We start from the raw sequence: 72,089 nt of genomic DNA, 5'->3' as shown, positions 1-72,089 counted from the left end.
TATTAACAGTACCAACTGAGAGAAAGTATGGTTAACTGAGGTTACTAAAAAAGCAATTCAAATCAATTGGCAATCTACAAAAAGAGTTAAAGATTTTAAAAGCTATTATTAAAAATGCTATATTGGTCTATTATGCTATGTTATATGTGTGTACATATTGTATGTCCACATGGGGAAATGTTATTAAGAGTTTTATTTTAAATGGCTTATAGATAAGATTGTCCATAAATTTAAGCTGCTAAAATCAATCAAAGATACATTTTAATTTGTGTGACCTGACTCTGTGTATCATATGTTTTAAACTTGTTGGTAGAAAGAAACTAAAAACATTTTATATGGTTGTGCTTAAGTTTACTGGTTAAACAAACTACACCATGTTAGATATTTAAGAGGTGTTTTCAAATACATGATTCTTAAAATTTATAGAAGGCATTGGACCTTCTGGTAAATGTTTTCTTAAGTTGTTATCTAATGGTTGAAACGGTTTGCTAAGTATTCATGTGATATTGCTATTGTCAGCAAGCGATCTAGGACTTGCTCCCTCATTTCTCTATTCTAAGCCCAACTTGCTCTTTCATTTCTCTATTCTCTTCAAGGTAGGAAACTAATTCTATTATGAAGGAATCTGTAGGATGCACAATTTAATCTTTAGACCTTATAAAAGAGATGGCTAACATTTTTCTGTAATAGCACAGCCAAAATAAGAACTTAAATAATAATCTCATAGCTAGATTCACTTCGCCATCAGCAAAGTATACAGTAAGTAGAAAAAACCTCCCTTTCAGACCAAAGGGAAAGAAAGTTTTTAAGTGAGAATATAATTTTCCTCATGGGCATTGTCTACCTTAGAAAAGCTACTACAGAACATGCCTGTGACTATAGACTTGTAGTTCAGGCCACCGAAGATTAGAGATGGGAAACGGGCACTCCCTTGACTTGCATCCTCTGGCCTGCTTTAACACAAACCAGGAGGAAAAGAAAGCTAGGCATCAGAAGCAATGGGTGGCAGGCCTATTAATGGCTGATCTGTACAGTGATCTGCCCTCAAGGAGACCCAACAGGCCAGTCCACTGCAGTGGCTTTCAATGTGGTAAGCCTGGGCTTCAGCAGAAGTCAGCTTGTGAAGAGCCCTGGCAGCTCTGCCAAGAGTTGGATCACTATTTTTGCTTTCTATCAGCATGGAATATCTTTTTCAATCCTTTCACATTTAGACTGCATGTATATTTGTTGGTGAGATAGGTTTCATAAAGGCAGCAAATAGATGGGTCTTGTTTTTTAATCCACTCATCCAGTCTGTATCTTACCTGGAGAATTTAGAACATTTACATTCATGATTAATATTGATAAGTAATTACTTGGCCCTGCCATTTTCCCATAGATATTCCTATTGTTTACTTTGTATTGCCTTTGTCTTTTTACAGGGAGATTTTCTTTTTTTTTAACTTTTATTTAATGAATATAAATTTCCCAAGTACAGCTTATGGATTACAATGGCTTCCCCCAAACCATAACTTCCCTCCCACCCACAACCCTCTCCTTTCCCGCTCCCTCTCCCCTTCCATTCACATCAAGATTCATTTTCGATTCTCTTTATATACAGAAGATCAGATTAGTATATATTAAGTAAAGACTTCACCAGTTTGCCCCCACATAGCAACACAAAGTGAAAAAATACTGTTGGAGTACTAGTTATAGCATTAAATAAGAGTGTACAGCACATTAAAGACAGAGATCCTATATGATATTTTTTAAAAATTAATTAATTTTCTATGCCATTTCCAATTTAACACCAGATTTTTTTATTTCCAATTATCTTTATATACAGAAGATCGATTTAGTATGTACTAAGTAAAGATTTCATCAGTTTGCACCCACACAGAAACACAAAGTGTAAAAATACTGTTTTAGTACTAGTTATAGCATCACTTCACATTGGACAACCCATTAAGGACAGATCCCACATGAGAAGTAAGTACACAGTGACTCCTGTTGCTGACTTAACAATTTGACACTCTTGTTTATGGCGTCAGTAATCTCCCTAGGCTCTAGTCATGAGTTGCTAAGGCTATGGAAGCCTTTAGAGTTCGCCGACTTTGATCTTATTCCAATAGGGTCATAGTCAAAGTGGAAGTTCATCCTCCCTTCAGAGAAAGGTACCTCCTTCTTTGATGGCCCCGTTCTTTCCACTGGGATCTCACTCACTGAGATCTTTCATTTAGGTCATTTAGGTATTTTTCTTCTTCTTCTTCTTCTTCTTTTTTTTTTTTTTTTCCGGAGTGTCTTGGCTTTCCATGCCTAAAATACTCTCATGGGCTCTTGAGCCAGATCCAAATGGCTTAAGGGCTGATTGTCTATCTTCAGATTCTTTCATAATGATGAGTATCTTTCTGTATTTCTCTGTGTAGTACAGCCTTAAGTATCTTTTATAAGGCTGAATGAGTGGTGACAAATTCTTTGAATTTCCATTTGTTATGGTAGTTCTTTATTTCACTTTCAATCATACATGAAAGCTTTGCCAGGTATAGTACTCCAAGATAACATTTTTTTTTCTCTTAAGACTTGTATTGGGGTCAACACTGTGACATAGAAGGCTAAAGTCACTGTCTGAGGCACCAGCATCCCATATGGGCACCAGTTTGTTTCCGGGCTGCTCATCTTCTATCCAGCTATCTGCTATGATCTGGGAAGGTTGATGATGGCCCAAGTGCCCAGGCCTCTGGAACCACTTGGGAGACCCAGAAGAAGTTCCTGGTTCCTGGTTTCAGATCAGCCAGCTCTGGCTGTTGTGTCCATTTGGGGAGTTAATCATTAGATGGAAGATGTTTCTCTCTGTGTCTGTAATTTTACCTCTCAAATAGGTAAATAAATCATTAGAAAAAAAGGCTTTTACTACTCTCCATTGTCTGTCTGCCTGTAGGGTTTCTTATGAGAATTCAGCTTTGAGTCTAATTGGAAACCCTCAAAGTATTCTGACATTCTCCCTTGCACATTTTAGAATTTTATCTTTATGTTTTTACTGTGGAAAATTTGACCACAACTTGTTGTGGTGAAGATATTTGCTGGTTATGTATATTAGGAGTTCTATGTGCTTCCTCTATTTGGGCATCACTTTCTTTCTCCAACTTGGGGAAGTTTTCTGTAATTATTTCACTCCTAGTCCTTCTAATCCATTCTCACTTTCAACACTTTCAGGAACTCCTAAGACCTGTATGTTGGGTTCATTTGATGGTACGATGTTTGGATTTCTTTAATTTGTGGATTTGTGTCTCATTGTTTCTTAGTAAGCCTATGATTAATCTTTTGAATACTGCTTTAGACATTTTATCAATCTCGTCATCTTCACATTCTAATATTGAAGAGTTGTGGTTTTTTGTGGGTGTCATGTTGTCTTCTTATTCTTGTTTCTTGAATTCCTGCATTTATTTTTGGCAAGCATAGTGATTCTTATTTTTGTTTTTCTATGATGGCTTTTATCTTTGAATTATACCTCTGTGGCTTAGTGGTATGTCTGCTCTTTCAGTGAATACAAGAAAGTGTGCTCTGAGTGTGGCCAGAGAGCTCTCGTCTATGTTCCAATGTGGGTTGAATATCCAGGGTAACACCCAAGATCGATGTGTTAGATTTCTTTTTTTTTAATCAGAAGAAAGTTTTTGACCATCTCTGTTGGCATAATTACACTCTCACCTCCTCTCTTTGAAGGTGATCAATGCTCAGTTGTTCATCCATGGTGGTTACAATACTCATCCGCACTGCCATAAAAACTGCACAAAGGATCTATGCAGTCCCCAGTGTGAGCACATATCCCATTGCAATGACTCACCCCAGATGACCAGGGAGCTCTGAGTATGTAATTGCTCAGAGACCCAGCTACACCCTGCATCCTGTGGTGCAGTCAGCATTCCCACAATCTCAGCACACCAGGAATCCACAGTCACAGGGTGCAGAAGAGCTGCTTCACCTAGCTAGATTTTCCTGTCCACAGAGAGGCAGAGATGTTCCCAGAGCCAGCTGCCTACAGGTATTCTGCCTAGGCAGTTGGAGCCCCTAAGTCTGTGATATGTTGAGACACTGGGGACACTTCTTAGTCTCACGTGGTGGTCTATCCCCATGTCAATCCTCCCAAGTAGATTCTTCTAAGTCAATGTGGAACACGGATTTTTCCCTCTGGTAAAATGCTTAGATCGCACACATATATTAGAGCCACGGGTTACAACCCCTTCTCATTTCATAGTGGTTCTTTCTCACCCTTGGTTGCTGGATGTGCAGACCCAAGCCACTGCCAAAGCTGCTGACAAGATTGTATCTATCTCATCTGGGTCAGTTTCTGGGCACACATACAAGACCAGGAAGAACTGTTACATATACCCAAAATGACACCCATCTTCTCTCAGCAGGTTGATGGGTGCCACTGTGGGGGACAGGGTGGAGAGAGAGAAATGTGCCCCCTTTTTTGCCTGATATGTCAGCAGGCATCTTGTCCCACACAGAGCTCCAGGTCAAACTTACGCCAGGCTCACCCTCACATATATTCCAGTGTCAGGGGCTGCTGCAGTCTGATCTCATGTCATTCTCCAAAGCTGGTGTGTTCTCGGGTTCTTGGCTGCTGTGGCATTGTGTTGTGGACACGCTCATGCTGCATGTCCAAAACCTCACTTATATCCATGGGTCCTTCTTCCTTCCACAGCATTGCCAGTGCAGTTTTCTCCCCAACTGTCCCCCTGAGAATGCACTCCCTTCATTTTTTTTTTCTTCAACTATCTTCCCTTAGCCTGGAGCAGTAAGCTCCCTCCCTATTCTACCACCTTGAAACCTCTAGAAATGCATATTATAAAAAAACCACACCTAGATTTCAAAACATTTTACTCCAAAATGAACTTTTCATTTAACTCAATTTTTTATAAACTTTTTATAGTTTCTTTATATAGATAGATAGATGATAGATAGATAGATGTAGGTTTAGATATATAGATATAAGCATGTGTTTGTGTGCTTGTGAGTGTGTGCATGTGTAAAGTTTGAACTAAACTTACTCTGAGACACAGGCATACAAAATACATATTCTAGGTATTCATTCTCTCTCTCTCTCTCTCTCTCTCTCTCTCTCTCTCTCTCGTGTGTGTGTGTGTGTGTGTCTCTTTCTAATTTTCTCTCTCTTTTTTAATCAAAGTAGCCCTAGGTCAATAGAAATACACAACAGTTTAATTTACTGCAACTAAGTCCAAGACTGAATAAGTGTGTCTCAGCAGCTTATACATTTAGGCTCAGAACAAGTTTTTTTAATTTTCAAATCAGATTGGATCTTATCACCCTTATTTTCTATTCTATATCCTTTTTTTTTTCCCAAGTACTGCCTTTTATGCTAGTCACCAATGAAAACCCATTTTTATATTAAGAAATCACTGAAAGGAATTCAGTGATTTAATGTTTTGCTGTGAGCTGTGTCAAGTTATCAGTTCCTGAGATACCTTTGTGCTTCCCACAGAAATGTGTAACACCTGTAACATAATGCAAATATTAGAAAAGATAGAACAGTGATATGAGTTCTCTGTACTATCTTAGGTCGCAATGCATGAGTTGACAAGAGTATATATATTTCAAAGGCAATAACAAATGTCAGAGCAAGAAGAAGTAGTGTAGTTCTAAACATGTGTGTGCTAAATGTTAATGAAGAAACTAATAATTAACAATTACACTTTTCATCATAGATAAGTACAAATAAAATGAGGTTATCCATGTGCATTAATTATATAGTGAACAAAGACCTTAGAGTCATATGTATGACCCCAGGCTTACATATGCAAAAAAATCATGTTTTAAAGATTTCTTACCAGCCAGCGCCACGACTCACTAGGCTAATCCTCTGCCTGTGGCGCCCGTACTCCAGGTTCTAGTCCCGATCGGGGCACCGGATTCTGTCCCATTTGCTCCTCTTCCAGTCCAGCTCTCTGCTGTGGCCCGGGAGTGCAGTGGAGGATGGCCCAAGTCCTTGGGCCCTGCCCCCGCATGGGAGACTAGTAGAAGCACCTGGCTCCTGGCTTCAGATCAGCGTGGTGTGCCGGCCGCAGTGGCCATTGTGGGGTGAAGCAATGGAAAGGAAGACCTTTCTCTCTCTCTCTCTCTCTCTCACTATCCACTCTGCCTGTCCAAAAAAAAAAAAAAAAAAAAAAAAAACAAACAAACAAAACAACAACAAAAAAAAAACGATTTCTTACCTTCCTAGAAGATTTTCATATATAATGTGACTAGTTATTTAATTGAAGTGAATACAAATAATCTATTTTATCTTAATATGAGAGAAATCAAAATGCCTGAGTTATTTCAGTCCAGGTGATTTCATCAACATACAAGTAAGTGTCATTAATGATTTTCTATGTGTAAGAAGCAACAATTTATTTAAGTAAAAGCCCCAGCAAATTAAAGTTTACCATGAGGAAAAAGCTTTAGTTCATTTAAAAGAAAATAACAAAATACACTTAATTGATGTTAAATATTATCTGAATAAGGATGAATCTGTATAAACATATTATTTTATCTAATTATCTTTTGTACCTAGAGTATTTCCAAATGTTATAAAGTTCCATCATTTTTACTTCCCTTTGGATAATGTAAAATTGAATTTCCAAAAAACTGAAAATGCATGGAATGTATTACCATAGTACTACAAATGCACAATTGTTATGTGTGTGTGTTTGTGTGTGTTGGGGGGTTGTTACAGATTATTCCTTTCTCTCTAATCATCCTCATCTCCCACTTGGCAATCAGTCCAAAGTCCAAATGTGCAGGTCCATGCTGCTTACAGCAGCCTTGCACATATATCAGCCTCTCCGAGGTCAAAGAATTCCAGGTTAATATTTTCCAGGTTTAGGATTCATACTATAACTTGAAGTCCAGCACAGAAAGATTCCTGGAAGCTTCAAACAAAATATCTTTGTTTGTGTTCTAGTTTTGTTCCTGGTGACTGGAAGATATGCTGCTACCAACTCAAGCTGAATTCTGTTTTTCTATACATATCTTATTGTGACATGTGGTTGTCTCATTTTCCCCATTTATTTAAGCTTATCATAATTTGCCAATTGAAAGATTAGAAGGTGGTGGTCTAAGAGGTGAAATGACAACACTGACCTGTTGAAAAATAGGCTGGCCGATATGAAACAACACTCTTGAGTCCCATCAAGTATAAATGGAATATGAACTAAGTCATAAGAAAGGCATTAATCTTGGATAGGTTTCTTATTGTTTTACATAATAAAAATGAAGGAGAAAGAGAAAGAGAAAGATCATCCACCTGCTGATTCACTCCCCAAATGGTTGCAATAGCTGCAGTTGGTCCAATACAAAGCCAGGAGCCACAAGCTTCTTCTAGGTCTCCCAATGGGTGCAGGGGCCCAAAGATTTGGGCTATCTTCTACTGCTTTCCTAAGCCATAGGAGAGAGCTGGATCGAAAGAGGAGCAGCTGATGCATGAACCAGTGCCTCTATGGGATGCTCGCACTGCAGGCAGAGGTTTAGCCCACTATGTCACAATGCCAGCCCCAGTAGTAGAATTCTTAACAGGCTATTATGAATTGCTGTATAATATAATCCATTGATAACTAACAAATAGTAATTAAACTTCTTGTCTTAGCCATTGATGTTATAGGATCTAGGATCTAAAATGATAATTATAATATTATCCCATGGTCTTTGGTCTCACATGTCACTCTCTCTCTCTCTCTCTTTTTTTTTTTTTTTTTTTGACAGTCAGAGTTAAACAGTGAGAGAGAGAGAGAGAGAGAGAGAGAGAGAGAGAGAGAGAAAGGTCTTCCTTTTGTTGGTCCACCCCGCAAATGGCTGCTGCAGCTGGCACACTGCGCCGATCCAAAGCCAGGAGCCAGGTACTTCCTCCCAGTCTCCCATGCAGGTTCAGGGCCCAAACACTTGGGCCATCCTCCACTGCTTTCCCTAGCCACAGCAGAGAGCTGGACTGGAAGTGGAGCAACTGGGACAGAATCCGGTGCCCCAACCAGGACTAGAACCCAGAGTACGAGTGCTGCAGGTGAAGGATTAGCCTAGTGTGCCGCGGCGCCAGCCTCACATGTCTCTTGATCCTCCTAAGAAAAAATAACTAATAATAAATCAAAATGCAGATCAAATAACTGTAATAATAAGTGTCAAAAGAGTTAGAACCAATGCACTAATGTGATTCAAAAGCTGAAAATAAGTCCTTATTGAAAAACTAAGCTTGAATCTAGGAGGAAAGAAAAAAATATAAGTTTTGTCAAAAACATTCTGGAAGAATGTGGTTGTCCTACTACTTTTTCCATTGTGTGGACTCAGAATCAGAGTAGCAAAGCAGAACTGTAAACTTATAAAGGACACTATAAATGTCAGAGTAAAAAAATAAATAAAAACTGAAGTTGGAGAACCATGAATTATAAAAACCTGACATATAGCTATAGGCTGCTAAATATATTGACCATATAAATTGAAATAATGTAAAATATATATCATTATATTAATGAGTGTGTAGATTATTTGAATACCTCAATAGCAAAAAAATATTTTATATTTTGACCCATAGATCTCAGGAAGTGCCAAAATTTGCTCTATGTGTGAATCAGTGACCATAAAATACTTTGTTTATATTTATTTGTTTATTTTTCTGAATAAATGTGTGTAAAGAATGAGCAATTACATGACTGCTTAAGCAGAAAAATTTTCTTAAGCCAGGATCCAAAAGAAGCAATAATCTCAAAGAAGTTTGACACCTGGTGCCACTTCTTTTAAGAAAATTGCCAATTGAAAATGATGAAGAAGAAATTGATTAAGCAGAGCTTTAAGTAGATAGATGACATACGGATCAGAAAATAATTGAGCTCAAGAAATAACAAGAGATTTTAAATGTGAACATAATATAAATCAGTTTTCTCACGGATTAAAGCCCCATTGTGAATATTTCATTCCCTGTTAGAGTAAGGTAATTCAGATAATAATAATGCCTTTAATCTCACTATCTCTGAGGAACAAAAGTTATGCTTAGAAGAGTAAACTTTTCTTGAACCTAAATTTATCTAGTATCTATATAATTTTCAAAAACAATCAAACATTAATTCAGAAGATGTCAGACATATGGGAATATCACAAATACTCCTGGCTCCTGATCGGCACAGCTCCAGCTTTGCGGCCATCTGGGGAGTGAACCAGCGGATGGAAGATTTCTCTCTCTCTCTGCCTCTCCTTTTCTCTCTGTGTGTCTCTGACTTTCAAGGAAATAAATAAATATTTAAAAATAATAAATAAATAAATAAATGAACACAAATTCTGTACAGCAAATAATATAATCAAGAAAGTGAAAAGCCAGCATATGGAAAGGTAAAAGTATTTAATCTGATAATGCCTTAGTATTAAAAATTTAAGAACATACAACTCAATGGCAGGAAAAAAATGAAATATTTAAAAATTGATAAAGAAACTGAATAAATATTTTCTCTGAGAAGACAGAAAAAAGCTATCATGTACTACATTAATAGGTGTTAAGATCACTGTTGATCAGGTAAATACAAGCCAAAACCACTCTGAAATAATATCTCACATCCATTAGGATGTCTATTATCTAATAAATAAGAGAAAAGAAGTGTCAGCAATGCTGTGGATAAAAGCGAACACTTGTACACAACGGTGGGAATGAAAAATGGTCCAGCAATTATGGAAAGCAGTATAGAGGTTCCTTAAAAAATTGAAAGTAGAATTAGCAATATTCTGAATATATATCCATATGAAAAGTAATCATCTCATAAAGAGTTCATTGTAGGATTCTTCACAGTAGAAATGTCAGATTATAGTTATGTTGATTTTCTTATGATAATGACCATTTTACTATATGTATATGAAATCCCATGATATATAGTATACTATAAGTATATACAATAAGATGTACATATAAAATCAATCAAAGAATGTTTCAGAAAGAAAATTTTAAAACCACGTGAAAACTGGGTGTTTTATAATTAATAGCAATTTACACATAAATAAAAAGAAAATTAATGTTCAGGAATATAGGTCTGAAACAGATATATAGATACAAGCACAATAAATTAAAGAAAGGAAAATATAGTCTAGACTGTAAGGGCATGTGTAATATGGCAGACATTCTAATATATATTTACTTATAGTACAACAATTGAGAATTGCTAGAAAGGAATAATAAAAAAGGTTGTGCTTGAAGATAGTCAAAAAGTGGTAATTACATATAGCAATAGATAGAAGAAATACAAATAATCTTACGTAGGAGAAATTAAAATAACACTAGATATCAAAACAAAACAAAACAATAAAAAGCTTTAAAAAACTGTTAAAAACCAAAGGTATGGAAAAAACCTATAACTACTTTGGTCGAATGAGAGAATAACAAGTAATAAAGTACGTAATATGTGATAAAATATTAAAACAATAGTTATAATTTCAATAGTAACAATAGAAGATCAATGAATATGGGTAATATTTTAAAACAGTTAAAAACAATTAACTTTCTACTCTCAAAATTTAATACCTTATTCCTAATTTCCCCATCTTTGCAGTTACTTATTTGAGACCCTTGGTAATTTAATTTACACATGTATATTTAGCTGGTTTATTTGTATTCTTAAATCATTCTGATAATTAGGTTCTATTCCATATTATATTTATCTTGATCATATATTGCAAGGCCTATCTTGTCATACACCCTAATAAATGTTGCTAATTAAATATGTAGGTATCCAATTGACAGGACAAAATTCTATATTAGAAGTTAGTAAATGGAAACAATAATTAATTTTGTAGTGATTTTTGATATATTTATAAATACATAAAATTTTTAAATAAATGTCTATGTTTAAAGAATGTCTGTCACTGAATCTTATTATTTTTAATATGAACAGCATCTGATGTATAGTAAATACTTAAGAATTTGAGTATTCAGGAATTGACATTGTATGTGACCAGATATTCTGTTTTTTCAAGTAGCACCTATCTCTATGTCCAACAGCTCTGTGTTCTGTATTCTCTCTACTTGTCTAATTCAATCAATGAAATTATATTCCACTGATACACATTTATCTCTTCCCAAAATTAAACTTCTGTTTCTTTTGAAATAAGATTTATTTTATATTTTATATTTTATTTTTATTATTTATTTTAATATACTTTCAATCCCTCAAAAATTGTAAAATTTGCACAGAAATAATTTACTTATCCAAATGAGAAAACGCTTCTCCAAATGACAAGCACTTATATAATCAACGTTCAGTTACTAAAAATGGTAATATAGATATAACACTCTTAACCAGTAAAGGACTTATATTTAAATTTTATTAATTTTGTCATGTTTTTCAAATCCGGAGTGTAGTCCAGGATCACACATTGCATTGAATAATCTTTTCTCCATAGTCTTCTGCAAACTGAAGTAGTTTCTCAATCTATCTATTTTGGAACTGTTGAAGATAATTGGCTGATCATTTTTGTATTACTTTATTCGTCTGTCTGTCTAATCAACATACAGAAAATTCTTCTGTGTTCTTCTCAATGAGTCATAATACTAGGCATGCATTGTGGATGTTACTGGTTAAATTTATAATAAAATAGGATCATATTTCTAGCATATGAAATATATGAATAAAATTATTTTGGAATAACCCGGGAAAGCATTTGTATTGCCACAAGTTTAAGATCTATTGATTATAAGATGCATTATCAATTATATGTTATTCCAAATAAGGTGTGATACTGTATTTTCTATTGTGCACAAAATCTATTAATTTAAATAGTTGAAATGCTGGAAACATGAGCAGTTATGACCACATTCAGAACAGTTCCCAAGGGTAGCAGAGCAACACAATTGTTCCCAGACCAACTGCATTTATTCTCTTCTCATTTCATAGATGATACAATGAGGAAAAATTATGTGTCTTAGAATCAGTGAAATTGAGTAGATCAATAGGCTAATCCTCTGCCTACGGTGCCGGCACACCAGGTTCTAGTCCCAGTCGGGGCGCCGGATTCTGTCCCAGTTGCCCCTCTTCCAAACCAGTTCTCTGCTGTGGCCTGGGAGTGCAGTGGAGGATGGCCCAAGTCCTTGGGCCCTGCACCTGCATGGGAGACCAGGATAAGCACCTGGCTCCTGCCTTCAGATCGGCGTAATGCGCTGCGGCGGCCATTGGAGGGTGAACCAACAGCAAAAGGAAGACCTTTCTCTCTGTCTTTCTCTCTCTCACTGTCCACTCTGCTTGTCAAAAAAATAATAATAAATAAGTAAAATAAGGACTCCAAAACCAAAGTGATTTTTCTTAATGAAACATCCTTTATCTCAGGAATGGCAATAGGGAGGAAATGTCTATTTTGGGATCGGTATTGTGTGGCATGTTAAGTGGCCACCAATGACGTAGGCATGCCATATAGGAGCACTGGTTAGAATCCTGGCTGCTGTGCTTCTGATCCGGTTGCCTGCTAAAGCACCTAGGAATACAGCAAAAGATGGAACAAGTGCTTAGGCCCTGCATCCATGTGGGGAATTCAGATCGATTTCCAGGCTCCTAACTTTGTCCCGGTCCAGATCTGGCTTTGTGGACATTCAGGGAGTGAACCAGCAGATGGAAGATTCTCTGTGTGTGTGTATGTGTGTGTGCAACACTTCTTTTCCCTTTGACAGTCTGCCTCTAAAATAAATAAAAATAAATCTTAGGAAAAGAAAACAAAATTCCTGTCTCAATGTTTGGGCCCCTGCATCCAAGTGGGAGGTTCAGAAGAAGCTACTGACTCCTGGCTTCAGCCTGGTCCATCCTTGGCTGTTGTGGTCATTTGGGGCAAGAATCAGTGGATGAAAGAGCTCTCTCTGTCTCTCTCTCTCTCTAACTCCACCATTCAAATAAGTAGATCTCTAAACAAAAGAAAAGAAAACAACATCCATTTACATGCTACCTAAAGCAACAGAACTATTCAAAAGCTGAGACAATGTTAGAAAACAAACATAAAAAAGATCTTGAAGTCATGATTTTCAAAGCTGGAGCTCATTTTCTTATCTTGTACTGTAGTGCTCCATAATTTCACTTTGTTTGCTCTACCCATGATTGAATAATAAATACAATTAAAACCCTAAGAAATCTAAGAAATATGACAGCACAATCCAGAACAAACTTATAATTATGGGTATTTGTTTGCTGGAGTGGCAGACTGTTACTTCAGTAAGTTGGTAGAAGCAGTTAAAAATGGATTATTTAGCCTAGAAAACTGAACAAATTGCTTTAGTTAGCGAATCTATCAATGCATATCAAGTCCTTCTCTTATATCTGTGTAGATGTATCACTAAAGTAACCAGATAGCTTTATTTACTAATTTCCCTCTCAAAATTCAACCACTTTGGAAAAAAGTTACATGGGCAATGAACTAATAACTGGATTTAAGTATCCTAGATCAAATTTGGTTTAGGATATATAATGTCAAAAACATACTCATTTTTACATTATCTAATCAGGGTATGAGAAACTAATACCCCAAATCACAGGTGTTATAAACTCCCAACATTTGTTTTGTGTTTCAAAAATACATTTACACTCGAGATTCTTATAGAAATTTTATTTTCCTGGTTGGTTAAAATGTATGATATGCCCAGGGACATTTGTAAGTAAGTTGAATAAATACCAAATATAGAGCAATAACTTTCCAAAAACATTTGAACTCTGCACTTGTGATTGTAGTTCTATGACCTTGAGGAATAACTTGGTATTCTTTGTCTCAGATTGAGGATCAATAAAGTAAGTGCTTTTTTTTTTTCAAACTTAAAGGGGTGATGTAAGAAATAAGTGATAAAACTTTATTTATAAATTATATTGGATTGGATGGTTTGTGTAGCAGTTAAAGTGCCATTTGAGATGCTCACATTCCATGCTGAAGTGTGTGGGATCATGTCCCAGCTCTGTTTTTTTTTGTTTTGTTTTGTTTTTTTTTAAAGATATTAAGCATTTATTTGAGAGGTGAGGTTACAGCAGAGAGAGATAGAGACAGAGAGAAAGTACTTCCATCTGCTGATTCACTCCCCAAATGGCCACAACAGGTGAAGCTGAGCTGTTGCAAAGCCAGGAGACAGGAGCATCCTCCAAGTCTCCCACATAGATGCAGGGGCCCAAGCACTTGTACCATCCTCCACTGCTTTTGCGGGCTACAAGCAGAGAGCTGGATCAGAAGAGGAGCAGCCGGGACATGAACCGGCACCCTTAAGGGATGCTAGCGCTGTAGGTAGAGACAGCCCACTATGCCACAGTGCCAGTCCCCAGCTACTCTCTTGATTCCATGTTCCATCTCCAACCTTGGAAGCAGCAGCTGACGACTTAAGTACTTGGGTCCCTGTGACTCACGTGGGAGACTTGAATTGAGATCTGGGCTCTCGACTTTGGCCTGGCTCAGTCTCAGCTGTTATGGGAATTTGCAGTGAACTAGTGGATGTAAGATTTTGTTTCTGTATCACCCTGTCTCTCTCCCTTTCAAATCAACATAAACCTGGTTGATTTTACCTTTAAAATACTTTGAAATGTGTCCAAATTTTATCACTTCCATTCCTACCATGTGGTGTTGTATGTCGCCATTGCCTTATTTTCAATCACTAATAAGTTTTGCTGTTATTCATCTGTTCTACCTTCAGTATAGTCTCTCCCAGTAGCAAAACTTATTCAGCCAATTCAAAGGATGCATCTTGTCTCTAAAAGGCCGGCGCCGTGGCTCACTAGGCTAATCCTCCACCTTGCGGCACCGGCACACCGGGTTCTAGTCCCAGTCGAGGCACCGGATTCTGTCCCGGTTGCCCCTCTTCCAGGCCAGCTCTCTGCTGTGGCCAGGGAGTGCAGTGGAGGATGGCCCAAGAGTTTGGGCCCTGCACCCCATGGGAGACCAGGATAAAGCACCTGGCTCCTGCCATTGGATCAGCGCGGTGCGCCGGCCGCAGCGCGCCAGCCGCGGCGGCCACTGGAGGGTGAACCAATGGCAAAAAAAAAGAAGGAAGACCTTTCTCTTTCTCTCTCTCTCTCTCACTGTCCACTCTGCCCTGTCAAAAAAAAACAAAACAAAACAAAAAAAAAAAACACCCAGTGATTTTCCATTCCAGTCACAGTAGCAATGAGACCTTAGTATTGTGTGCCAAGACCTATGTGATACAATACCTCTTACAGTGTACTACCAAAAGCTATCTCCTCCCCTCCTTATTTCCAATGAAATTACAGTGTCAATAGTCGTTTTCAACAGGCACATTCCTGAATCATGATTTTGTACAATGTTTTTTCTTGTACATGAAATATGTGCCCCTGTGTAACTAAGTTATTCCAAGATTCACCTCCATGAGCTCTTTGCTAAAATTTGTTTGTGTCATTACACTTTTCTAGTTTTAAATGGAATAAAGAATTCTTGTCTGTTTTGAACTGTGCTATATATCCACCCAATCCATGCATGATTTCTGACATATAATTTCTTAATAAATATGTGGTAAATAAATGAGCATTATATCTTGTGAGTATTACCTACCATTTGATAGATAACAACATTGTAAATTCAGTATGCCAATTACATTTTTAGAAAAGAGCCTAGTCTTTATTTCATATGGAATCCAAAGATCAGGTTTCATTTGCTGTGTACTGAAATCTAAAATCTAATTTCAGAAGCTAGATAAAAATTGGATTGAAACACTAATGTTATCTGGGCATTTAGTATATATTAGCAGTTCTAAATGCTAATATGCAAAAGAATAATATAAGATATTCTGTGTAAGCTACTCACACAACATAATACAACAGCAAAATGCTTTGTAAACTGCTAATGAAAAAACAAGTGATTAATTTTAAAATGATGGCTATTAAGCTACACATCTGAGTACTTCCATTGTAGAAAATGATTGTTATCATCCCAGAATTTGTAATCGCATTGCATCTTTTCAACTGTAGAATAAGTGCAAATGAAATCGCATCACTTAGTATAAAATTATTTATTAATTAAAATAGGTATTATATACATTAGCCACGAGCTTCTTGTCATTGATCTTTCTCCTGTAAAAATACCAGCTTGCTGAGCACACAATAGACTATTATTTTCCCTTTAAGATCAACATTTCAAGTTATGTAGAGCAAGTATATGTTTTCTAATACTGCCTTGAGGTATCTTCAAGTGAGGATATGTTTTTGGTGATTAAATATATACAAATGTGTATATATATATATATATATAAACACATTATACATATGTATATATACAAGGGTGGTTTAAGCAATTATTAGAAAATAGAATGAAAAGATAACATTATTTTTGTACAAAGAAACATGACATTGAATATTCCTAGTTTTGTCGTATTATATATTTCCATGATATTTTTGAATAACCCTCTGTAAATATGTTTTATATACTCATATATACATAATCAAAAACACAAACATTCTAAAGAATGCACTTTTATGAAATAAACTACTCAATCATCCAGCTTTTTTGGCCCAATTTTATTTTGGAGATAAAGAAGAAGTGGTATTCCACAATATAGTTTCCTCTCTCTCTTCAAGGATATTGCCTTTGCTGACATCCCTGTACAAAGGGCATCAGCCATCCTAAAGAATCATTGTCTCTTTTCAGAGGGAAAAGAAGACTTCTCTCAAGGACATTCAGTGACACTTAGATACAGCATTTTGTAGTTTGAATTCACGAACCTACTTAGATAGAGTGTGCTGTCAACATTCTTTATATCGGAAGAACAAACTTAGATTTATTATATCCAAAAGGAAGAAAAGATTGTAACTTTAAAATCATAATGATTCTGTAGAGAACAAGTTTATGTGATTTCTTAAATAATGAGCTAATATGCATAGTTGATGAATCTCTTTAAAATTTCATAAAAAAAAATTAGAGAATATGTTTCCTAAGAAGAAGGGGCCACAGATAATTCCCTAAAGTATGCTAAATAAAAGGAAGAGAATTTGTGTTTACTCATTCACATATTGATATTTCTTGAAAGTATATGATTTTGGCCATTCATTAGTGTTAGTTATGTTTCTCTGGATACAGAAAATCTCTAGATTTTTCTCTGTAAAATCACCAGATACTACAAGAAACCATGTACTGAATCTGAGATACAAAATTACAAATTGTATTAAAATAGAATCAAATAGTTAAGGTTATGAATATCCAGTTACTTTTTTAGTGATAGCTCCAAGCATTAGTTATTTTGAAATTAAATTTTGTGCATTTCTACAACACAAAAATAAAGACATACCTATGATAATAGTCTAAATTAAGCATTGAGACCCCAGTGGAAAGAAATGGCCATCAAAGAAGGATGTACCCTTCTCTAAATGGAAAAGAGAAATTCCACTTTGCTTATGGCCTTGTCCAAGTACTGACAGAGTTTGTGGGCTCAAAAGGCTTCCATACTTTAGGCATCTCATGTCAAGAGCCTTGGGTGATCACTGCATAAGAGTATTAACTGTCAAATTAATACCAGGAGTCAATTATGAACTGAAACTGATCACTTTGACTTGTGAGATAGCATTGGTACATGCCACCTTGATGGGATTGAATTGGAATCCCCTGGTACTAACTCCCGAGGCAGGACCTCTGTCCTCAATGAGTTGTATTATGAGAATTAACTGTAAAATTAGTTCTGTATGTGTGTGTGTGTGTGCATGCAAATTGTTGAAATCTTTACTTAGTATAGAGTTGGTCTTCTGTGTACAAAGTTAATTAAAAATGAATCTTAATAGAGAATGGAACTGGGAAGGGGAGAGGGAGGAGGAGGTGGGGTGGGAGTGTGGGTAGGAGTGCAGGTATGGTGGGAAGGATAACTCTATTCCTAAAGTTGTACTTATGACATTTGTAGTCCTTAAAAATAAACTTAAAAATAAATTAATTAAAAAATTAAGCATTAGCAATTGCTTTTGGAATTTTAATCTTTCTCTTCTATCTGCATTTAAGAGAATCAGTGACCCAAGATGCTGTATTTTGGAAGACACAAATATGCTGCTTACAGCAAAATCTGCCCCAGTAAGAAAGTAAATAATAGTGGAAGCACAACTCAAAGCACTGCATTCATCTTCTAAATTCATTATCAAAGTATCCTCTGAGTTTAACTTTCTTCTTGTAAAAAATGAAGACCAAAACACCAAAGCAGCATTTTGTTTTCTGAAAGTGACACCTTGGAAAATTCGTATGTAGGATTTAATTAGATAAGATGTCTTCAACCGATAATTGGTTGACTCACCTTATGAATTCAGAAATGTTTTTCTGAAGGCAGACCTATTACATTTTCACCTTCATGTTTGGAAGATAACATGTCCTATTAATATCTCTGATGAAATTATTCTGTTCCATCGGTAGAGTATCAAATAGACAACTTGTTAAATAAAATGGATATGTTTTAGTATGTATTGTTTAATCACAATTGCATACCTAGTTCTGCATCTACTAAAATCAAATTCACATTTTTATGGAGAAAAATTAGCATATTTGCACACATTGATTAAATTTGCCAGCTTTAAGATACCAAGTTAAAGCTGTTATTGCTGAGCAAGTGTCAGTTGTAATTACTTGCTACTGAGCAACTAGCTAAACATTGTAAAAATGAAAAATTTTTTATAAGACTCATTGTTTTTTCCTATAAATAAATGCAATGTTACAATATTTTAAATGGCAATTTCATATACCTAGCATGCATTATTTAGCCTAGAAATAGATTTGGGCATTCTTATTCTGATTTATATGCTGCATAAGTTGAGAGATTAACTTACTAACTTTAAGTATCGGGACCAAAAAGACAAACTTTATCTAGTATTTTAAATTTTTTTTGACAGGTAGAGTTATAGACAGTGAGAGAGAGAGAGGGAGAGAGAGAAAGAAAGAGAGAAGAGACAGAGAGAAAGGTCTTCCTTCCGATGGTTCACTCCCCAAATGGCCACCACTGCTGGTGCTGCGCCAATCCACAGCCAGGAGCTTCTTCCTGGTCTCCCATGTGGGTGCAGGGGCCCAAGCACTTGGGTGATCTTCTACTGCTTTTCAAGGCCACAACAGAGCTGGACTGGAAGAGGAGCAACCGGGACTAGAACCTGGCACCCATATGGGATGCTGGTGCCGCAAGCAGAGGATTAACTAAGTGAACCCCTATCTAGTTTTAACTTTGTTATCTACATGCTATGACTCCTACTCCTGTGTGCTGAAGACATTTGCATAATACCTTTAAAAAATCATGAGTATTTAGGCTGGTGCCACTGCTCACTAGGCTAATCATCTGCCTGAGGAGCCAGCACCCCGGGTTCTAGTCCTTGTTGGGGCGCCAGGGTCTGTCCCAGTTGCTCCTCTTCCAGTCCAGCTCTCTTCTATGGCCCAGGAAGGCAGTGGAGGATAGCCCAAGTGCTTGGGCCCTGCACCCGCATGGGAGACCAGGAGGAAGCACCTGGCTCCCGGCTTCGGATTGGCGCAGTGCGCCGGCCATAGCAGCCATCTAGCGGTGAACCAATGGAAGTAAGACCTCTGTATCTGCACTAACTCTGCCTGTCAAAAAAATGAGAATTTATATATGCTTGAAAATTATATACATCTGCTTACCAAAAACATGCAATACATTTGCTTCTCAACTTCTGTGGCTACTTTCTGATAAACCCATAGAAGTTGAAAATATCATAGGACAAAATGCCTTTAAGGGGCAGATCACTTGGCCTAGCAGTTAATATACCAGTTAAGGTGTCTGTGTCCCATATTTGATTACCTGGGTTCGATAGTTGGCTCTGGTCCAGACTCTAGCTTCCAAAGTTCTCAGAGCCTAGTAGGCAGAAGGTTATGGCTCAAGTTATTGGTTTCCTGTCACCCAGGAGGGAGACCAGGACTAAGTTCCCGGGCTTTGGGGTTTGGACATGGCTGGGGACTACTGTAGCCATATGGAGTGAACATGGCAGATATCTAGCTACCTAGCTAGCTAACTAGCATTCCAAGTTGCATCTTAACCACTACAGCAAATTCCTGTCCCAGTCATACTGCTTTCTGGGTTGAGTTCAGAGAATGAGTTTCCTCTAGGTGATTCAAGTTGGTTTCACATAACCATCAACCCTTCCTTGAGAAGTGGTTCTCAATCCAGCACAGTACTGAGAGAACATCTCTTGCATTCTCGCCAATCTTTTACATAGATCTCTGTGTGGTAGGATTTCAGGTTAACCAAGAGTGAACACAAGAACGAATCCAGATTTCTTTGCTTCACATTCTCCAGTGAGTCATTGTCATGACATTTTGAAGTCAGAAATTGTATAAATCTGAATTCTAGTCAATGTCTAGTGTAATTTTCCCAGGGGGTCATGTCCCTTGTAGGGGAATCTCTCCAAGAGAGCCAAGGCTCTCCCTTATAGCAGCCAAGGCACTGCAAAGAGACACTGTCAAAGCATTTTTACTGTTACCTCCTAAATAAATTTAAGGAATGCAGGAGGGCATGGGCCTTACGAGGCCCCATCTATTCTCATTTTTCTTTTATAAACATTACGTATATCTCCCAGCCTCTCCCAAGATGTCATGTGGAAGGTTAATAATTTGCATGGCTTCTGCAGATAGCATTTGTAAACTGCCTCTTTATGTCCAGTGTAGGTGTGTATCTCTGCAAGTGCATTAGAAAAGTGCATGCATTTTCTGCCTACCCTGCACATAGTAAGGACAAGCCATTACACAGAGCTACCCTAGACACTTACGGTCAGTTTGTGAGTAAGTCTCCCTCCCTAGAGGAGAGTTACCAATTATCAGGACACTATTCAGTCTTGATTCTGTTTCTTGGTCCTTGGTTTGCAACCACCTAATTATTCCCATATCAGAATGCCTGGGTTCAAGTCCCAGGTCTATTTCAAATTCTACTTTTCCTGTTACTGTGTACCCTGGGAAGAATAAGATCACAGCTCACATAGTAAGATTCCTGCCACTCATATGGTAGAACTGGGTTGAGTTAATGCTTTCAGCTTTGGCCTGGCTCCGACTCAGCTTTTGAGGGCACTGGGGAAAACCAGTACATTAGGAAGCAGCAGATGGGGTTACTGTTGGTCTCTCTCTCTCTCTCTCTCTCTCTCACACACACACACATACACACACACACAAGTAAAAACATAAAGAAATAATGTAAAGAAAAAACAAAGTGACAGTCTTGTTTGAATCAGAGGTCCCTAAAAACGTAAGCAGATAATGCCAGTAACAACATTCTTAGAGTTTGATAGAGGATTTTTAATGGAGCAAAGACATTAAGGTTTCTTTCATTGATGTACAGATAACAAAGTAAATGTACTTTGCTTGCAGACTGCAAGCCATTTTCTAAAAAAAAAAAAAAAAAAAAAAACCATTAAATTTTTACCCCAGCCTTAGTGCTTTAAAAATAAAAATGATTATAAGTGAATCCAAAATAGACTTGCTTTCAAAGAGGAATAAAGCTGTGTGAATATATGCAGGAAAATTTTAACTTTGGAAAATGAAGGTTAAATTATAGGTAATCCTCAGTAGTGTAAATAGTGAAAAACACTGCGAACGACTTCAGGGAACAAGTTTAAATACGTCTGCATGTGTACATCTGCAGCAGCAGTGATTTGGCCCATTTTCCATGTTGACCATGTCAAGTGTTGAGTATGAAGTTGTTAGGTATAAACTTAAAGAAGGTATAAACCAAAGAAACATCAAGCATCAAGAACTGAGGAAATGCACAAGACAAAAGCAGCAGGCTGTGAGCAGCAAGTTCAGATAGTCACTAAAAGGGCTTGTGAATGGAGCTGAAACACACACACACACACACACATACACCCCACCAGTGGGGGTTGGTGTTGCAGCACGGTGAGTTAAGCCGCCCCTTGGGATACCCACGTTTCCTATCGAAATGCCTGGCTTGTGTCTCAGCTACTCCATACTTCTGATCCAACTTTCAGCTAATGCACCTGAGAAGGCAGCAGTTGATGACCCAAGTACTAATGGTTCTGCCACCTATGAGGGAGACTTAGATGGAAAACTGCTGGTCCTGACAGTCTGGCCCAGCTCTGGCTGTGGCAGGCATTTTGGGAGTAAAACAGTGAATGTAAGATCTTTCACTTGCTTGCTTGCTCTCGATCTCCCTCTCTTTTTCTCTCCCTCTCTCCTTCTTTCTGTGTCACATTGCCTTTCAAATAAACAGATAAATTTAAAAAAATAAGCTGGTGGCAGAACTCAAAAGGGAAGAAGAGAAAAATCAAGGAGTGAATAAAAGAGCAGAAAACGTTCTTAAGAAAAACATCAGACAATGGAGTAGAGATGATAATTGAATCACACTGCTGCACTGAAATTGTTCCAGCAGAACTAAGAAAGCTGAGGCTTTGCTACCTTCAAAGCCTTTATTATCTTAAGGACTTTCCCTCAGTCCCCAGTTCATAAGAACCATAATATCTACATCTTCCTTTATTGTGGCATCAGACTATATCCTTTCCAAGATTAAGATGATATAATGTATAATTTTCAATTTTCAACACTTTCCTAGATGATGAAGGCATTTCTCCTGTTCTCTGTTCCCAGTATTTAGCTCATGTTTAACCCACTGTCTTGGCATATCCTTGCCCACACAGAAGGACAAATAGAGTCTCCAATACCACCCATCAATTTTATTACAGAAACATTTTCTGCTAAGTCTCCTTAGGAAAAACTATTGAAATATCAGGAGCAGAATTTTTTTTTCTTTTGTAAGGACATGTACCAACCTTGTTCAGACCAAATATTGAGCAAAAATATAAGTTCCTAGTTGTAATTATAGCTATGGTGAACTATATAGAAAAATGGATAACATTCTGGAATGCAAAAAAAAAAAAAAGAATAGAAGAGACTCCTTTTCATTTTGTTTAAAGCTCTAATCATGATATAAAACCCTCAAATCACTTACCCATGAACAATTAGTGAATCACTGCATTGGTACAGCATCTGTTTGCATGGAATGGAAGTACTAAGTGCTATCTACAGAATACGTAAGTGCCAATTTGAGGGCACACAGCATCTTTTACAAGCACATTTTCTTCCCATTTATGTAATAGCCCCAAACTCAGCCATATATGCAACAATATTTTGGCTGACGTTCTGATTGACATAGAAAAATAGTTTTGTTTTCTTCTTGCTCTAAATATATTAGGGTTTTTCTTCTATTTAATTCACAAGGTGATTCGTTTTTAATGAATGTTCTTCATTCTCCAATGATTCATTGTATCATTCTATATCAATGATGTTGACTTCTTGGGAGAAAATAATCCTCACTCCAATACAGTTAATTTGCTCAAAAGCAGCCCAAACAGAAAGGAAAAAAAGAAAAATATAAGAACAGGTTTTTTGTTGTTGATGTTGTTTTCTTAATGGAGAATGGGACTAGGAATGAGAAATGGAGGAGGAGGTGGGGTGGGAGTGGGGTTGGGAGGGCAGATATGATGAGAAGAATCACTATATTTCTAAAGTTGTATTTATGAAAATTGTACTCATTAAATAAATGGTTTCTTTGGAGACAAAAAAAAAAGGAAGTAGGTAAACTTTACTTAGTTTTGGAGAAACTTATCTTGGTGTGATGTGATAGATAACAGTAAGAAACAAGCATTTGTTCATTGTTAGAACATAGCACAATTAATTTCAAAAGTGAACATATAATAGACACTAAATGTTGACTCTGTAACTTGCTGGGATGCACCATTTTGGAGTACCTTCTCTTCTAAAATCTCCTGGAAACCACAAATGACTGTTCTGTTGTTTGACTCCTGATAGTGAAGGATTTTTTTTTAAACTTACAAGATTCATTAAACTTAAATTTAAAATGCTCCACTAGGTGACTTTCTTCTTTGCTGTTAAAAATCCACAATAGGTAAATATATGCAAAAATCAAGCCATTCCTAAATTAAAAATTAAATAGAAATGTTTCCCAGTAAGAAATTTGGAAAACATACAGATTTTGAAGACCACAAAATATAATTCCTCTCTCTTGAATTTCAATCTCTTGATTTGGATTATACATGCAAGTTTTGTAGTACTCAAGAGGAACTGCTTTGAAAAGTATGAAATTTTTGTTGTGACTGATACATTACCCTAATTCTAAAAGCATTAACAAATAAGTTGAGTATTTAGTTCTTCTTAGATCAAATTTGCTTTTAACAATTAAAGACAAATAATAAGCTGAGAGGCGTAAGGTGATTCACATTAGAGATGTCAAATATACCAATTCAATTCTACATAAAAATCTGTAGAGGGTTTACTTTTTTCTATTGGAGTCACTGCTGCTTTCTGGCAGAAGTAGGATACACAGTCTAATGCAACTAGGACAGGACTATCACAACAGTGAGGTAAACACATAGAACTCATTGATTCTGTTGGTGCATTGTCATCACAGAGAAATAACTATCACCAACCTATTTGTATGACTTCCTTTAACAAAAATTCACAAGTGGTCATAAGCCAGGTTATCAAAGATAAAACCAGTAATATCAGTGCTAATATACGTAACAGATGAGGCACATTCAACATCAACAAAAAGCCCATACTATGAGTGTGATGATGTCAAAATATGCTTGCAAATTACTTGGCAGTTTTCTCATTAATTGTGACACAGAACAATGTTCTATACATTTATTTTTTAAAGTTATAAAAAATTAATGTTTTCATCATACAAAATCACAAGTGTTTGAGAAGTTAAATATGTTTACTATGATTTAAACATTACACAACATATGAATACATCAAAACATCTTATAATTCCCCCACAAATTTGCACAATTTTTATACATCAGTTAAAATAATCATAAAATAAAATTTAAAATTTGAAGAAACAAAATAAAATCTGGGGGAAGTGGTGCTGGTAACTGCTTCTACCAATCAAATATGACAGAAGTTACATCCCATGACTGTTCTGGTCTCTGGGGTTGCCATTTAAAATACCACAGAGGAGGTGGCCTAAAGAACAATATGTTTTCTCATAGTTCTGGAAAAGAGGAGTTCAGAATCAAAGGCAAATTGGCGTGGTTTCTCCTAAGGGCTCTGATGTGTTTGCAGACAGCGCATTTCTTTCTGTGTCCTTACATGCTTTATCCTCTGTGCTAGCAAATCCCCACAATACTTCCTCTTCTTCTAAGGAAATCACTCTTACTGGATTAGAGCTTGACACTTATGACCTGCCTTAACATTAATCATCTCTTTGAAGGCACTATCTCCAAATGCAGTCATATTGACTGTTCAATATCTGAATTGATGAGGAGGAAACTCATAGACTTCAATCCGTAATAGCGGCTTTTGAAGCCCCTGTGCAGCATCCACTTTTAATGCTGCAAAAGTTGAATCTCCAGCTTTGAATTGCTATGTAAGGAATTCAACTACTTCAAGTCCAAATATTATGAAATATCAAAAAACAATATACTGTAGCAAGGCAGAGAGAAGCTATTCCGTATTTTAAATGATACTTGAGTTAGACATATAGGTGCATATACAGATATTTTAAAGTATAAATAAAGTATAAATGTACTGCAATATGTACTGCATTTGCCTGTGAAATTCTACCCTCTGGGATTACAGTGAAAATATTTAGATAAATCAAATAATGTAATATTGAATTTCAAAATGAATGCATGTAGAAATGCTTGTATGCATGCTAGAATGTTCCAAGAGTTGGATCTGAATCACTTCTCTATCAACTCTAGTTGATGTTATCAGACATGTAGCTTTATAAAGCAACTCTATTCCAAAAACATCCAGCATCCTGGCTCCAGCATGATTTCATCTCTATGTCTTGAACATGTACTTCAGATTCCCAGCCCATACACTGTCCACTCTCCAACTTCTTTAGTAAATAAATGGTATTCTCCCAAATCACTTTATTTGTTCAACTCTATACTTAGTGTAGGGTAAACTCTGTGAATATAAAGTAAACTGGAAATAGATCTTTGTAAAAAGTAAGAGTGGGAATAGGAGAGGGGAGAGGAAGAAGGGTTGGATTATGGGCAGGGAGGAGGGTATATTTTGAAGTATCACTATGTTCCTAAATCTGCATATATGAAATACATGAAACTTGCATAACTTAAATAAAATAATACTGATAGATCTTGTTCTTCCATACCCTGTCATTTGTTGATTCATAGTATCTACACAATGAAAATACCAGCTCAAGACACAATCTCTTCTCATCTTGAACAGTGTGATGCCTTCAAGAACCATCATTCTTTCTTAACTTCTTCCTCATCTACTATCAACTATCCACTGAGGGTCCAAGGAGACTTTTAAATCTATAACATATAGAGAGAGCGGCAAGATGGCGGAATAGGCAGGGAGCACAATATTAGTCCGGGGGGAGAGAAAGTTTAATATAAGTGGAGATACTGCAGGGTCAAGGAAGAGTAGGGGATGAAACAGCAGAGGAAACTCTTCCAGAACTAGTGATTCACAGTGGACCTGCGTGGAGAGCGTGGGAGCCCAAGTTCGGGACACCAGCGGCAGACTCAAACACCAGCGCTGGAACGCGAGGTGAGCCGAACCTCAATAGCCCGAGATACCAGCGGGCAAGTGGAAAGAGGAGGCTAGAGGGAACGAGGCTTGAAACTTCGTGGGGAAAAGTTCACCAGGCTAACTAGAAGAGAGAGAGGAAAAAAATTTAAAAAAAGTGACCGATACAGACACAAGTTTCTCTCTCTCCGCTCACCTCTCAAAGGCGAGCAAGACAGAGCAGGCGCCATTTTGGACATACGTCATAAGCAGGGCGACCTCAGGTCTGCACCAGCCCTGAGCCTAGCAGAAAAACCTGACTCTGTGGGTAGGGGTGAAATAACAGGAGATTAGCATCTAACTAGGCAACCCAGTGGGAGACTGCAGGAGAATTGGAGCCCACACTGAGGGCAGCAGAGATTCCCTGTGTGGTCCTTGGGAAAGAGCATCCAATCTCTGGCTCCTATGGGTATATCATTTGCCTGCTAACTACCTCCAATTATATTCAGCTGTGCGGAATTACTTCCCTTTTAAATCAAAAAAAGAAAGAGAGATTTACCACACCTAACCTGGGAGTGTCCTCTTTGACACACCCTCAACCCTGAGGAACCAAACAGAGCTCTCAGGCCACACTCATCTCAAGCCTCTAAGGCTCCACTGAAAGCAGGCAGTCCACTTAATATAGAGCCATAGTGTAACAAGAAAAAACACCACAGTGAAGAAACCAAATATCTCCAACATGCCAAACAACAAACGCAAAAACCAAGCTAACAAGAACAAGGAAGACACTATGACGCCCCCAAATGAAAAAGACACCCCAATTCAAGATTATGAAGATGATGAGATCGAAGAAATGCAAGAAGCGGATCTCAAAAAATTGATAAGAACATTAAGAAGTTCTCAAAAACAAATTCTTGAACTACAGAAATCCTTAATGGACAAGATAGAAAATCTCTCTCGTGAAAGTGAAATATTAAGGAGGAATCAAAATGAAATGAAACAACTAGTGGAACAAGAAATGGTGATAGTGATGAGAAATCATAATGAAATGAAGAATTCAATAGATCAAATGACAAACACATTAGAGAGCCTTAAAAACAGAATGGGCGAAGCAGAAGAGAGAATATCAGACTTAGAAGACAGAGCACAGGAAAGGAAACAGGCAAACCAAAGAAAAGAAGAAGAAATTAGAAATCTAAAAAATATTGTCGGGAATCTACAGGATACTATTAAAAAACCCAACATTCGGGTTCTAGGAGTTCCTGAAGGCATGGAGAGGGAGAAAGGATTAGAAGGCATTTTCAGTGAGATACTAGCAGAAAATTTCCCAGGTTTGGAGAAGGACAGAGGCACCTTAGTACAGGAAGCTTATAGAACCCCTAATAAACATGACCAAAAGAGATCCTCACCACGACATGTTGTAATCAAACTCACCACAGTGAAACATAAAGAAAAGATCCTAAAATGTGCAAGAGAGAAACGTCAGATTACTCTTAGAGGATCTCCAATTAGACTCACAGCAGACTTCTCATCAGAAACCCTACAAGCTGGAAGGGAATGGCGAGACATAGCCCAGGTACTAAGAGAGAAAAACTGCCAGCCCAGAATATTATATCCTGCAAAGCTCTCATTTGTGAATGAAGGTGAAATTAAGACTTTTCATAGCAAACAGAAACTGAAAGAATTTGTTGCCACTCATCCTGCCCTGCAAAAGATGCTTAAAGATGTGTTACACACAGAAACACAGAAACATGGTCACCAATATGAAAGAAGGTAAAGGAAGGAAACCTCACAGCAAAAGATCACAGGAAGCTCCATTTCTCTTTGACATAGAATTAAACTCTGATGCTCTGTTAAATCAATGTGTTAAAGTAATCTATTATGTTCTCTTGATGTCTGTTAAATTCTAATTGTTCAAAAACAGCTGAATTTTTATTAAGAGCTATGGGTTATTTAAATATGTGCTTATTTTCAAAGACATGAATAATCACCTTGTAACAATGATCAAATTTGGTCTATGTTATATCATGATTATAAGGAATCTTACTTGAACCAGATATTTTGGATTTTGAGCCTCCTTGGCATTCTTGACAGGCATTCAGAAAATCAAAGTTTCAAACAATCTCGTCTCTAAAATTTCCAGTAAATCCTGGACTTTGGTTTTTCCATTTTGGGCCCAAGTGAAAAAATCGAAGGACCTATGTCTCTCATCTTATAGAGACACCAACTAATCAGTCTATTTGGATTATATTAGAAGTACTGTCAAGATGTGATGTGGTACCAAACTTTAAGTTTCTATAATGGAAAATGCTATTAATAAAAATGCTTGAGAATTAAAAAGTCTAATGATCTTGTGTTACTAGACATGATAGTTATCTTAATGAGAAAGCCCCAGAGGCCTAAAGGGTTAAATACTTGTAAAATCCTACAGGTGCTTTCAAAACTACTGTGAAGTAAGCAAGTGCCTCTTGTTGGTTGATGAGTTTATAATTTTAAACATGGCGACTTAAAGTCTTTTGTCATCCACAGTTATATATGATGTGCTGCTCATAAAACTAAAGCGTTGTTGGTTCTGTGTTTAGCTGTCCTCCTATAGGTTCCTATGGACTTTTTCCAGCCACTTCTATTGTATTCAGTACTTTGGGATGGCTCTGTAAACAGATGAAGCCAATAATGTATTAACAGTACCAACTGAGAGAAAGTATGGTTAACTGAGGTTACTAAAAATAAAAAGCAATTCAAATCAATTGGCAATCGACAAAAAGAGTTAAAGATTGTAAAAGCTATTATTAAAATTGCTATATTGGTCTATTATGCTATATTATATGTGTGTACATATTGTATGTCCACATGGGGAAATTTTATTAAGAGTTTTATTTTAAATGGCTTATAGATAAGATTGTCCATAAATTTAAGCTGCTAAAATCAATCAAAGATACATTTTAATTTGAGTGACCTGAATCTGTGTATCATATGTTTTAAACGTGTTGGTAGAAAGAAACTAAAAACATTTTAGATGGTTGTGCTTAAGTTTACTGGTTAAACAAACTACACCATGTTAGATATTTAAGAGGTGTTTTCAAATACATGATTCTTAAAATTTATAGAAGGCATTGGACCTTCTGGTAAATGTTTTCTTAAGTTGTTATCTAATGGTTGAAACGGTTTGCTAAGTATTCATGTGATATTGCTATTGTCAGCAAGCGATCTAGGACTTGCTCCCTCATTTCTCTATTCTAAGCCCAACTTGTTCTTTCATTTCTCTATTCTCTTCAAGGTAGGAAACTAATTCTATTATGAAGGAATCTGTAGGATGCACAATTTAATCTTTAGACCTTATAAAAGAGATGGCTAACAGTTTTCTGTAATAGCATAGCCAAAATAAGAACTTAAATAATAATCTCATAGCTAGATTCACTTCGCCATCAGCGAAGTATACAGTAAGTAGAAAAAACCTCCCTTTCAGACCAAAGGGAAAGAAAGTTTTAAAGTGAGAATATAATTTTCCTCATGGGCATTGTCTACCTTAGAAAAACTACTACAGAACATGCCTGTGACTATAGACTTGTAGTTCAGGCCACCGAAGATTAGAGATGGGACACGGGCACTCCCTTGACTTGCATCCTCTGGTCTGCTTTAACACTAACCAGGAGGAAAAGAAAGCTAGGCATCAGAAGCAATGCGTGGCAGGCCTATTAATGGCTGATCTGTACAGTGATCTGCCTCAAAGAAACCCAACAGGCCAGTCCACTCCAGTGGCTTTCAATGTGGTAAGCCTGGGCTTCAGCAGAAGTCAGCTTGTGAAGAGCCCTGGCAGCTCTGCCAAGAGTTGGATCACTGGAAATGGACCTGCCCTGGAGTCGAAGGATGCCCAGGTCAGAGCCACAGATCTTATTGGCTCTAAGCTGAAAAGCCCTTCACTCAGCCCAACTTCCAAAGTGACCACTGCAGCTGAGGGGATGGTCAAGTAGGGTCAGCAACATTGCAGGCAGAACTGTAAATTTCTTGTTAGAGATGCCCCCTGCCTTTACGTGGCCAGCTCTCCTCCCAGGCCAGCCAAGTAATGAAAGTCAACAGAGTGCCTTTCCCTAGGAGGTTCACACCTCCCTTAGGATATACCCCATGTGAAGAGATAGATAGGTCTGGGCCTCTTAACTTACAAGGCCTAAAGCCCACCAGATTATTATCAAGCCCCTTCTATCAGGTTCTATTTGCCTCTCAATCAGAAAACTTCATTGTAGCTTAGACAGCACCTTTCTTAGCTCCTCTAATAATGACTCTGTCCTTTGTTCTAGGCCCTGTCTAGTGCACTTGGGCCTCATTCCTTTGTAATCATAACCTCTACTCTACCACCAATGGCTCTACTCCCAACCTGTGTTTACTGATGGTCCTCTTCCCCACTTAATGCTGTATAATTGTTCAAACCTGGTTAATGCCACTCCTAGGATCATTGGTTACTATCCTCACTCTGTCTTTTATGACCTTATCTAAATATGATCAGAGTCGGCAAACTTGGAAGGCTTCCATAGCCTTGGCAACTCATGACGACCGCCTAGGATGCTTACTGGCGCCATAAACTAGAGTGTCAATTTGTTGGGTCAACAACAGGAGCCACTGTGCACTTGCTCCTCATGTGGGATCTCTGTCCTTAATGTGCTGTACATTTTGATTTAATGCTATAACTAGTACTCAAACAGTATGTTTCACTTAGTGTTTCTATGTGGGTGCAAACTGTTGAAATCTTTATACTAAATTGATCTTCTGTATATAAATAGAATTGAAAATGAATCTTGATGTGAATGGAAGGGGAGAGGGAGCGGGAGAGGGGAGGGTTGCGGGTGGGAGGGAAGTTATGGGAGGGGGAAGCCATTGTAATCCATAAGCTGTACACTGGAAATTTATATTCATTAAATAAATTTAAAAAAAAACAATAAATCTATAACATATAATTTCCATTCTCTACCAAACTACTTTAGTGATTTTCTGTTGTAGTTGAAATAAACTCTAAATCTATTTCTTTGTTTTAAAAAGTCTTACTAATTTGCTTTTCTACTTTTTCGTTATCTTACCATCATCTTCACCACTTTTCCCTTTACTCTAGTTTTATATAATCCTTATCACTACATATCCTATCATTATCATGAAGTTTGTGCCTACTGCCAGGCAGTTATATCCACAAAAAATAGCTTCAATATGAATACCTATATATTATCTACTACCTCTGCTCATGTATGCCTCATGTGAAGAGTCTCTTCCTAATTTAAGGTTTATCTAAACCCGTCAGAAAAAATACTCCAATTATCATCCTGATTATATTTTATTGCAATTTTTACCTATGACACTACCTATTGTTTTCATATATATTTATGAATTTATTGTCTCTTTCCTATCTACCATTAACATTAAGACAAATTCCATAAAATTAAGTCCTGCTTTCCTTATTTAACACTAAACCAGCTAATATGTAATCCGTAGTCCAATCCATAGTAGATATTAACTAAATATATGTTGGATAAATGAATATTTGAGTTTAAACCACTTTTTAAGTATCAAACACTAACCACTAATATATCCCTAATGTTTTCTAAAATTACACCTCAAAGTGTCCTTTTCTGAGAACAAAAAGAGAGATAGCTAAAACTTTCAGGAAGTTCATCATTTGTTATATATCAGCAGAAAGAATAAAAACCAAATCAAATTAAGGTAAAAAATTTTTAAAAATCATGTATTAATACTTTTCTATGTAGAACAAGCTAACATCTACTTGATTTGCTGTGTCAGTGTCATAAAAATGTTACTTTCAACTTCTTATTTGTCATCTTCAGTATGTTGGCTTAAACATCCTATGGGACTGGCCAGCACAATTTCATAATTTAAATGCAGACCTGACAATGTTGATTCTAAATTGTGTCACTATGTCCTTCTAGGACTGTTTTATAATGAGCAATAAGACTATCTCAGAAATATTCAGTAGACATCGCCTTTGTTCCCACTAGCCGGAACCTGAACTCATGCTTATCCCTAACAAATGCCCACAATGAAAATTAGATCACTAGGGTAGCCGACCTGTGCTTTATACACAAGACAAGAGGAATAGGTCTTTTTCTCTAAATAGTCCAAGGGTAAAATAGTCAAATATTGAGCTTTGCCTGAAGGGCAACAGGGTGTTTTCTGAAGATCAACACAAATTCATCAAAAACATGCAAATTCATGCTAAATAGATTTTTACTATTCTCTCTTCAAATAAAAAACATGGAGCAGGTGCTGACAGTAATATTGTTAATAGTTTGCCTATTTAGCTATTTAAAAAGTGTCCAAATGAAAGCAACCCATAACTCTTTCATCAGCACACACCAATATGGTTAAACACATCAGGTACTCTCAAAGCATAAAACACTCTGGATACAGAGGAAAACCCAGACAGTGATTACAGTACTTAGTACAGTGTGAGTTGGCATGACATTAATGGAAGACTCTTAGGCTGCTATGTGCAAGAATTACCTAAAGACCAAAAATATGCTTTCTGGAGGTGGTAGCATTGGAAGAGCGATGAGGAAATTTTTAATAAAAAATCCAAAATGTTCCTGCCTGCTTGGAGGAAAGAAGTTTCCCATAATCTGAATATTAGAAGGAGAAAAGGTATTGAATATTTGGTTTGATTTAGTTCAATATAAATTTGTAGGTAGAAAGATATAGAGGACAGAGACCCACAGATAGTGAGAGCCCTCGTACATATTGCACTCCTCAAAACTCTGTTACAGGGAAATGCAAATAAACACCACATGAGGTTTCACCTCACCTCCATTAGAATGACTTTCATACAGAAATCAACAAACAACAAATGCTGATGAGGATGTGGGGAAAAAGGCACCCTAATTCAACCCAGCCATCACACTCCTCTGATTTTCCAAGGGAAATGAAATAAGCAAATAAAAGAGTTATCTGCACCCAAATGTTTATTGCAGCTCAATTCACAATAGCTAAGAATCAATCTAAATGCCTGTCAACTGAAAACTGGATAGGCAGGCCCTGCGGCTCACTTGGCTAATCCTCCACCTGCGGCGCCAGCACCCCAGGTACTAGTCCCAGTTGGGGCATTGGATTCTGTCCCGGTTGCTGCTCTTCCAGGCCAGTGCTCTGCTGTGGCCCAGGGAAGGCAGTGGAGGATTGCCCAAGTCCTTGGGCCCTGCACCCAAATGGGAGACCAGGAGGAAGCACCTGGCTCCTGGCTTCGGATTGGCGCAGCTCGCAGGCCATAGTGGCCAACTGGGGAGTGAATCAACAGAAAAGGACGACCTTTCTCTCTTCTCTCTCTCTCTCACTGTCTAACTCTGCCTGTCAAAAAATAAATAAATAAAACTGGATAAAGAAATTATGGGATATGACTGTATCCAGTCATTTGGAACAAAATGGTTGAATCTGGAAAACGTTATACCCAAAGGGACAAATACCATATTTTCTCCCTGATCTGTGATAACTAACAAAGTACCTAAAAGGAAACCTGTAGAAGTAAAATTGACAGTTTGAGAACCAATGACCTGAACAGCCCTTTTCTTGACTATCAAGGAACAGGGTTTTTTTTTGTTTGTTTGTTTTTTGTTTTTAATTCTTAAAACCATCGGTTGAATTTTTTACTTAACATAGAATTAATTATAGATGTATAAAGTCAATTGAAAATAGATCCCAGTAAAACATAAGAGTAGTTATAAGACAGGGAGGAGCTGTATAGTTCTGCATACATTTCTATGAACTTAATTCTAAGGGTGCAGCTAAAAACTCAAAATGGGACTTCAAATCCCATTAAGCTGGTTGGTAATAATGCCATCTTACATGTTAAAGTGATCATACTACGTGCTTAATTGATCATATAGATAGATTATGTGTTAAAGGGATCATATAAATTAGATCAAGGGTCTGGTAATAACACTAAATAGAATTATAAAGGAGAGAAGGTTCCAACATGGGAAGCAGTCCACACAACAGACTCATAGAATGACTAAACAACACTCTGACCTCAGAATCACGCTTTTTGGGCATTCTGGTCTAGCTGAAATGCCCATGAGAACATTTCAGGCATGGAAAGCCAAGACATTGTGGGAAAAAAAATGCTTACATGAAAGATCTCTATGAGTGAGATCCCAGGGGAAAGAAAGGGTCATCAAAGAAGGATGCACTTCACTCTGAAGGGAAGAGAGAACTTCTACTTTGCTTATGACCTTGTTTAAATATTGACAGAGATTGTGGACTCAATAGGCTTCCATAGACTTGGTAGCTCATGTCAAGAGCTTTGGGTGATGACTGACACCATACATAAAAGTGTTAATTGTTAAATTAACAACAGGAGTCACTGTGCACTTACTACCCATGCAGGACCTCTGTCCTTAATGAGTTGTACTATGAGAATTAACTGTAAAATTTGCTCTCAACAGTGTTTTATATTTTGTGTGAATGTGTGAGTGCAAATTGCTGAAATCTTTACTTAGTGTAGAGTTAGTGTTCTGTGTGTAAAGTTAATTAAAAATGAATCTTAATGGAGAATGGGTATGGGAATGGAAGAGGGAGGAGGTGGGTTGGGAGTGGGTGTGGGAGGGCAGGGATGGGGGAAGAACACTATATTCCTAAAGTTGTACTTAGGAAATTTGTACTCATTAAATAAAAAGTTTCTGTGGAAAAAAAAAAGTCTGCTACAGCCACAACTGTGGTGTGCCAAAACCAGGATATGGTATATTGCTGGGTCTTAGTCCACCCGTACAAGGATGGACTGGGTCCGAGGAAAGGTGAGTGCGCAGCTTGTCCGTTCCCCAGCCTCCCGATCCCGGAGACAATCAGACGCAGCGGGGAGCCAAGTCTAGCAAGGACTCATTTACTTCCTGAGAAACAGAACCTTTTATAGCACAAAACTGCAGAGTCATTGGGGCAGGGCTAAGGACCAGCCAATCACTTAAAAATTCACCTTACGGGGGGATTTCTATAGGACTAGCCCTATGTCTATACATTTGTTACTAGTTTTGTTACCTCCCCTGATGTTGCGCAACCAATCAGTTTTAGTGGTAAACAACTTTGGATTCCGCCCACCTTACTTCCCCTGGGGTCCATCATGTAACTAATTTCCCCACAGTATATCAGTCCAGGTATCCGGGCTGGTCATCATACATCCAGTTTTGTGAGCCATCACCGTTGCATTTAGGGTTTGCATTAGCAGGAAGCAGAAATCAGGAGCTAGAGCTGGACATGAACTTGGGTCCTGTGCTGTGCAATGCAAGCAACTAATCTGGGGCCTTAATTAAGACGCAGACACCTTCATCACTGTCACAACCTTAACCTCTGGGAAAGGTATCTTGAGAACCAAGAAAAATGAATGCTCTGATATTATTATCCTCAGATATTGGATAAATAATCAAAATGAATGTGAATTCATCATTTGAATTGTTCATATTTAATTGAGACAGTGTATAATACAGTAGAACAAAATTAGAATCTGGGGACTTTGGGGCATAAAAAGGTCTATATTATCATATTTAATTTTAAAATTGACTAATTAAAACTCACAAATATCTCTCATATTTTAATTTTAGTTTTAGACTCTACAGTGGAATATTTTGTTGGAGAACCTGAGGGCTGAGGCATTTTTTGATATCTGCCCTCCTCAGGAGACATCAGTTCTTACAAAAGACAAAACTGAATGGTAAAACAGCGATTAAATAAAGAACAAATTGCAAATACTGTCTTCTCCCAAAAGTCTCATATATTTTTCTGTCAGATATTTATCACAAAGACTTCATTGAGAATTAAATATGCCTACATAAGGAGGAGTGCTGCAAGCCTATGTTTTACTAAATTTGTTTCTGAAAATATTCTTCTGAGATCTAGAAGTATTTTAAATGTAAAAAAAATCATTTGCCAAATTTATAAATACTTATTATTTTTAAATACCATAAAATGCTTTTATATATATGTGTGTGTGTGTGTGTGTGTTTATTAATTCAACGTATGCAATGGACTGAACATTTTTGTCACTACAAATTCCTATGTTGGATCCCTAAAACCCAGAGAGAATATATTAGGAAGTGAGATCTTGGGATATGATTAGGTCATGACAATAAAGCACTAAAGAATGGAATTAGAATTAGAGCCCATTTGGAAGAGACCTGAGAATAATTTTTCTCCCCTTTTGCCAAGTGAGGTTCCAGTGAGAAGACCGACGTCTGTGAGGAAACAGGACTTACCAAACGCAGTATTTGCCAGGGTCTTTATTTTGGACATCTCAGCCTCCAGAGCAGTGTGAAATAAATCTATGTTGTTTGTAACTCATAAACTTGACGGTGTTTTGTTATAGCAGTCCAAACAGACAAACACAGTGTGACTATCAAAACAAATCATTCGCGCTTCCACAAAAGACATGCACTCACTTTGCTTTGGTTTGGTTTTATGTATTTATATCTATGTATGTATATTTTGAGAACAGTAATAGTTCTTTAATGTGTAAATTTTCAGGTATCAAGTGACTATCACAACTTCTGTATTCTACAATGCTTCACTAATCCCCTTATCTAAATTGTGTGTGTATATGTGTTTCTCTCAAAACAAACGAATAAGTCACAGACCACTTTTATTTCTTCACACCTTAAACACCTGAGCTATGCAACACGACCTAATAGTAAGAAGCATAGGGATATCGTTTTTCTTCAGTAATTGTAAATACCAGTGCCAGTTTGAAGCCTGAGTAGACTAACCTCTGGAAATATTTCCCAGTCATGAAAAAGTTTACAATAAAACAACATAACACGAAGTGCATTTTTAAAAGCACACCACTGCTCTGAATATTTCCATTAGTTTTCAGCTAATGTAATGTGGTTCCCAATTGTAATATTTTAAAGTGGATGGGGAAGGGAATGCTAATTGTAATCATTTCTGTTTTTCTGTATTCTTTAGCCAAAGTGAAAGCACCCTGTAAGAAATGCAGCAATACTTCCTTAGATGTGCTATATAAGTGATTCTATACACAATTGGAAATTCAGTTTGAAAAGGGTACAAGCTTTAATAGCTGGCATTTAACAACTGAAAATTTTGTGTAAAGTGTACTGTAAATGAAATTTCATCCAAATCAAATGTTTGAGTTTCCCTTTTTCCTATCAGGCAATACTAAACATATTGAACTGTTTTTACATAAGTAAGCTTATATCTTGTTATTTTGCATATAACCCTTAAGTTTTACAAAGCTAACTTTAAACTCAGAATACATTAATATTTTCATAATTATTCTATATTTATTTTTAGGTGAAATACTTTTCATTTAATTGTACAAAACATAATCCAAAGACACTTGACATTTAAGGAATATCTGCCCTATCATACTCACTATGGTTTATTAACGTTGGATCTTGCAAAGCCTATTCTTTAGAATACTTTATCTAATATCTTGGTTCCTTGGGCACAGCTGAAACGGAAGCACCTCTTTTAAAATATTTCTTCTTACCATGTAGTATTATTTTGAATACATTATCCTATATGGGGAACTTCACGATTTCATTAATGAAGCTCCCATAATTCTTATTAAAATAAAAATCAGCTAGCTCAAAACTCAGTGTAATGAAAAATCAGTTTCTTAATACTAATTTTCAAATTTATCATCAGGTTCAAAAAAATCAATATGCCACTAGAATTTGCTAAAGAAATAAAATAGTCGTTTCATATTATAAAATCTATTACCTAACACACATGCATGAAAAATTTTATGGAGAACCACTGCATAATTCATAGAGGTGGCCTCACCTCCCTTTCTAGCACTGGTGTGTAGACTTGGCTGCTGGGGTCCCAAGTCATGGGCACCCGTGCCCTCCACATGGGTCCACTGTGTCCCACTAGTTCCGGAAGAGTTTCCTCTGCAGTTTTTTCCCTAACTCTTCCTTGAGACTGCAGAATCTCCACTTTTATTAAACTATCTTTTACCAGACTATCAGTGTGCTCCCTCCCTATTCTGCCATCTTGAACCTCTCCAAAATTTGATTTTCAATAAAAGTACAGATGAATTCTCTTATCTTCATATGCATGGAAACACATGCTAATAAAAACCCCACATTAACCTTGATAATTATTATTTTTAAAGATTTATTTATTTATTTGAAAGTCAGAGTTACACAGAGGGAAGAGAGGCAGAGAGAGAAAGAGAGAGAGAGAGAGAGGAGAGAGGGGTCTTCCACCCGATGGCTCACTCCCCAGGTGGCCGCAACGGCTGGAGCTGCGCAAACCCGAAGCTAGGAGCCGAGAGCTTCCTCCTTTTCTCCAAAGTGGGTGCAGGGGCCCAGGTACTTGGGCCATCTTCTACTGCTTTCCCAGACCACAGCAGAGAGCGGGATCAGAAGTGGAGTAGCCGGGATTAGAACTGACGCCCATATGGGATGCCAGCACTTCAGGCCAGGGCATTAACCTACTGTGCCACAGCACTGGCCCCAACCATGATAATTATTGAAATATGTTAAGCATTCTTACTAAAATCAGAGACAAGCCTAGAAGCCCATTATATACAACTACTTATCTTTTTTTCTGGATTCTAGTCAACACAACACATCAAGATAATAAGTTATAAATCAGCATAATGGAAGGGCAAAAGCAATCATTTTAAAGGTATGATTTTGAGACAGGATGAATCGCAAATAGTCAAAAATAGAACTAATATAGGCTTTTCAAGATGACCGAATAAAAGATCAATTACAGGAAAACAACTGGCTCACCCTATCAGAATTGAGTAGCTAGAACAAAGTGATTAAAGTATTTTAACCCACAATAGCAGCATAATCAACAAATACATTGGAATATATGTGTAGTTCTTTTTTTTCCTGGCTATATCTGTTTATATAGGAATACACAGTTAAAGATGTGCAGATGTTATTTAGAAGGTATAATAGCCAGAGATATTTTCTTTGAGACAAGCAAGGTGTAGTGCCACCCAGAAAGTTAGGCTCAGTTTGGGACAGCTTTATGTAGGTTTCATCTGTTAGCCACCTTAGCTTCAGAGAAAGTTTATCAAAAACTATGGCTTTCCTGGGGTGGCACACATCCTGTTATGGACAGAGGCAGGAATATAAAGGTTCAGTAACAGGACATATATAAGGCAACAACATTGGGCCATTTTAACTTAAGAATTCTCAGTGTACTTTGCCAGAGCTATCCTAGGGTTTGCATGAGAGCTTCCTTTCTCCTTTTTTTTTTTTTTTTATTTTTTTTTTTTTTTTATTTTTGACAGGCAGAGTGGACAGTGAGAGAGAGAGAGAGACAGAGAGAAAGGTCTTCCTTTTGCCGTTGGTTCACCCTCCAATGGCCGCCGCGGTAGCGCGCTGCGGCCGGCGCACCGCGCTGTTCCGATGGCAGGAGCCAGGTGCTTCTCCTGGTCTCCCATGGGGTGCAGAGCCCAAACACTTGGGCTATCCTCCACTGCACTCCCTGGCCACAGCAGAGAGCTGGCCTGGAAGAGGGGCAACCGGGACAGGATCGGCCCCTTTCTCCTTTTGTCTTTCACTGCTTCAACCCCATTCCTTAAGGCAATGTATGATAACATTCTTGCTCACTGCTCAACCACCTTAGTGTCTTCTTCAGAGGGAATCCAGCTGCACATTGGATGATAACATTGCTCTACGGAGCCTGATGACAAGATGAATTTTTACAGCTGCATCTGGTACTGCCTGCTTGGCAATAGGACTAAATCACTTCTAGCAGGTGGAAGATGGACAGCTCCTGGCCAAGGATGGATTTTGTTTTTTTCAGGTGATGATTTAAATCAGTACCATTAGGAAGCATTGTACCAGCTCGGGGAAAATATTTGAACTTTGACAGATTTGAAGGTAGAAGAAGCAGCTTTAAAGATGATAAATTAAATATCTATTGCAAACCTTGGATGAATGTGACTCTCAGAATGTGAACCAGGGATTTTTTAGAAATGCCGATAATCAGGCCTCACTGTAAACACATTAAATTTCAAACTGGAAGCCTGTCTCTGTGATCTATGTTTGATAAAGGTGTACGAATAGAAGGCAATTAGCAGACAACTGAAAGCAAACTGTGAATACTAGAAGTAGCCTGAAATGAGTCTATTTTCCCTAACAATAGAAGAGCAGAAGAAACAGCTGACAAGTTCCAGAATTTTTTGCAAATTTAACTGAGAGAGTTAAACTCTCAGTTAAGATAGTTCTGCTGTTACGGTGCCTGAACCTAGTTTTCCAATGGGGACAACTGGACTGATGTACTTGAAAATGTTGGAACTTTAGATTCCTCAAAACCCTCTCCACCTACAGCAGTGTTCCATTTCCACTAAGGACTGATATCCACCTGTAAAGCACAGACGACAAGACAATTGCCTGAACGATATATCAATGAAGAAACAAGACACTTTAAAATTCAGACAGTTTATTATTTTCTAGACAGAGAAAGAAAGAATATGCAAAGGTTCTGGTTTCTCAGGAACATTGTGCAAGACAACACTGAGAAACCAATGTAAGACAAATGCAATAATCGGTGACAGGATGCAATTTTGCTAAGGTTCTCTTTCTGGACTGAAATCAATGGGTTTTCTGCCTTGTAACAAACTGGTTTCCTTCCCTGTGGCTGTACCCCTAGAGAGAAGGCAGAAACCCTTATACCTCATCAGAAATTTGGAAATGATGAAGGTATTACTTATGACAGTCACCTTGGTAAATAGGGAACCAAATGAAAAAATGGTCTTGCAGAAATTTCTCCTAAACCTCATTTTCAAGGAATATCACGAGATAATCCACCCAGAATCAGATCAGTTGTGGCTCAATCCTTGTCCACTTGACATATATGGACATAACACAGTGCTGTTAAAGAGTGTCCAGTGTTCTTCCTCTCCAGCACCATAAACACTTCTTCATAACAAGACTATCTGGCCCTCTGCAAAGACCCCACCTTCTCTCATGACACTGGGCCAATAACTTGGGTTAAACCCCAAGAAAAATCAAGTGGTGGACATAATCTCCCTCACCCCCTTTCCTTTTTCTTTCTTTTTTTTTTGACAGGCAGAATGGACAGTGAGAGAGAGAGAGAGAGAGAGAGAGAAAGGTCTTCCTTTTCCATTGGTTCACCCCACAATGGCCGCTGCGGCCAGTGCGCTGCGGCCGGCACACCACGCTGATCCGAAGCCAGGAGCCAGGTGCTTCCTCCTGGTCTCCCATGCAGGTGCAGGGCCCAAGCACTTGGGCCATCCTCCACTGCACTCCCAGGTCATAGCAGAGAGCTGGACTGGAAGAGGAGCAACCAGGACAGAATCCGGCACCCTGACCGAGACTAGAACCGGGGGTGCTGGTGCCACAGGCGGAGGATTAGCCTAGTGAGCCGCGGCGCCGGCCCCTCACCCCCTTTCCATGGCTGTTGATTGCCAAGTTGCTTTATATTAAGTGTTGTGTACATCAAGTACTGTCTCAGAGTCTGTTTCATGGAGACAGCTTTTGGCAGTGAGCAAATTGTGAATCCGTTATATATTCTATCAGATTTGATCCTTGAGAAAACTGTTTTCCATAAATTCAGGCAAAATATTTAAGTAATGTGATCACAGTGGCAGAAGTAGTAAATGGTAAAGTAGAGCCAGGAAACAGGTGCTGCTTTTAGCTAGAATGCTAACATTCCTCAGTACATGAGAGTTTTGTACATTGAGGATTAGTTTTACTTAATTAAAATTTTATCTTAATAAAATATATAAGTAAATATATGGAGGGGATGGGTTTCTGCTTCAAGTGATAATCCATATGGGAGAGTCATGGCTCTGTGTCTAATTCCAGCTTCCTGCGAATGGATAACCTGAGAGAAATCAGATGACGACTCAAAGACTGTGTCACTGCTATCCATTTGGGAGATTATGGATTGAGTTGTCATCTCCTGGCTGTGGCCTGATCCAGCCCCAGTTGCTTCAGGCATTTAGAAAGTGAATCAGCAGATGGAAGATCTGGCTTCCTGTCTCTGTATCTCTGTTTTTTAAGATAAAAATGAGTCAATGAAAATGTTTAAAGATATATAGAAGCAGTGGCTGGCACTGTGGTGTAGTGGGTTAAGCAACTACCTAAAAGGCTGCTGATACGAGTTCCAGTTCAAATCCCTGCTGCTCCATTTCTGATCTAGCTCCTTTCTAATGTGTTAGGAAAGCAGTGGAAGATGGTCCAAGTCCTTGGGCCCCTGTAACCACATGGGAGATCCCGAAGAAGTTCCTGTTTCCTGATTTCAGACTGGTCCAAGTCCAGCCATTTGAGGAGTGAACCTATGGATGGAAGATATCTCTATCTCTCTACCTCTGCATCTCCCTCTCTCAGTCTTTCAAGTTAAATAAATAAATATTTTTTAAAAAAGACATACAGAAGCAAATAAGGTATCCATAAATAGATGAGTTGATGAAGTCACACACACATACACACAATGGTTCAGCCTTTAAACTAAGGAAATCCTGCCATTTGCTACGACTTGGAGGATCCTGAGAAACATTATACTAAGTGATATGAGGCAGACATGCTGTGATCTTAAATACGAAATGAACAGTTGAACTCCTAGAGACAAAGTAAATGGCAGTTGCCAACTGCTAGGGATGGGGAAAATGGAAAATGCTGGTCAAAGGTTACAAAATTTCAGTAATAAGATAATCACATTCTTCTTGTAAGTATATGTGTAGAAACATATGTGTGTTATATACATGCATGCCTACAGCAGCAGGAGGGAAGTTTTGGGAGGGGGAAGCCATTGTAACCCATAAGCTGTACTTTGGAAATTTATATTCATTAAATAAAAGTTTAATTAAAAAATAACTTACAGAATACTTAAAATTACTAAGAAAGAAATTATAAACATTCTCAATATTAACGAATAGTCATTATGAATTGATTAATATGTTAAGTGGCTTTACTGAGGTAGTAAATTTTAGTATATGTGCTGTTGAAGTGAGCAAAAGGTAATAATTTTTTAATGTACACATATATAAAATCATCACATTGTACAACTTAAGTGTAGACAGTTAGTGTCAATAATCTCTCAGTAGAGTTTCAGGAATACAGTAAAATAAGGGGATGCAAACTGTTGATGTACAACTTAATAATTTATCCCTTTTAGTAATTTTTTTTGTTCTACTTAATACTATTGGTTGAACTCTGTAATTAACACACAATTATTCTTAGGCACTTAAAATTAACTGAAAAGTGATCCCTGTTAAATATAAGAGTGGGAATAAGAGAGGGAGGAGATGTACAATTCTGGACATGCTCAAGCTGATTTGCCCCAAATAGTAGAGTTAGAAATATGCCAGGGGATTCCAATTCAATCCCATCAAGGCGGCATGTACCAATGCCATCTCACTAGTCCAAGTGATCAATTTCAGTTCACAATTGATCACACTGATAGGTCTAAGAGTCAGAGGGATCACACAAACAAGAATAGTGTCTGCTAGTACTAACTGATAGAATCAAAAAGGGAGAGAACCAACCAACAAGGGAAGCAGGATACACAGCAGACTCATAGAATGGCAGATGTCCTAAACAGCACTCTGGCCTCAGAATCAGCCCTTAAGGCATTCGGATCTGGCTGAAGAGTCCATGAGAGTATTTTAGGCATGGAAAGCCAAGACACTGTGGTAAAACAAAAACAAAAACAAAAACAAAAACAAAAACCTAAATGAAAGCTCTCTGCGAGTGAGATCCCAGTGGAAAGAACGGGGCCATCAAAGAAGGAGGTATCTTTCTCTGAAGGGAGGATGAACTTCCACTTTGACTATGACCTTGTCTAAAAAAGACTGGAGTCGGCAAACTCAAAATGCTTCCATAGCCTTGGCAACTCATGACAATAGCTTAGGGAGATTACTGACACCATAAACAAGAGTGTCAAATTGTTAAGTCAACAACAGGAGTCACTGTGTACTTACTCCTCATGTAGGATCTCTGTCCTTAATGTGTTGTTCAAGGTGAATTAATGCTATAACTAGTACTGAAACAGTATTTTACACTTTATGTTTCTGTGGGGGTGCAAACTGTTGAAATCTTTACTTAATGTATACTAAATCGATCTTCTGTATATAAAGAGAATTGAAAATGAATCTTGATGTGAATGGAATGGGAGAAGGAGCAGGAAATGGGAGGGGTGCGGGTGGGAGGGAATTTGTAGGGGGGAAGCCATTGTAATCCATAAGCTGTACTTTGGAAATTTATATTTATCAAATAAAAGTTAAAAAAAATAAAGGGATGCAAATCCCATATTTTTACTGTGATATAAGGTTTTAATATAATAATAACAATGAGGCTGAATGATGGCACAGGGGATCAGCTTGTTTTGTTTTTTTTTTTTAATCTGCTTTTATGTCTTTTGAAAATGTCCTGGTGTGGCTGCTTTGTTGCAGTAGGTTAGTCTTCTGCCTGTGGTCATGGCATCCCATATGAGCACCAATTCTAGTCCCGGCTGCTCCTCTTCTGATCCAGCTCTCTACTATGACCCATGGAGGATGGCCAAAGCTCTTGGTCTCCTGCATCCACATGGGAGACTCAGAAGAATCTAGTGCCTCCTGACTTCTAATCAGCCGAGCTTTGGCTACTGTGGCCATTTGCCGAGTAAACCAATGATGGAAGACTTCTCTCTTTCTCTCTCTCACTGTCTGTAACTCTACCTCTCAAATAAATAAAAAAAATTAAAAAAGAGAATCTCCAAAATAAAAAGTTAAAAATATAAGCTATTACAGTCAAAATACATGGTGGGGTGGCAGAGAGAGAGAGAGGGAGAGAAAGAGAAGGGAAATACCATCTTTCTGATATAGAGTCTAAAAATTGTGTGGACATCATGTCTTTTAGTATCTATTTATAAACATTCTTTCACTGAATGATGCCATGTGCATGATCATATAACTTTTTCCCATGTTATTTTCATTATCATGAATCTCTCACTTTGTAATATTAATAACTCTGTTTTCAAGGAAAAATCAAGTATATGTGTATTTATGTAATGTCAACATATGAAGTGAATGTGACAGAATGTTAAATATTGTAAAATTTTAAAGCCAAAAAATAATAAACAAATGAAAGAAAAAATAAGTGGAAAGACAAAACTATAATACTTTAGTTTTTTTAAAAAAATATTACTGTTACTAATTTGAAGTTCAGCGAGACAGACAGACAGAGAAGCAGAGAGAAATCTCATGCGCTGCTTCATTCCCCAAATGCCTGCAATATCTGTGCTTGGGCCAGGTTGAAACAAGGAGCCAAGAACGCTGAGTTTTCCTTTTGAGTGACAGGTCCCAATTTTTACACTGTGTATTAACTTCCAAATATAAAAGAGAACATGATATTTGCATCTGTGTCTGGCTTATTTCACTTGCATTATAATCTTCAATGCCATCCATTTCATGTCAATGTCAGGGTTTCATTCTTATTATGACTAATATTCTATCATGTATATTTTTATCCAGTTATCAGTTGATGCTCATAGAGGTTGATTCCATATCTTTGCTGTAATCTTGTATTAATAAAGTTTCATCATTCCCCAGCTCACATTCCCTCCCCAATCTCTGCTAATCACCGATACATTATTAACTTCTATGATAGCATCTATTTTTTCAGACTCAACATGTGAATGCAATCATTAAATACTTTTCTTTCTATCTTTGCTTAATTGGTGCCCAATACTATATTGCATGATTATGAGGGAGCTTAAAAAGTCCATGGAAAATTTACATGATTTTAACTTAATTTTTACATAAGCATTTTGAAGCCTCCTTGTATACTAGTTTAAAAATTCATTCTAATGTTTATGCCTTGGAGATTTGAAAATTTTTAGACTTGAATAAATGAAAAAAATAAAGGTTTGAATATTTCATATACTTTGTTACTGAGAAATACATTCATTTTCTTTTGTGCACATAGAAGTCACATAGCTTTATCATGGGTTATATGTGTTTAATTTGAACACACACTGACAGTTTTTCAAAGGAGCTTTGCCAATTCATAATCCCACCAGCAGTGTAGTATGGGAATTTCAGTTTCTCTATATGTTCAGTAATTAACAGCCAAAGATTTTATGGTATCCATTATAAATAAAAACACTTATAGAAAAGCATAACAAGTGAACATATGCAGAATATCAATAGAAAATTGAATCTAATAAAAGAATACACATAAATTCTATGCATAAAAAGTACAATGTGTCAAATTAAAGAAACTGAGAGTAGAATCATGTTTACCAGAGACTCAAGATAGTAAGGAAGGCATAAGAAAATGTTAGTCAATTTATATAATATTTCAGATAGCCAAAAGGAATATGTTCTGTCATTCTATTGGACCTTAGAATGAATATAGTTAACAAAAATGCATGATCCATTTCAAAAGAGGCAGGGAAGGGTTTTTTTTTTAATTTAGTAAATATAAATTTCCAAAGTACAGTTTATGGATTACAATACTGTTTCAGTACTAGTTATAGCATTACTTCACATTGGACAACAGATTAAGGACAGCACCATAAAGAAATGTTGACAATTTAAAGTGCAGTAAAACAAAATTCACCAGATTGATTCTTTAATATCAAAAAGTTGATACCAGGAAAAAGACCTCAGTCAATGAAGATACTTCAACAGAAGCCATCTAAACAGAGAATACACAGAAATCAAGAGAGAAATGGACAGACATCCTCTAGTCTCTGGAACACAATCAAGAGATATAAAATATGTGTAATTGAAGTTTCATAAGGACAGAAGCAGAACAGAGAAAAAAAAAAGTAATGAAAAAGAGTGACTAAAAATTTCCCAAATTTGAATACACCAGTCTACAGCATGGAGAAATCTAGTAAACTGAAAACAAAAAGCCACCTTAAGAATGTGGTTAAACCACTAGAAATCAAGGATAATCATAAATTCTTGAAAAGAACAACACCTGACAAAATGATGAACAAGCAAACTCAACTAAATTGTCATAAGTAATGCGTCATAATAAGTATTGAATATCAAAATATACTAAAAAACTTTCCCCCCAACAGGTTTCAGAAGGATCATTACCCTGCCAATGCTTGAGTTCAGACTTCCCACCTCCAAGAACTGGGAGACAATGCATTTCTTTTGGTGAAGCCACTCTATTAATGGTGGACTGCCATGAAGACCTGGAAAACCGACCCATTCAGCCTTTTCCCTCTGAGGCCTCTTTCATTCCCACTCAGGCTCTCATTTTCGACACAGGTGTATGTGTGGTTGCAATGGATTCCTAGCCTCTCTCTCTCTCTCTCTCTCTCTCTCTCTCTCTCTTTTGACAGGCAGAGTGGATAGTGAGAGGGAGAGAGACAGATCTTCCTTTTCTGTTGGTTCACCTCCCAATGGCCACTGCGTCCAGTGCACTGCGGCCGGCGTACCACGCTGATCTGAAGCCAGGAGCCAGGTGCTTCCTCCTGGTCTCCCTTGCAGGTGCAGGGCCCAAGGACTTGGGCCATCCTCCATTGCCTTCCCAGGCCACAGCAGAGAGCCGGACTGGAAGAGGAGCAACCGGGACAGAATCCGGCGCCCTGACCGGTACTAGAACCCGGGGTGCTGGCGCCGCAGGTGGAGGATTAGCCTATTGAGCCGCAGCAGTGGCCCCCAGTTTCTCTTTTGGCTGCCAGTTTCTCATCCTGTACAACTCACCACTCACAATGCCAGACCAATCTTTCCAGAATATAACTCTGGATATATCATTCTTCTGATTAAAACCTGTGCTTTCCCTACCAAATGGAAACCAGATGCACTATCCAGAGCTTTAAGACTTTCCTTGACCGGGTTCATTCTGTCTCAGCTTCTGATACATTGCCCAAGTACTTCAACTACATTAAATAACTTGCAGGTATCTGTACGTACCCTTATGGTGCTTGTCCACCTTGTCTCCATCATGGACAACTGCAACAGTAATAATAATAATGATTACCGTCTTCCTCTAGTTATTTCCAGAAAGAAGTAATATCTAAATTCTGAGTCCTTATAGCTTGTTGGCCTTACCTCTCTGATAACATCTCTCATTTAAATATGGCATCTCACAACTCCAAAGACATTTTGTGAATGAGACTGTAAATGTTATGTCTTTTAATAATCTAGACTCAGAAAAGTGATATACATAGCATCATGCTCTCTCCTCCCTTTAGTAGAAACATTTACAAAGTTAGCCTAACCTCTCAAAGGAATAATACTAATGTCACATTGCAAGAAAAGCATGATACTAGAGATACACTTGGAAAAAAAAAAAAACATTCTGACAGAGTGACCAGTCATACATTAAACTTCTCAGCACAATATTCCTTAGGTTTTTGGAGGTAAGCTGTGTACTGTAATATGTAGATAAATAAACTTACTAAGGAGAGATTGAAAAAAAAATTATTATTGGTGTTAGAGATGTTTTGCATCAATGAGAAAAGAAGTGCACAATTTGTGAGTGGAAACGATAATGCTGGGAAGAACGTGGAACCTATTTCCAGTTATTTCAGAACTGATATAACATTAGAAAAGCTCTGAACTATTATGTTAAAAATATAATACGGCACACTGGGTTCTAGTCCCGGTCGGGGCACCAATCCTGTCCCGGTTGCCCCTCTTCCAGGCCAGCTCTCTGCTGTGGCCAGGGAGTGCAGTGGAGGATGGCCCAAGTGCTTGGGCCCTGCACCCCATGGGAGACCAGGATAAACACCTGGCTCCTGCCATCGGATCAGCGCGGTGTGCCGGCCGCAGTGCGCCGGCCACGGCGGCCATTGGAGGGTGAACCAACGGCAAAGGAAGACCTTTCTCTGTCTCCCTCTACTGTCCACTCTGCCTGTCAAAAATATATATATATATATATATATATATATATATATATATAATAGAAAATAATTGTTTCAACATAGTCTAGTATCTGTCCATGATGTAAGCAGAACTTTTCTTGTAGGCAAGGAAGAATCATGAGTGAGAATTAAGAACACTATAGAATTAGAAATGAAAGCAAAGGAAGCCCCTACATTCTGACGGAGGACTGTCATTAATGCCCAAAGTTTGTGGCAAAGTTAATATTTTCTAGGAAACAGGATGTCCTAAGTCTTCAACACATTCATCACTAAGAAATTGTATTCCAAAAATTCAACATGTTAAATAAGTATGCATAAATTTCATATTAAAACAAATATAGTAACTCAGTTTAAAAACCTATATTTGGATGAAAACTTGAATATTTTAGATTAATAGATAATTAGTTAATGTAGATTGATTAATATTTAAATTAATAAAGAAATGACTCATAGTGGCTTAAAAGCTTCCTTCAGTGTACTATTTGGAGGATGCTATATTTATATTAAATGGCTAAAATATAAACACAGTGGATGGAGTCACAGTGAGGCAGATTTGAGGAATAAAGATGAGTAGTCATATAATTGTGGCTATATGACTCTGATGTAAATGCACACCTGGAACATACGTAGATGTACATGAGGACACGTGAAAGCTCTGGAAAATTGATTTAAAACATGTTTACTTTTGTGCAATTTTTTGAAATGCATATTTATGAGGGATCTTCAAGTAGTTCATGAAAAATGAGTTTTATGAGAAATGGTGACTGTGTTTCAATTTTTCTGCACCAAATATACTTCTTTTGTAGTTCAATTTTTACACAGACTTTTTGAAAAAACTTCATATATGGGGACAGTTTGAATTTTCTTTATCTGTACAAGATAAGCTTATTAAAATAAAATAAAACAAGGTAAAAATAGTGCTATTTGGCTTACATGAGAGTGTTGGATCCATATGTCCACCCATAGATTTAAGCGATGAAGCTGGATGCAAAGAGAGAAGGAACAGTGATATGGTATTGCATTGATGAACTGTTTTGTGGGCTAATGGAAAACAGTGTGTATAGTTATAAGAAACTTATGAAGAAACCTCTGGAAAATTACTTAGCCTACAGATAGCACAAACATTCTCTTATAAAGCAGAATTTGCTGAGCTACTCACCTAAATACCTAACAGACACCCACAGAGTGTTTCAAGCAGAAGCTAGTTGACCACTTGGTAGTGGAGTAGAGTAGAAGAAATCAAAGTATTGGATAAATGATTCTCACCAGGTTCCATGGAGTTCTGTGAGCCCATATGTCCTTTTGTCACTGCTTCAGCATAATAATTTCTGAGTCCCAATTCTCTATCTCTTAAAATTTAAGTCTCTTGAAGTCATTGTTCCCAATTTTCCCATCAATATTGAGAGAAGTCATTTTTTTCGAGAAAATACACTAATCACAATTTCATCTTTTAGTTTGAAATATTATAAATGTAAAATCTCTTAGGATTAAAAAAACACAATAGATCTAGAAGAAGTAGTATTTTGTCTAATATTAAAAGGTCAACTATAAAGTGATATTCTTACTAGGAAAACTAAGAAAATTCAACTTAGCGGGTACTCATCTTTGAGATGATATAAAAGTCATAGAGCAAATCATTTAAACAGCCTGCCAAAGAAGCAGGTAGTTAGAATTAACTAATCTTTTGCAGACTTTTTTTCTTTGCTGTCCTCTTGTTTTTTTTTTTACAATATAATATTTTATTAATATATATACTCCTTCCCACTGCCATGAAAATACATCTCAAAGCTAATAGACAATCTTGCCTTTACTGAATATAAATTCCTCTTTAATTTCTTTTCCAGCTCACTTTCTTTGATATATTTAAGACTATCCACCATTCCTTTCTCTTTGAAGCTCCTAGGTCTCTGGCTTCTGGGACATACATTCAGTGAAAATTTTGATCTCCAAATGTCATCCAGTCCATTTGCTACAACATCTAAATCAAACTCCTGTAACAGTTTGGTGTGCATGCTGTGCTCTAGTAATTTACACAAAACCTCTTACTGTTTCCCCTTAACAAATCGCGAACTTGTGTGAAAAGTATGAGTTTCACTGAATATGCTCTCTCTCCCTTCTTCCAATCCCTATACACCTTTGAATATCATACTACCAAATTCCAACTCATTATTTCAGTTCTAGAAGGTAAATTTCCTTTCTATGATGTATTTTTACTCTGAGTGTAGGTAAAATGTTAGTGTGCACCCTTATTCTCATGAAACCACAAGGTCCCTGGCAGATAATCAATTTTCAGTTCACCAGCCAAGGAATTTAGAGTTAGAAGTCCTATACTTAAATTGTAGTTCTCTGTGTGTTTGAAATCCTTCTCTGGGAGACTATTTCTTCAGAGGAAGCATAGCTAATAATCACCTTCCTGAAAGACTTAAATAAAATAGCAAAACAAAGTCACCAACGAGGACAATTCTGGCAATTGGTTTTGCATAACCACTTGCTACTATTTTTTTTTAAACTTTTATTTAATGAATATAAATTTCCAGTGTACAGCTTATGGATTACAATGGCTTCCCCCTCCCATAACTTCCCTCCCACCTGCAACCCTCCCCTCTCCCGCTCCCTCTCCCCTTCCATTCACATCAAGATTCATTTTCAATTCTCTTTATATAGAGAAGATCAATTTAGTATAAAGATTTCAACAGTTTGCAACCACATAGAAACACAAAGTGAAACATACTGTTTGAGTACTAGTTATAGCATTAAATCAAAATGTACAGCACATTAAGGACAGAGATCCCACATGAGGAGCAAGTGCACAGTGGCTCCTGTTGTTGACCCAACAAATTGACACTCTAGTTTATGGCGCCAGTAACCACCCTAGGCTGTCGTCATGAGTTGCCAAGGCTATGGAAGCCTTCCAAGTTTGCCGACTCTGATCATATTTAGATAAGGTCATAAAAGACAGAGTGAGGATAGTAACCAATGATTCTAAGAGTGGCATTTACCAGGTTTGAACAATTATACAGCATTAAGTGGGGAAGAGGACCATCAGTACACACAGGATGGGAGTAGAGCCATTGGTGGTAGAGTAGAGTTTATGATTACAAAGGAATGTGGCCCAAGTGTGCTAGACAGGGTCTAGAACAAAGGACAGAGTCATTATTAGATGTGCTAAGAAAGGTGCTGTCTAAGCTACAAGTAATTTTTCTGATTGAGAGGCAAATAGAACCTGATAGAAGGGGCTTGATAATAATCTGGTGGGCTTTAGGCCTTGGAAATTCAGAGACCCAGACCTATCTATCTCTTCACATGGGGTATATCCTAAGGGAGGTGTGAACCTCCTAGGGGGAGGCACTCTGTTGACTTTCATTACTTGGCTGGCCTGGGAGGAGAGCTGGCCAGGTGAAGGCAGGGGGCATCTCTAACAAGAAATTTACAGTTCTGCCTGCAATGTTGCTGACCCTACTTGACCATCCCCTCAGCTGCAGTGGTCACTTTGGAAGTTGGGCTGAGTGAAGGGCTTTTCAGCTTAGAGCCAATAAGATCTGTGGCTCTGACCTGGGCATCCTTCGACTCCAGGGCAGGTCCATTTCCAGTGATCCAACTCTTGGCAGAGCTGCCAGGGCTCTTCACAAGCTGACTTCTGCTGAAGCCCAGGCTTACCACATTGAAAGCCACTGCAGTGGACTGGCCTGTTGGGTCTCCTTGAGGGCAGAGCACTGTACAGATCAGCCATTAATAGGCCTGCCACCCACTGCTTCTGATGCTTGCTACTATTGACACTGCTATAATCATGTCTCCATTCCCTCACTTCTTCTTTGTAATACTAAATATTTAAATCAATGAAACTCTTCAATATTCTTTCTTTGTGAAGCTTCAGAACCAACCAAGAATACTCACTATGTCTTCTAGATTGATTGTGTTCTGTATTGCAAATCTCCTTGGTTATTTCTCACCTACCATGTATTTAGGAGTTAATCTGTTTATTGTGTCATTCTCAAGACAGAAGCAGTGAAAACACAGTAGCTTCTTTGTAAACCATTTGCACTATTATCGAATTTGTCCCACTTACACACAACTATATCAATCTGCAGCAACAAAATATCTATGTACGACCATAAACAAAATCATTGTATTTTGTAGGTTGTTGATACTCACTTATAAACATGTGATTCAGTTACCATTTTAAGGCATTTATTTATTTGAAGGAGAGAGAGGAGAGAGAGAGAGAAAGAGAGAGAGAGAGAGAAAGAGCATGCATGCTTCCATCTACTAATTTTCATCCCAAATGGCTGTAACAACTGGGGCTGGTCCAGTCCAAGTCAGGAGCCCTGAGATCCATCTAGGTCTTCCACACAGGTGACAGCGACCCAGGTGTTAAGTAGAATACTTAAATTTAAGGTGAGTTTTTCTTCCACACTGGTCACTAATTATGCAAAAAAGAATTATATATTACACAAAATAGCTCAGCTTCTAGTAAAATATAGATTAATATATTTGATCACAAATGCTGTCCAAAAATTAGTCAAAGGAAAGATATTATATTAGAGAATATAAGCTTCCACCAGGGGGTCTAATCAAAGAAACAAAGAGATCCAAGGAAACCTGAGGTGAGAACAAAAAACAAGGAAGAATGACTATTCAATAGATTGAAGAAGGGAGCAGAGCACTGCCAATGACTAAAGGAAGATAGAGAGGGGCTGGGAGGTGGGGGTGGACACTGTGGTGTAGCAGATAATCCAGCAGCTGCTGTGCTGGCATCCCACACGGGTGCCGGTTCAAGTTCCGGCTGCTCCACTTCTGAACTGGCTCTCTGCTATGGCCTGGGAAAGCAGTAGAAGATGGACTGTCCTTGTGCTCCTCACCCATGTGAGAGCACCTTGAGGAAGTTCCTGGTTCCTGGCTTCAGACTGACACAGCTCTGGCCATTGTGGCCAATTGGGGAGTGAACCAATGATGGAAGACTTCTCTCTCTGCCTCTTTTCTCTGTGTGTAACTCTGACTTCTAAATAAATAAATAATGTAAAAAAAGGAAAATAAAGAAACTGGTAAAATCACAAGTTTTCTGCCATTCAGAAAAACCTTAATTTATTTGACTGGAGTAATAGTAGGAATGTTGACATGGTTACAGCAGTGTCAATAGTAGCAAGCAATTATGCAAAACTAAGATCACTTCAGTAAATATTAAGTAAAGATTTCAAAAGTTTGCACCCACATAGAAACACAAAGTGAAACATACTGTTTGAGTACTAGTTATAGCATTAAATTTCACAATGTACAGCACATTAAGGACAGAGATCCCACATGAGGAGCAAGTGCATAGTGGCTCCTGTTGTTGACCCAACAAATTGACACTCTAGTTTATGGCGCCAGTAACCACCCTAGGCTGTCGTCATGAGTTGCCAAGGCTATGGAAGCCTTCCAAGTTTGCCGACTCTGATCATATTTAGACAAGGTCATAAAAGACAGAGTGAGGATAGTAACCAATGATCCTAAGAGTGGCATTTACCAGGTTTGAACAATTATACAGCATTAAGTGGGGAAGAGGACCATCAGTACACACAGGTTGGGAGTAGAGCCATTGGTCGTAGAGTAGAGGTTATGATTACAAAGGAATGAGGCCCAAGTGCGCTAGACAGGGTCTAGAACAAAGGACAGAGTCAATTTAGAGGAGTTAACAAAGGTGCTGTCTAAGCTACAATTAAGTTTTCTGATTGAGAGGCAAATAGAACCTGATAGAAGGGGCTTGATAATAATCTGGTGGGCTTTAGGCCTTGTAAGTTAAGAGGCCCAGACCTATCTATCTCTTCGCATGGGGTACATCCTAGGGGAGGTGTGAACCTCCTAGGGGAAAGGCACTCTGTTGACTTTCATTACTTAGCTGGCCTGGGAGGAGAGCTGGCCAGGTAAAGGCAGGTGGCATCTCTAACAAGAAATTTATAGTTCTGCCTGCAATGTTGCTGACCCTACTTGGCCGTCCCCTCAGCTGCGGTGGTCACTTTGGAAGTTGGGCTGAGTGAAGGGCTTTTCAGCTTAGAGCCAATAAGATCTGTGGCTCTGACCTGGGCATCCTTCGACTCCAGGGCAGGTCCATTTCCAATGACCCAACTCTTGGCAGAGCTGCCAGGGCTCTTCACAAGCTGACTTCTGCTGAAGCCCAGGCTTACCACATTGAAAGCCACTGCAGTGGACTGGCCTGTTGGGTCTCCTTGAGGGCAGAGCACTGTACAGATCAGCCATTAATAGGCCTGCCACCCATTGCTTCTGATGCCTAGCTTCTTTTCCTCCTGGTTTTTGTTAAAGCAGACCAAAGGATGCGAGTCAAGGCAGTGTGCAAGTGCCATCTCTAGTCTTCAGTGGTCTGAACTACAAGTCTATAGTCACAGGCATGTTCTGTAGTAGTTTTTCTAAGGTAGACAATGCTCATGAGGAAAATTATATTCTCACTTAAAAACTTTCTTTCCCTTTGGTCTGAAAGGGAGGTTTTTTCTACTTACTGTATACTTCACTGATGGCGAAGTAAATCTAGCTATGAGATTGTTATTTAAGCTCTTATTTTGGTTATGCTATTACGGAAAAAAATGTTATCCAACTCTTTTATAAGGTCTAAAGATTAAATTGTGCGTCCTTCATAATAGAATTAGTTTCCTACCTTGAAGAGAATAGAGAAATGAAAGAACAAGTTGGTCTTAGAATAGAGAAATGAGGGAGCAAGTCCTAGATCACTTGCTGACAACAGCAATATCACATGAATACTTAGCAAACAGTTTCAACCATTAGATAACAACTTAAGAAAACATTTACCAGAAGGTCCAATGTCTTCTATAAATTTTAAGAATCATGTATTTGGAAACACCTCTTAAATATCTAATATGGTATAGTTTGTTTAACCAGTAAAGCACAAACATATAAAATGTTTTGTTTCTTTCTACCAACAAGTATGAAACATATGATACAGAGATTCAGGTCACATGAATTAAAATGTATCTTTGATTAATTTTAGCAGCTTAAATTTATGGACAATCTTATCTATAAGCCAATTAAAATTAAATTCTTAATAAAATTTCCCCATGTGGACATACAATAGGTACACACATATAACATAACTAATAGACCAATATATCAATTTTAATAATAGCTTTTAAAATCTTTAACTCTTTTTGTAGATTGCCAATTGATTTGAATTGCTTTTTCTTTTTAGTAACCTTAGTTAACCATACTTTCTCTCAGTTGGTACTGTTAATATATTATTGGCTTCATCTGTTTACAGAGCCATCCCAAAGTACTGAATACAATAGAAGTGGCTGAAAAAAGTCCATAGGAACCTATAGGAGGACAGCTAAACACAGAACCAACAAGGCTTTAGCTTTATGAGCAGCAAATCATATATAACTGTGGATGACAAAAGACTTTAAGTTGCCATGTTTAAAATTATAAACTCATCAACCAACAAGAGGCACTTGCTTCCTTCACAGTATTTTTGAAAGCACCTGTAGGATTTTACCATTATTTAACCCTTTAGGCCTCGGGGGCTTTCTCATTAAGATAACTATCATGTCTAGTAACACAAGATCATTAGACTTTTAATTCTCAAACATTTGTATTAATAGCATTTTCCATTATAGAAACTTAAAGTTTGGTACCACATCACATCTTGACAGTACTTCTAATATAATCCAAATAGCCTGATTAGTTGGTGTCTCTATAAGATGAGAGACATAGGTCCTTCAGTTTTTTTCAGTTGGGCCCAAATTGGAAAACCCAAAGTCCAAGACTTACTGGAAATTTTAGAGTCCAGATTGTTTGAAACTTTGATTTTCTGAATGCCTGTCAAGAATGCCAAGGAGGCTCAAAATCCAAAATATCTGGTTGAAATAAGATTCCTTAAAATCATGACATAACATAGACCAAATTTGATCATTGTTACAAGGTGATTATTCAAATCTTTGAAAATAAGCACATATTTAAATAACCCATAGCTCTTAATAAAAATGCAGCTGTTTTTGAACAATTAGAATTTAACAGACATCAAGAGAACATAATAGATTACTTTAACACATTGCTTTAACAGAGAATCAGATTTTAATTCTATGTCAAATAGACTAGTATACATGTAACATTTACCATCTGCAAATGTTATTGATTTACATTTTGAAATAAACTGTTAAAAATCTCAAAATTAGGATAACGTTTTGAATAAGATAATACAAATTTTAGCCTGAGCTTTTTTCATTTCTGTTGGCATGGTATATCTTTTTCCAGCCTTTCACTTTCAGTCTGTATGTATCTTTCTTGGAAAGATGTGTTTCTTGTAAGCAGCAAATAGATGGGGTTTGTTTCTTAACCAATCAGCCAATCTGTGTCTTTTTTTTTTTTTTTTTTTGACAGGCAGAGTGGACAGTGAGAGAGAGAGACAGAGAGAAAGGTCTTCCTTTTGCCGTTGGTTCACCCTCCAATGGCCGCCGCGGTAGCGCGCTGCGGCCGGCGCACCGCGCTGTTCCGATGGCAGGAGCCAGGTGCTTCTCCTGGTCTCCCATGGGGTGCAGAGCCCAAACACTTGGGCCATCCTCCACTGCACTCCCTGGCCACAGCAGAGAGCTGGCCTGGAAGAGGGGCAACCGGGACAGGATCGGTGCCCCGACCGGGACTAGAACCCGGTGTGCCGGCGCCGCAAGGCGGAGGATTAGCCTGTTGAGCCACGGCGCCGGCCCAATCTGTGTCTTTTAACTGGACAATTCAGGCCATTAACGTTCAATGTGACTATTGATAAGTAGTAACTTTGCCCTGCCATTTGCCAAAGGTATTTTCTATTTATTTATTTATTTATTTATTTTTTGGACAGGCAGAGTGGATACTGAGAGAGAGAGAGAGACAGAGAGAAACATCTTCCTTTTTGCTGTTGGTTCACCCTACAATGGCCTCTGCGGCCAGCACATCACGCTGATCCGAAGCCAGGAGCCAGGTGCTTCTCCTGGTCTCCCATGCAGGTGCAGGGCCCAAAGACTTGGGCCATCCTCCACTGCACTCCCGGGCCATAGCAGAGAGCTGGCCTGGAAGAGGGGCAACCGGGATGGAATCCAGCGACCGAACCGGGACTAGAACCCGGTGTGCCAGCGCCGCAAGGGGGAGGATTAGCCTGTTGAGCCACGGTGCCGACCAAGATATTTTCTAATATACACTTTGAGCTTCCTGTGATCTTTTGCTGTGAGGTTTCCTTCCTTTACCTTCTTTCATATTGATGACCATGTTTCTGTGTTTCTGTGTGTAACACATCTTTAAGCATCTTATGCAAGGCTGGACATGTGGCAACAAATTCTTTCAATTTCTGTTTGCTATGAAAGGTCTTTATTTTACCTTCATTCACAAATGAGAGCTTTACAGGATATAATATTCTGGGCTGGCAGTTATTCTCTCTTAGTACCTGGGCTATGTCTTGCCATTCCCTTCTAGCTTGTAGGGTTTCTGATGAGAAGTCAGCTGTGAGTTTAATTGGAGATCCTGTGAGAGTAATCTGACGTTTCTCTCTTGCACATTTCAGAATCTTTTCCTTATGTTTCATTGTGGTGAGTTTGATTACTACGTGTCGTGGTGAGGATATCTTTTGGTCATGTTTACTAGGACTTCTATGAGCTTCCTGCACTAGGATGTCTCTATCCTTCTCCAGACCTGGGAAGTTCTCTGCACATATCTCACTAAAAAGGCCTTCTAATCCTTTCTCTTTTTCCATGCCTTCAGGAACTCCTAGAACCCGAATGTTGGGTTTTTAATAGTATCCTGTAGATTCCCAACCCCATTTTTTAGATTTCTAATTTCCTCTTCTTTTCTTTGGTTTGAATTTATACTTTCCTGTGCTCTGTCTTCTAAGTCTGATATTCTCTTTTCTGTTTCACTGACTCTGTTTTTAAGGCTCTCTAATGTGTTTGTCATTTGATCTATTGAGTTCTTCATTTCATTTTGATTTCTCTTCACTGTCACACTTTCCTGTTCTACTAGTTGTTTCATTTCATTTTGATTCCTCCTTAATATTTCATTTTTCACAAGAGAGATTTTCTATCCTATCCAGTAAGGAATTCCGTAGCTCAAGCATTTGTTTTTGAAAACTACTAATTGTTTTTATCATGAATTTTTTGAAATCTATCTTGCATTTCTTCCATCTCATCATCTTCATAATCTTGGCTTGGGGTGTCTTGTTCATTTGGGGGTGTCATAATGTCTTCCTTGTTCTTGTTTCCTTGGTTTCTGTGTTTGTTGCTTGGCATTGTAGAGAAATTCTTTGGATTCTTCTTCCCTCACTGTGGTGTTTTTTCTTGTTACACTATGGCTCTATATTAAGTGGACTCTCTGCTTTTGATGGAGCCTTAGAGGCTTGAGATGGGTGTGGCCTGAGAGTTCTGTTTGGTTCCTCAGGGTTAAGGGTGTGCCAAAAGTGACACTCCCAGGTTAGGCTTGGTAAATCTCTCTCTCTTTCTTTTTTTTTTTGCTTCAAAAGGGAAGTAATTCCGAACAGCTGAGCGGAATTGGAGGTAGTTAGCAGGCGAGTGATATACCCACAGGAGTCAGAGATCGGAAGCTCTTTCCCAAGGACCACCCAGGGAATCTGTACTGCCTTCAGTGTGGGTTCAAATTCTCCTGCAGTCTCCCACTGGGTTGCCAAGGTTACCGAATTGTAGCATCTCTGGAGAGTACTCACATGAATTCCATGAGTTCTCTCCCCTACTGTCTCTTTTTTACAGTCTCAGTTCATTAGCACCACACATTCACTAGGTCCTAATCTCCTGTTATTTCACCCCCCCCCCCTCCACAGTCAGGTTTTTCTGCTTGGCTGAGGGCATGTGCAGCCCTGAGGTCACCCTGCTTATGACGTATGTCCAAAATGGCACCTGCTCTTTGTCTTGCTCACCTTTTAGAGGTGAGTGGGGAGAGAGAAACTCGTGTCCACATCGGTCACTTTTTTTTTTTTCCTCTCTCTCTCTATTAGATAGCCTGGTGAACTTTTCTCCATCGGCTTTCAAGCCTCATTCCCTCTAGTCTCCTCTCTCCACTTGCCAGCCAGTGTCTCAGGCTATTGAGGTTCAGCTCACCTCATGTTCCAGCGCTGGTGTGTTGCTTCTGCTGCTGGTGTCCCAAATCGTGGGCTCCCACGTTCTCCATGCAGGTCCACTGTGAATCACTAGTTCCGGAAGAGTTTCCTCTACTGTTTCTTCCCCTACTCTTCCTTGAACCTGCAGTATCTCCACTTTTATTAAACTGCTCTTCCTGGACTATCAGTGTGCCCCTTTCCTATTCTGCCATCTTGCCGCTCTCCACTATTAGTAGTTAACAGCATTTCTATTCACGGATGATCTAAGTGCTTTTGCAAAGTTGATCAAAGTTAATATGGCAGCCATTATGTTGTTCTCTCTGCTCCTCACTATCTACCATTCACACACAAACAATATCAAATCTATTAAAGCTCAGTGTGAGGTAAAGCCATAATGACCTGCTAGTAATTGCTGGTTGGCAACATTACACAATATGATCAAAAAGAAATTTGGCCTTGCTAATGTAGTCCAGATCCAGCAACAATGCCCAATACATTACTGAAAAATATTGGTCAACCCCAGTAATGGAACATTGAAATTATGTTTCTTCAACTGGTAGCAGCATGATTATACAATCATTTCATCATTCATCACCAACAAATTATTTAGCTTAGTGTTTTCCAAATTCACTTAACAAAGTCTGCAAATCATAAGAGAAGCTGAGTTAACCACAAAAGAGAAGCTTATATTGATCAGGTTGGACTTCAGAGTCCCCCATGCATTCTCCATTTATTCAAAGCAACATAATTTCTGGACAGAATGGTAAAAAAGCATTATTGGGACAACTGATAAAAATTTCAATAAAATTTATTTATGAGATGGATAGATGTAGTAAAATGCTAGCAAAACATTCTACCATATCAGTGTACAAGTGAAATCATTTCACAGCCCATGAGAGTATTGTAGGCATGGAAAGCCAAGACACCATGGAAAAGAAAAAAAAAAGAAGAAGGCCTAAATGAAAGATCTCTGTGAGTGAGATCCCAGTGGAAAAAACGGGGCCATCAAAGAAGGAAGTACCTTTCTCTGAAGGGAGGAGAGAACTTCCACTTTGACTATGACCCTATCAGAATAAGATCAAAGTCAGCGAACTCTAAAGGCTTCCATAGCCCTGGCAACTCATGACTAGAGCCTAGGGAGATTACTGACACCATGAACAGGAGTGTCAAATTGTTAAGTCAGCAAAAGGAGTCACTGTGTACTTACATCCCATGTGGGATCTGTCCTTAATGTGTTATCTAATGTGCAGTGATGCTATAACTAGTACTGAAACAGTATTTTTACACTTTGTGTTTCTGCGTGGGTACAAACTGATGTGATCTTTACTAATTATATACTGAATTGATCTTCTGTATATAAAGATAATTGGAAATGAAAAAACAAACCTGGTGTTAAATTGGAAATGGCATAGAAAATTAATTAATTTTTAAAAAAAAATTATATAGGATCTCTGTCTTTAATGTGCTCTACACTCTTATTTAATGCTATAACTAGTACTCCAACAGTATTTTTTTTTTCACTATGTGTTGCTATATGGCGGCAAACTGTTGAAATCGTTACCTAATATATACTAAACTGATCTTCTGTATATAAAGAGAATTGAAAATGAATCATGATGTGACTGGAAGGGGAGAGGGAGCGGGAAAGGGGAGGGTTGTGGATGGGAGGGAAGTTTTGGGAGGGGGAAGCCATTGTAACCCATAAGCAGTACTTTGGAAATTTATATTCATTAAATAAAAGTTTAATTTAAAAAAAAAGTTGAATTTTTATCCCAAAGAATAAAAAAAATTAAGCATTTTGAATACAGCATTATTCGTAGTAGTAATAATAATCTAACAAGCAACCCTATGGGGAACTCATTCCAGCTCTCCCATGTGGATAGAAAGGGCCATCACCTACTCCTTCCCAGCATAGGTATAGCATGAAACTGGGATCAGGAGCTGAGCTTAGACTCACACCCTGGCACTCTGACATGGAAGGCAGGTGTCCCAAGCAGCATCTTAAGGACTATGTCAAATGCCAGTGCTACCTCAGTTTTATAGTACTAACAATTTTGTGAAGAATTGTTTCTCTTGGAACTCTTATTTGCTAAGAAATATGACAGTTTATTCTGCTATAATTGAAAGCAAAAAGTCCATTTATCTAATTTCCTTTAAAAGATTAAAATAATTATTCTACAAAGGTTACTTGATTTTGATGTTTTCCTCATTTATGAAATCACCATCCTTAATTATTCATCCCCATTCTCAAAAATTTTCTTAATAGCTCATTACGGAGCCTGTATCCTGGGCCCCGGTTTTGTGGCATAGTAGATTAAGACTCTACCAATGGGACCAACATCCCATGTGGGCACCAGTTCATGCCTTATCTGCTTCTTTTCCAACCTAGCTCTCTGCTTGTGGTCTGGAAAAGCAGTGGAAGATGGTCCAAGTTCTTGGGCCCCTATATCTTTGTGGGAGACCCAGAAGAAGCTCCTGGCTCTTGGCTTCAGCTCTGATCAGCCTTGGCCATTGCAGCCATTTGTGGAGTGAACCAACGAATGGAAGACCTATCTCTTTGTCTCTGCTTATCTCCATCTGTAATTCTATCCCTCAAATAAATAAATAAAATCTTAAAAAAAAAAAAACTGAATCCTAAGGTGGTAGCGTCGGTTTATGTATTTTATACTGTACACACATTGTTACATCATCTATATTTTTAATTCTCTTAGTAAAAGTTATAATTATGACATTTAATCATACTAAAATACTCCTGAAATTCCATGAATGTTTAATAATGAATATAATTATGTGAGAGAAACACAATCCATATACATGTTCAATCATCAATTGATATATAAGCATTCTTATTTCATGGTGCTTAAAATAATAATACTTATATGAATATTCATGAACGTAATTCTGTTAATATTTTAGATGCATTCTGTTTAATTGTGTTAATAGAATTTATGCATCATTGAATATGCACACCTTTACTTTAGTTGTGGAGCACTCACTTATTATTGGGTAACAAATAACTCTCAAAACATCATTGATTTAAAGCCCATCATTTGAGAAACTGGAGGATATTAAGTGAAATCAGTCAGTCACAAAATGACAAATATTGCATATTTTAAAATTGAGAGAGAGGATAATCATTACAATAGGCTAGGAAGGGTGAGGAAGAGAGAGATGAGTACAGCAGCACAGTTGGATAGGAGGAATAGCTTCTAGTGTTTTACAGAACCATAGCTTAAATACCATTGACAACCATGGAGTGTATATTTCAAAATAGCTAGTAGAGAGGGTTTTGTATACTCTGTGCACAAAGAAGTGATAAATCTTCAGTTTGATAGATATGGCAGATAACCTTTAATGCTCTTTAAATATAAATATATTTGTACTATAGTAAAGCAGTGTATTCCATAAATATGTACAATTACTAAATGTCAATTAATTTTAAGTATATATATATATATATATATATGTATGTATATACCTTTTGATTTCACTCACAATGTTATGGGATGATGATGATAGAGTTTTAGATGGGTTAAATAATGATGTTTGATAACATGAGTCCTCTAGATAATGGATATTCATGTCCTAGTCCAGATCAAAATAAAAATGTACATCCAAAACCAAATCTGGTCCAGTGGTAGATTTTCTCTGTCCTGTGACCTAAAAATAGTTTTCTCTTAGTTTTCTTTGGGTCCCCTAAATAAAGTATCATATCATCTGCAAAGAGGGATAGTTTGACTTCTTCCTTCCCAATTATCCCTTTAATTTCTTTTTCTTGCCTAATAGCTCTGGCTAAAACTTCCAGAACTATATTGAATAGCAGTGGTGAGAGTGGGCATCCCTGTCTGGTACCTGATCTTGTGGAAATGCTTCCAACTTTTCCCCATTTTATAGGATGCTGGCCACAGTTTTTTCATAAATTGCTCTGATTGTATTCAGGAATTTTCCTTCTATACCCAATTTGCTTAGAGTTTTCATCATGAAAGGGTGTTATATTTTATTGAATGCTTTCTCTGCATCTATTGAGATAATCATATGGTTTTTCTTCTGCAGTTTGTTCATGTGGTTTATCACATTGATTGATTTGCAAACACTGAACCATATCTGCATACCAGGGATAAATCCCACTTGGTCTGGGTGGATGATCTTTATGATGTGTTGTTGCATTCTATTGGCCAGAATTTTATTGAGCATTTTTGCATCCATGTTCATCAGGGATATTCGTCTGTAATTTTCTTTCAATGCTGTCTTTTTTCTGGCTTAGGGATTAAGGTGATGCTGGCTTCATAGAAAGAATTTGAGAGGATTCCCTCTCTTTCAATTGTTCTGAATAGTTTGAGAAGAATTGGAGTTAGTTCTTCTTTAAATGTCTGGTAGAATTCAGCAGTGAATCCATCTGGTCCTGGTCTTTTCTTTGTTGGGAGGGCCTTTATTACTGTTTCAATTTCTGTCTCAGTTATGGGTCTGTTTGGGTTTTCTATGTCTTCCTGGTTCAATTTAGGTAGGTTGTATGTGCCAGGAATCTATCCATTTCTAATAGATTTCCCTGTGTGCTGGCATACAACTCTTTGTAGTAATTTCTGATGATTCTTTTTATTTCTCTGGTGTCCGTTGTTACATTTCCTTTTTCATCTCTGATTTAATTGATTTGGGTCTTTTCTTTTTTAGTTAGTTGGGCCAATGGTGTATTAATTTTGTTTATTTTTTCAAAAAACCAGGCCTTGGCCGGTGCCGCAGCTCAATAGGCTAATGCTCCGCCTAGCGGCGCCGGCACACCGGGTTCTAGTCCCGGTCGGGGCACCGGATTATGTCCCGGTTGCCCCTCTTCCAGGCCAGGTCTCTGCTGTGGCCAGGGAGTGCCGTGGAGGATGGGATAAGCCCCTGGCTCCTGCCATCGGATCAGTGCAGTGCAGTGCTCCAGCCATAGTGCACCAGCCGCGGCGGCCATTGGAGGGTGAACCAACGGCAAAAGGAAGACCTTTCTCTCTGTCTCTCTCTCTCACTCTGTCCACTCTGCCTGTCAAAAAAAAAAAAAAAGGCATTCCTTTGGCTGATCTTTTGTAATTTTTTTTTATTCAATCCTATTGATTTCTCCTCTGATTTTAATTATTTCTCTTCTCCTACTAGCCTTGGGTCTGGTTTGCTGCTGATTTTCTAGATCCTTGAGATGCATTGAAAGCTCATTTATTTGGTACCTTTCCAATTTCTTGATGTAGGCACCTATTGCTATAAACTTTTCTTTCAACACTGCTTTTGCTGTATCCCATAAGTTTTGATGTGTTGTGTTGTTATCCTCATTTACTTCCAGAAAGGTTTTGATTTTTTTTTTTCTATTACCCAGTGTTCATTCAGGAACATGTTGTTCAGTCTCCATGTGTTTGCAAATGCTCTAGGGATTCCTGATTTTCCAACTTCATTCCCCCATGGTCTGAGAAGCTACATCATATGATTCTAGTTCTTTTGAATTTGCTGAGACTTGCTTTATAGCCTAGTATGTGGTCAGTCCTAGTGTACGTTCCATGCACTGCTGAGAATAATGTAAATTCTTTAAGTGTAGGATTGAAAGTTCTGTAGATATCTGTTAGATCCATTTGGGCAATAGTGTCAATTAAATATGCTGTTTCCTTGTTGATCTTCTGTCTGGTTGATCTATTTCTGAGGTGAGATACTAGCAGAAAAATTCCCGGTTTTGGAGGACAGCTTCCAAGTACAGGAAGCTCAAAGAACCCCTTATAAACATGACCAAATGAGATCCTTACCACAACGCGTTGTTATCAAACTTACCACAGTGAAACATAAAGAAAAGATTCTAAAAAGTGCAAGAGAGCTGGTGCCATGGCTCACTGGGCTAATCCTCCACCTGCTGTGCCAGGACCCTGGTTCTAGTCCTGGTGGGTGCCGGATTCTGTCCCAGTTGCTCCTCTTCCACTCCAACTCTCTGCTGTGGCCTGGGAAGGCAGTGGAGGATGGCCCAAGTCCTTGGGCCCTGCACCCGCATTGGAGACCAGGAAGAAGCACCTGGCTACTGGCTTCGGAGCCATTTGGGTGATGAACCAACAGAAAAGGAAGACCTTTCTCTCTGTCTCACTCTCTCTCTCTCTCTCTCTCACTGCCTAACTCTGCCTGTCAAAAAAAAGTGTGCAAGAGAGAAACATCAGATTACTCTCAGAGGATCTCCAATTAGACTCACAGCAGACTTCTCATCAGAAACCCTACAAGCTAGGAGAGAATGGTGAGATATAGCCCAGGTACTAAGGGAAAAAACTGCCAGCCCAGTATATTATAACCTGCAAAGCTCTCATATGTGAATGAAGGTGAAATGAAGACCTTTCATAACAAACAGAAATTGAAAGAATTTGTCACCACTCATCCAACCCTGCAAAAGATGCTTAAAGATGTGTTACACACAGAAACATGGCCATCAATATGAAAGAAGTTAAAGGAAGAAAACCTCCCAGTAAAAGATCACAGGAAGTTCAAAGCATATATTAGAAATATCTTTGGAAAAAATGGCAGGGCAAAGTTACTACTTATCAATAGTTCCAGTGAATGTTAATGGCCTCAACTCTCCAGTTAAAAGACACAGACTGGCTGATTGGGTCAAGGGACAAAACCCATCTATTTGCTGCCTACAAGAAACACATCTTTCCAACAAAGATGCATGCAGACTGAAAATGTAAGGTTGGAAAAAGATATTCTATGCCAACAGAAATGAAAAAAGAGTAGGTGTAGCCATCTTAATATCAGACAAGATAAAGTTTAACACAAAAATTGTTAAGAGAGACAAAGAGGTGCACTATGTAATGATTAAGGGATCAATTCAACAGGAAGATTTAACTATTATAAATGTATATGCATCTAACTGCAGGGCACCAGTTTATTTAAAAGATATGTTAAGGGACTTAGAGTGAGACTTAGACTCCAATACAATAGTACTGGGGGACTTCAATACTCCACTCTCAGAAATACTTTTTCAATTTTTTAAAAATTTTACTTATTTACTTTAGAGGCGGAGAGAGATAGAGAGGGCTCCCATCCACTGAATAACTTCCTTTGAGTCTAATTTTATAGTGTCAACTTGACTGGATTAAGGAATGCCAAGAAATTTGTTATTTTGGATGTGTCTATGAGGGTGTTTTTACAGATAGTTTAGCAGGTAAATCTGATTGAATGAGGTGGAAAGACACAGCCTTGATGTAGATAGGCACTATCAATTGGCTGGGACAGAAGTCAAGTTGGTCTCTCATGCTGAGAGCTGGGATGTGACCAGCTGAACTGCTGCCTCAGATGCCAGTTCCTGGTCTTGGGAATCTAAAATTTACACTCATGGTCCCCTTTGCTGGCACTCAGTTTTCATCCTTGAAGTGAAACTCAGGTTCCCTGGTACTGAGACCTTTGGATTTGGACTCAGACTCGGCCACACTATGGGCATCCCAGTGTCTCCAACCTTTAGAAAGCCTGTTACAGGACTTCTCTGCTACCATAATCAGTTGAGTAAAACTCCCTTATAAATCCCCATACGTATACACATATGCATTTATGTATGTGCAAAACTTATTAATTTTGTATCTCTACAGTAATCTGATACACTCCTCAAATGCTGGCCATGCCTAAGGCTGGGCTGGAGCTCATCCTGGGGGCCAGGAACACAATTCAGGTCTTCCAGACGGGTGTCAGAAACCAAATAACTTGTCTCAACACTAATGCCTCCCAGGGTCTGTGTTAGAAGAAAGCTGAAGCCCGAAGGTAGTGCTGGGAAGCAAACACAGGTATTCAGACGTGGGACATGGGCATCTTAACTGCTAAGCTAAATGGCTACCTGTGATAAGATAAACTTTTTATTTAAAGAAGAAAAGAAAATGGAAAGGAAAAGAAAGGAAGGGAAAGGAAATGGAAGGGAAGAGAGGAAATATTGACACTTTGTTGACCCCTTACACTTGGATAATTACCTTGTATATGGTATATGATGTATTTTTAAGAAATATATAATTACAGGGCCGGAACCGTGGCTCACTTGGTTAATCCTCTGCCTGTAGCACTGGCATTCTATATGGGTGCCAGTTCTATTCCTGGTTTGTCCTCTTCCAGTCCCACTATCCTCTGTGGCCTGGGATAGCAGTGGAGGATGGCCCAAGTGCTTGGGCCCCTGCACCCACGTGGGAGACTGGGAAGAAGAACCTGGCTCCTAGCTTCAGATGGGCGCAGTGCTGGTCTTAGCAGCCGTTTGGGGAGTGAACCAATGGAAGGAAGATCTTTCTCTTTGTCTCTCTCTCTCACTGTCTATAACTCTGCCTGTCAAATCAATTTTTAAAAAAAGAAATATAAAATTACAGACTCTGTCTTCATGGATACATTTAATGCAGTTGCATTCATTGTAGTCATTGGAAAGTTTGAACTTTTTAATATCATCTGTTGTGCAGTTTTTTATTTGTTATCCTCTTTTATGCAATAATTATAGTTTCTAGTTTATCTTAAGCTGTAATTCACACACAAAAGATCACTTCTGCCATATCATATTTTAAGGTCAGTAAAATCCTCACAGTGTTTTACTTCCAAATAATCTATTTGGTCAATCCAGAATATAAGGGCAAAATCACAACATAGTTTTCTTCACTAAGGACTAGAAACAAAGTTACAATAGCCTACACTTCAGCTAAATTCAGTTGGCAGCTTCTCCTTCATATATTTGCTGTTCTTCCTTACATGCTGTAGACTTCCAAGATTCCATTATCTACCGCACCCTCACCTGAGGAAAACATCAACAGTCTCTGTTTGCTAATGACCATGCGAAACACTTCCAGTTGGTACTGTTGAGCTGTGCAGGACCTTGGCTCTCTGAACGGAAGGTCCTCAACAGCATGTTGGGGAGCATGGGGGAAGGAAGATGCACGGTGATGGATGACAGTAAAAGGAGCAGGAGACTGTGGAGAAAATGACTCAACCGCTTGGTGATGGAATTCATTGTTTTCCTGGACCATGACTCTTCCCTTCAGAGGCAGAATCAATGACTCTCCTTCTCAATATGTACTGCTTCATCTTTGCTCCATTTTATATTTTGTTCTTTTTTCCTTTGAATTGATCAACTTTTAATTCTCACAATTTTGCTATTAGAAAAAAAACTGATATATTTATTCATGATTTTCCACTACCTTTTAGTATTTATACTTCATTGAATAATTAAGCAACTAAAAATTCTTCTTAAACACTAGTACAATAGTCTGAATACACAATTATTGATTGACAGCTAATTATAGTCCATCACAACATTGATGGTAGTCTAATTTCTTGCTTATTTTATTATTATAGAGATGTTTACACTTTTACTTCTTAAGAAATATCCCCGAACATGTTCCAATCATACCATTAGTAAGCACTAAAAATTCTACTTTTTGAAGCACACTTTTTACAGTTTTTTTATGTTTTAAAGTTAAACTGATTTAAATTTGTAGGGCCTAAGAAGACCTGAATGAAAAGTTTTGAAGGGTTAAATGATTGCCTTTCTTTTAGAAGTTGTTCTGTTCAGTCCAACAAAGAAATTGGATAGAGAGTCCTGGTGTTGAGAGAAACAAGAGAAAATTAGAGGGATCTAGATTCTGAGGCATCCTAGATTCAAGGCCACTTAGAAAATCAAACCTCCAAGCTTTGGGGCATCATTTTCTGTCCCTGGTAGTAGGATGACAATCTGATAATCTATATCTAACAATGATATGCAATTGCAAATCAACATAAACACATCTTGCTTTCAATAACATAATTTTTAATTATAAGATACTTATTTAGTAGTAAGAAAATATGTAATATGTTATGATTAGTAAATATGTTTTAAAAATACCTTCTAGACTTAACTAAAATAATATTTTAAATATATTTTATACATATTTTCACATTTTAAGATAAAACCTGTAAATAATTTATAGTAACTAAGTGGTATAGTGTGGATAGGCAGGCATCTAACTAGGTCTGAGTGGGCTGGAAGTCATGCAGCCCTGCATATTATCCCTTTAACTATCATTCAAAGACACCCACCTTCCCAAGATGCCACTGTGCCTCATCTGGTACCAGCAAGGAGGACCTTAAACTCCACATGTTAACGGATGCCATAAACTTCTCAGATGGTCTCATGTATGCTAAAATAGCACCCCTTACTTCATGACAGAGACTCAGAGACTGAAAAGGGGAGTCTTCTTTTCACCATAAACCATGGATTGGGGGGTGCTACTCAGAATTCTCATCTCTGTGTGAGACAAGAACCTAGAATAGAGATTAGAAACCCATGTCCACATCACTGCCATGTGTGATTTATTTGTAATAAATTCTCAAAGACAAATAAAAAAGCTTGCATCAGAAATTGTATATGCAAATTACTTTAAAATGCTAACCTTAATAAATGAGATCCTGAATAGTTTCTAAATTTAAGTTGAATCACATATTACAATGAACTAATGCAAACGTTGCATAGTTGAAAGCTTCCTACATGCAGATATTTACTTTGGAATGTTGACATTAAAATTAGCAAATTTCAACATTACTATCACCCTCTTCACCAAGCTTAATTCCCACTGTATCCCTCTTTAGATAGAACTTCATATTTATAGGAGTAAATAAATTGATATATTTGTAAAGCATTTGCAAAGCAATAATAATTGCAAGAATTAACACCTCATGAAAGTTGTAAATCTTTAATTAGCATGCCTAGTCACACACAAAAATCATTAAAATAGGTGTATTTTAATTGCAGATTTTAAAAATATTATGTTCCAAGGCAATTTCAATATAAACTGATTTAATCCATTCAAGAAGCCCTGCCCATCAGCCAAATGCATTTTTAATATTGTTACTTGGATATATTGAGTCACAGGTACTTGCTTAGTGATATGACTCCATAATTATTTGGTCCAAAACACCTCACATATTTCAAAATTCCTTGAATTCATTAACCTCTCATTCCCAAATTGATTCACAATTTGCACAAAAATGTGCCTTAAGGCAATTTATATGCAGGATAAGTAACACCGAGAGTGAGGCAATTATCCTAGTTAGTTATCTACCTTGATTAAATTCACCTCCAAGTTGCTCTCTTCTCCAAATCACATGCCAGACTTATACAAGTAAGGAATTCAGTTAAAATTATAATTCCCCTCATTCACTTGGTAATAGTTTTCTTCCTTCACTGAAAGAGAACTCACCTGAAAGATTATGATTGGAAATAGGTAAAGGCATTCCATTCACATAGGAAATTGATTCTCAAACTTTAATGTTCATCAGAATCACCAACGGAGAGCTTATTAGAAAATAGAATGCTTGTATACAGAATTTAAAGAAGCCAATCTCATAGACATATAGACTAGAATAATAGTTACAATAGGTTGGAAATATAAAGGGGTAAGGACAGACTTGAAGAGATCAGTCAGTGGGTACAAAGTTCCATTTAGATAGTAGGAATAAGTTCTGGATTCGGTTGCACAGTAGAGACAATAGTTCTCAAAATGCATTGAAAACTCAAAATAATTCAACGATCTCACCACAAAGTAATAATAAATTATGAGGTGATATATGTGTTAGATACCCTTTTTTGATTATTTCACAAAGTGGACATATTTTAAAACATTACAGTAGGGCACAATGTTTAGCCTAACGATTAAGGTGTCCACATCCCACATGGGACCTGAGCTCGATCCTCAGCTCTAATTTGTGCATACAGCTTCTTGCTAATAAAAATTCTCAGAGGCAGCAGGTGCCCGCTCAAATAGTTGAATTCCTACTACCCTTGTGGAAGACCCAG

The sequence above is a fragment of the Lepus europaeus genome, chromosome 2, assembly GCF_033115175.1.
Source record: "Lepus europaeus isolate LE1 chromosome 2, mLepTim1.pri, whole genome shotgun sequence".
Classification (NCBI taxonomy): domain Eukaryota; kingdom Metazoa; phylum Chordata; class Mammalia; order Lagomorpha; family Leporidae; genus Lepus; species Lepus europaeus.
Note: the sequence above shows the minus strand (reverse complement) of the source record.